This window comes from Camelina sativa, chromosome 15 (assembly GCF_030686135.1).
Source record: "Camelina sativa cultivar CO46 ecotype springtype chromosome 15, ASM3068613v1".
NCBI lineage: Eukaryota > Viridiplantae > Streptophyta > Magnoliopsida > Brassicales > Brassicaceae > Camelina > Camelina sativa.
Window position 1 is genome coordinate 24,694,821 of NC_141894.1, and position 72,089 is coordinate 24,766,909.

At 35.1% G+C, this 72,089-nt stretch overlaps 3 protein-coding genes, 4 long non-coding RNA genes, 1 other non-coding gene and 2 pseudogenes across 10 annotated transcripts; 5 read left to right on the plus strand and 5 right to left on the minus strand.

Moving 5' to 3' along the window:
- Positions 1-3,343: 3,343 nt before the first annotated feature.
- LOC104747285 (callose synthase 5-like) lies at positions 3,344-15,371 on the plus strand. Its single transcript, XM_087488508.1, has 41 exons — positions 3,344-3,505; positions 3,602-3,634; positions 4,020-4,220; positions 4,323-4,423; positions 4,825-4,946; positions 5,053-5,149; positions 5,263-5,373; positions 5,472-5,600; positions 5,710-5,802; positions 6,126-6,217; positions 6,321-6,447; positions 6,548-6,685; positions 6,760-6,836; positions 6,923-7,001; positions 7,086-7,211; positions 7,291-7,405; positions 7,520-7,854; positions 8,177-8,229; positions 8,345-8,405; positions 8,500-8,581; positions 8,677-8,726; positions 8,820-8,906; positions 9,340-9,462; positions 9,550-9,644; positions 9,726-9,810; positions 9,892-10,052; positions 10,451-10,574; positions 10,789-10,883; positions 11,005-11,122; positions 11,210-11,361; positions 11,513-11,622; positions 11,710-11,835; positions 11,913-11,981; positions 12,195-12,384; positions 12,473-12,584; positions 12,671-12,790; positions 12,879-12,994; positions 13,095-13,178; positions 13,313-13,425; positions 13,514-13,743; positions 13,837-15,371. The coding sequence occupies exons 3-41, from the start codon at positions 4,028-4,030 to the stop codon at positions 15,115-15,117; spliced, it is 5,772 nt and encodes a 1,923-aa protein (XP_087344634.1). The 5' UTR covers positions 3,344-3,505; positions 3,602-3,634; positions 4,020-4,027; the 3' UTR covers positions 15,118-15,371.
- A 61-nt stretch (positions 15,372-15,432) lies between these two features.
- On the minus strand, positions 15,433-18,135 carry LOC104747287 (BTB/POZ domain-containing protein At2g13690). Its single transcript, XM_010468896.3, has 2 exons — positions 17,162-18,135; positions 15,433-16,601 (listed from the first exon to the last, which is right to left on the minus strand). Exons 1-2 carry the CDS (start codon positions 17,900-17,902, stop codon positions 15,690-15,692), a joined length of 1,653 nt encoding a protein of 550 aa, XP_010467198.1. The 5' UTR covers positions 17,903-18,135; the 3' UTR covers positions 15,433-15,689.
- An 89-nt stretch (positions 18,136-18,224) lies between these two features.
- On the plus strand, positions 18,225-18,940 carry LOC104747288 (uncharacterized). The gene is made up of 2 exons (XR_761123.3): positions 18,225-18,384; positions 18,704-18,940. It is a non-coding gene; the product is annotated as an uncharacterized LOC104747288 (long non-coding RNA).
- Positions 18,941-19,017: 77 nt separating this feature from the next.
- Positions 19,018-20,568, minus strand: LOC147927055 (uncharacterized). The gene is made up of 2 exons (XR_015582283.1): positions 20,155-20,568; positions 19,018-19,445 (listed from the first exon to the last, which is right to left on the minus strand). It is a non-coding gene; the product is annotated as an uncharacterized LOC147927055 (long non-coding RNA).
- Positions 19,269-25,333, plus strand: LOC147927056 (uncharacterized). The gene is made up of 2 exons (XR_015582282.1): positions 19,269-19,393; positions 25,139-25,333. It is a non-coding gene; the product is annotated as an uncharacterized LOC147927056 (long non-coding RNA).
- A 183-nt stretch (positions 25,334-25,516) lies between these two features.
- LOC109129263 (uncharacterized) lies at positions 25,517-32,094 on the minus strand (annotated as a pseudogene). Its single transcript, XR_015582281.1, has 5 exons — positions 31,591-32,094; positions 26,537-26,696; positions 26,337-26,462; positions 25,960-26,262; positions 25,517-25,855 (listed from the first exon to the last, which is right to left on the minus strand). The product of XR_015582281.1 is annotated as an uncharacterized LOC109129263 (transcript).
- Positions 30,133-31,567, minus strand: LOC147927057 (uncharacterized; annotated as a pseudogene).
- An 8,911-nt stretch (positions 32,095-41,005) lies between the features above and the next one.
- Positions 41,006-43,697, plus strand: LOC104747289 (L10-interacting MYB domain-containing protein-like). 2 transcript variants are annotated; one of them, XM_010468898.3, is made up of 4 exons: positions 41,006-41,116; positions 42,004-42,297; positions 42,395-42,874; positions 42,984-43,697. In XM_010468898.3, exons 2-4 carry the CDS (start codon positions 42,013-42,015, stop codon positions 43,545-43,547), a joined length of 1,329 nt encoding a protein of 442 aa, XP_010467200.1. In that variant the 5' UTR covers positions 41,006-41,116; positions 42,004-42,012; the 3' UTR covers positions 43,548-43,697. The 2 variants fall into 2 exon arrangements, with proteins under 2 accessions (XP_010467200.1, XP_010467201.1); XM_010468899.3 differs by having other exon boundaries at positions 41,021-41,116; positions 42,009-42,297.
- An 11,273-nt stretch (positions 43,698-54,970) lies between these two features.
- Positions 54,971-55,641, plus strand: LOC147927058 (uncharacterized). The gene is made up of 2 exons (XR_015582093.1): positions 54,971-55,112; positions 55,353-55,641. It is a non-coding gene; the product is annotated as an uncharacterized LOC147927058 (long non-coding RNA).
- Positions 55,642-59,903: 4,262 nt separating this feature from the next.
- Positions 59,904-60,010, minus strand: LOC147927059 (small nucleolar RNA R71). The gene has a single exon (XR_015583175.1). It is a non-coding gene; the product is annotated as a small nucleolar RNA R71 (small nucleolar RNA).
- Positions 60,011-72,089: the final 12,079 nt, after the last annotated feature.

Genomic DNA, 72,089 nt, shown 5'->3' on the forward strand with positions numbered 1-72,089 from the left:
TATAATTATATATTAACTATATTATGCATTAATTCTCTTGTAACTAAATATATATACTATTGCATAAATAATTTGACTACAGCTTATTAGAATTTTGTTCCTTTGGTCATATCTGATTTGTTATTATTGGAGAAACATAATACAGATAAAAATTATAATATAGAAAATAATATATCATGTATATAATAAAGGTATTTTTAATAAGAGAAATTTATTAATAATGCCATGAACAGTAGTAATATTTATTGCCAATGCCACTTTGATATTCCCTTCTCTCAAATGCCATAGGACCCACTTCAATCTATTAAAAATGACAAAAATACCCTTTATGTTCTTTCTTTTCTTTTCTCTCTCAATCTCTCATCTTTTTCTCTCGATCTCTCATCTTCTCCCCTCTTTCTTTCTCTCATCTTCTCCCCTCTTTCTTTCTTTAACAACAAATAAATCACCACATCAGAGAAATCTCGGAACTTGATTGTAATAGTGGAGACCAAACCAGTGAAGAAACGTTTGTGAATCGAGGCTTGATTTTTCATCTCTCTTATCTTCAATACTCATCTTCTTCCATCTCTCTATCTGGAAACCTTCATATATTCTTTGAGTTTCTTCTGTTTGTTCCATTCTCTCTATAACATTAATGGACAAAATCAATGGACCAGATCCGGTATACCAGAATTGATGGACCAGATGTGGGGACTAAATATGCCCATTTCTTGTTTTTAAACTTGTTGTTCACTCAATTTTCACAAGTCTTATTGTCCATCATGCAGTTCTTCAAATCAATCGGCGGACGACACTGATATATCTTTCTAGATGGACAAGACTGATGAATTCCCCGATAGACAACACTGATGAACCCTCTGATGGACAAGATTGATTAATTTCCTGGTGGACAACACTGATGAACTTCCCGAAAACAACAATTGATTTTGATGAACTCCACGATGGACAAGAGCAATAATCGGTGGACAACACTGACGAATTCCTCAAGGACAACAATCGAAGAACAACACTAATAAACTCTCCGGTGGACATCATTGATGAATTCCTAGATGAATTCTCATAAGACAACAGTCAATAGACAATACTGAACGCATCGATGGACAAAATTGATTGACATCAATTTGTATATTTCTTTTTTATTATATTTTGATTCAGATTTCATTCAAGGATAAAATCGTCTTTTTATCAATGTCATAAAACTAAAAAATGGCAGTTTCAAAAAGAAAAACTAGAAAGTGGCATTTGTCATGAGTTTTGTTTTGAAAGTGGTATTTTTGATAAAGTTCTCTTTTAATAACATTCAAGTGGATAATTTAGGTCTGTTATATATATTAATTTTTTAGTATAGTAATTTTTTATTTGGTGTACGTTTAACTTTTTTTAGTATAGTAATTTTTTATTTAGTATAGTAATTTTTTTAGTATAGTAATTTTTTATTTGGTGTACGTGTAATTTTTTATTTGACAGTTTGGATTCTCTATGTTGTATCCTTTAGGGTATAATTTTCTTTTTGCATGTTTTATTGGTCACCACTATTACTACTACTACTACTACTTTCATTGACATCACCACTGGCTATCGCAAATGCTAGCGCCTTACCACCATCATCGTTACGAACACCATTATTACTACTACCGTTATTATGATTTTATCATCACCGCCCAAACCACTACTACCATGCTTTATTTCATACTATTTCATTTAATTATACTATTTTTTTTACGAACGTTTAACTTGATAATTTGAGTTTCCTATGTTATATTTCTTAGGGTATAATTTTTTTTCCATGCAATTCACTCGGCAGTCATTGGCCACCCCTATTACCAATACTTCCATACTATTTTATTTTGTTCTATACTATTTTATTTGTAATTTCTGTATACAGTAATTTTTCTTTATAATAAGTTTACGTCAGTTTTCCAAAATTCAAATAATCATGATATATGTAGAAAAAGAGTGAGATTTTTAGAAGATTTATAAAAAAACTAAATTTATTTGCTGTAAAGAAAAAACAAAAATACAAACCAAAGGGGGTAAAAGTAAAAAAAAATCATAAAACAATTATATAATTTCTCTCTCCTCACTCTCACGTTAACCTCACTGGTTTGTAGTTATGTGTGTATGTCACATGAGAGTAGTTTGGTAAAATCACATTACTCTTTGGTCAGTCACTTAATTTCTCCAATTAACATGCTATATTCTTCATTTCAATTGTGATTTTGGTCAACTACCTAATTCACCCTATGGATAAATAGTGTTTTGACAAAAAAAAAAAAATAAACACATGAACGAGGAATCAGTTTTGGATACCACATAATTCTTCTAAAATGGGTTTCGCGTATTTTAGTTCGAACCGAGTTCGTATGGTGCAACGACGATCGAATCAACCCAACATACCATATTACCATATGTAACGCTAGTCCATACATCCAGTGCCGTGCTCACACTTATGGAGGCCTAGGGCAAATTTTTTTTTTGAATTTTGAATATTTAGTAAATTATTTTAATATTAAATAAAAATAAAATGTTAATAACTAAACCATGAAAATTAAAATTAAAATCATTTTTTTAAATCACAATGTTCTATAGTAATTATCCACATGTACTACTTTTAATAATTCTTTGTTTAAATACTGTTTTTTACTTATGTTGCTATATATTAGTAAGGAATTTATTTTCAAAATAAGAAAATCTCAATAAAACTTAAAGTATTTTTTAAAATATACAATTTCTAATGAAAAGTTTCCATTATTAAAAACACATTATATTAAGTTAATTAAATATAAACTTACTTTTTCTATAAAATGTGGCCTAAAATTTTAGTATTTTTTTGGTGGCTTGGAGCATTTGCCCTTCTTGCCCAAGGGTAAGCACGGCTCTGCATACATCATCTAAGTCGACATGCAAGTATGCAACGACGAGTACTCACATGTTCTATACCGTGCATGCATGATGATAGATAGCACTTAAAGCATACAAATTCATTTACGTTCGTATGGTTTACCACCTTGAGAAATGGACCCTAACAATTTGATCATAAACTACATAGTCTACATTTATTAGATTACTATAAAAAAGTACATAGTCTACATTTATGAGATTACTATAAAAAACACCCAACAAATCGTGACTTGTATATACTCCTCAAAACTTGGAAATAACAGAAAAAAATTGGAGAAAGATGCGGAGGTCCAATTGTGAGAGAGAAGAAGAGACCAACACAGATGAGAAGAACACCTTCCCTTCCACCATCGCTATTTTATTAGCCTATCTTATTACGCCACGTGTTATCTCTCCCTAACTGAAAATATTCTCTCATTTCCCTCTTAAACCGTAAAACAACACTTTTTTTTTTTTTTTTTTTCATTTTTGATCTCTCTCCCCCTCTCTCTTGTTCTTCTTCTTCATCTTCTTCCTCTCGTCACTTTTTTTTTTTTAATAATTTCTCTCTGTGTTGTGTTCATGCCCGACGCGAAATTGAGCCACCTCGTCTCTGCTTCAGGTGAAATCGTCGTTGCTATTTCTCCGCTTTTTTGTTAATCTCCATGTTTATCCTTCGATTGCACTTACGATTCGTTTTTTTAATTTTAATCTTCAGGGAAGGGGATCTAGAAGCTCTTCGCATCTAAACGTGAGTTCGTTCTTCCGTTCGTTTTTTTTTGACGCGCGATGCTGAACATCGAGTCGATTCAGCTTCCGTGAGATTTTTGTTTTTGGAAATGAGATGTGAAACATTGAATCGATGTTCGCATGAGCGCCTGATTTTGATTTTTTTTGTGCCTGTGTTCGTCGTCGTTACTGATTTTAAGGTCCTTTTGTTTGTTCCGTACGATTTCCGATTTGAGTTTCCGTGAAATTGTTTATCGGAATTTTGATATCTCGCTTCCCGTGTTCGTCTTCTTCTGGATTTCAATTTCGTCGCTCGAGCTCCGTCGTTGGTTCAATTAAATCCTTCGTATCTGTTTGTTGTTTATTGAGAATCTCGGTATCATTTGTGATTCAATGTTTCTTAACAGGGAGAGAGATGGCGCAGAGTAGTACATCTCATGACTCTGGCCCACAGGGGCTTATGAGGCGGCCATCTCGTAGTGCTGCCACAACAGTGTCGATTGAAGTTTTTGATCATGAGGTGGTTCCGGCCTCCCTTGGTACCATTGCACCTATTCTACGTGTTGCTGCAGAGATTGAACATGAGCGCCCCCGTGTTGCCTATCTCTGTATGATTTTTGCGTCTCCTTATTTGTTTTGCTTCTAGGATAAAGCTGAACTGCTTCAATTTATGTCGCTGATCACTTTAATTTCCATGTGCTCGTGTGAAGGTCGATTTTATGCATTCGAGAAAGCTCATAGGTTGGATGCAAGCTCTAGTGGAAGAGGTGTGAGGCAGTTCAAGACACTTCTCTTTCAAAGATTAGAAAGGGTAATCATCTCTTACTATTCCGTTTTTTTTTTTCTCACACAGTAAATAGCAATTCATAAGAGCCTTTAAATCAGGCGTTTAATCATCTAAACCCCCACACATAGATAGCCAGTGTTAGTATGATCCCATCTGTAGTTTTCTTGATGTTCTGTGTAGTAGTTTTCACAAAGGATGTTTTCAATTCCAGTTTAAAAGGTCATCATCTCAGACCTTCACCTTATGATACAATCTGCTACTAGACAAGTCTCTTTACTCACAAGATTTACTTTTCAAATTACTCCTAAACTGGGGCTCCAGAGTTGCATATGTTTTACACTTTGAGAATATCCATTTGAAATGATACGGATAATGACATTTTCTTCTAGCATTAGTAGATATAGTAACAATTTTTTATGACGCAGGACAATGCTTCAAGTCTTGCTTCTAGGGTGAAGAAAACTGATGGCCGGGAAGTTGAGAGCTTCTATCAACAATATTATGAGCACTATGTCAGGGCACTTGATGAAGGAGATCAAGCAGACAGGTAAAGATACAATCCTGTGTTTTCCAAACTTGTCATGTGTGGGGCTTTGCAGAGAAATAAAATAATGCTCTTTTTCTGACGGATTTTCTGAACCATCATCTTGCAGAGCTCAGCTTGGTAAAGCATACCAGACAGCCGGAGTGCTCTTTGAAGTGCTCATGGCAGTTAACAAGAGCGAGAAAGTTGAAGCAGTAGCTCCTGAGGTTTGTGTCCAAATTAAATTTCTTCAAAGCTATCATGACAGCTATAAAAGATTCCTTAATGATTAGCTAACCAAGATGGGAGTTTAAAACTTTCCATATGTGTTTCTGAGTAGATCATTGCAGCTGCTAGAGATGTCCAAGAAAAAAATGAAATTTATGCACCGTACAACATTCTTCCACTGGATTCTGCTGGGGCTTCACAGTCCGTTATGCAGCTTGAGGAGGTATATACAATTTGAATTATTCTTCCCATTGTTAATTCTAATGGCCGCTAAATTTTGATATCTGCCTTCTTATACCTCTAACGCTGGTTGATGACTAGGTCAAAGCCGCTGTAGCTGCCTTGGGGAACACTCGCGGATTGAACTGGCCATCTGGATTTGAGCAGCACCGAAAGAAAACCGGAAATCTAGATCTGCTTGACTGGTTAAGAGCTATGTTCGGATTTCAGGCAAGTCGGTGATCTGAAAAGAGTGACAAGAAGATATGATGTATTGATGTTAAAGGCATAAAACACTGAGACATATTTCTTACTTTCTTTATCTCTTTGATTTTCACAGAGAGACAATGTCAGAAATCAGAGGGAACATTTGGTTTGTTTACTTGCTGATAATCACATAAGGTTGACTCCTAAGCCAGAACCTCTAAACAAGGTACTCTTGATAGTTCCACCCTTTCACCTATAGAGCATTTTGGCATGTGCTTTGAGAGCCAACGACACTATAGGAGTGAGTAGAGTGGGTAATTAAGAGCTTTGGGTACAGTTTGATTAAAGTTCATCGACCTTGTGAACAACACCATAGACCTGGTTTATTCATTTATCAAGAAGTTTGTTATCCAGGGCCCTTAAACAGAATTACCCTAAGCAGATAGAAAAACAAAGCATTATCCCAATATTTCTTCAATTCAGTATCTCTATAGTATTCATCTACTGAACACTTTTCATTTATTTCAACTAACTAATCTGTATACGCAGCTCGATGACAGAGCCGTTGATGCCGTAATGACAAAGCTCTTTAAGAACTACAAGAACTGGTGCAAATTTTTAGGACGTAAACACAGTTTAAGGTAGCTGGCAAAATTTTGTTTTCTAAATGGCTTGGATGGGAAATGTTTTCAATTGATTGATGTTCATACGCTAATCAAAATTCACTCTATTTTTTATGCAAAGGCTTCCTCAAGCTGCTCAAGATATACAACAGAGGAAGATACTATATATGGGCTTGTATCTTCTCATCTGGGGTGAAGCTGCAAATATTCGCTTCATGCCAGAGTGCTTGTGCTATATTTTCCACAATGTCAGTAACTTTTTCAGATTCTCTTCATTTACTTTTTTCCCCCATTTTTTCCTTTTTTTTTTGACGTAAAAAAACAACTATATCTCTTGGTTATGCTCAGATGGCTTATGAACTCCATGGTCTCTTGGCTGGAAATGTCAGCATCGTTACTGGAGAAAATATTAAGCCTTCTTACGGTGGAGATGATGAGGCATTTCTACGGAAGGTCATTACACCAATCTACCGTGTAGTTCAAAAGGTACATGTTTGAATGAATAGTCATTTTAAGAATCCTGACATTGTATACACGGTAGCTAACTTTTTATGAACTAGGAAGCAAATAAGAATGCGAATGGAAAGGCTGCTCACTCAGATTGGTCCAACTATGATGATCTGAACGAATATTTTTGGTATTTTTGACCTCAAGTCTGTAAATTTGAACGTTTGGTTGGTGAGGACACCTTTTATATATAATTTGTGCATTACTGTTATATAGGAGTCCTGATTGCTTCTCTCTGGGCTGGCCAATGCGTGATGATGGAGATCTTTTCAAATCAACCCGTGATATGACACAGGTAGTCTCTTGTAGTTTTCCTTAGCTGCTTCTCTTCCCCCCGTTGATTTTAATCAGCATTTTTCGAATTTAACTTAATTGATAGGGAAAAAAGGGATCAATAAGAAAAGGGGGAAGGACAGGCAAATCAAATTTCACTGAAACTCGAACATTTTGGCACATATATCATAGTTTTGACAGACTGTGGACATTCTATCTATTAGCACTCCAGGTAAGCAATCTGGCCAAGCTATAGTAAAGTTTCTCATAACATGAACTACTGAAAATGACATTTCTACTTTTCAATACAGGCAATGATCATTCTTGCATTTGAACGAGTAGAACTGAGGGAAATCTTACGGAAGGATATTTTATATTCTCTCTCCAGTATCTTTATTACCGCAGCTTTTCTACGCTTCCTTCAAAGTATGTCACGTCAACGCTGTAATTTTTTATAGTTTATATGGATTTTCTTGTGCTCATCATTTGGTTATGTTTCCTGAAAATAAAGGTTATCTTGATTTTTTGCTTCCATGCTAGGTGTCCTGGACGTTATCTTAAACTTTCCAGGTTTCCACAGGTGGAAATTTACCGATGTTTTGAGAAATATTCTCAAGATCATTGTCAGTCTCGCTTGGTGTGTTGTGTTACCCCTATGCTATGCCCAGTCTGTCTCTTTTGCTCCTGGCCAGCTGAAACAATGGCTATCATTTCTTCCACAAGTTAAAGGCGTTCCTCCGCTTTATATCATGGCTGTAGCATTGTACTTGCTTCCAAATGTACTGGCAGCTATCATGTTCATTTTTCCAATGCTTCGACGCTGGATCGAGAATTCAGACTGGCATATATTTAGATTGCTCTTGTGGTGGTCACAGGTATGAAGGCTGGATTTTATTCTTTCCCTGTCTTCTAGTCCTGCATGATAATTCCATTCCCAGTCTATTTAGTCAGAAAAACCCTTAGGCATGTTAACAGACCTCTGAATCTGTTAGTTGAGATTATCTGCAACTGAGGATCAATATTCTTGTATTGCTGGTTAGTTATATGTATATGCAAGTCGAGAGGAAAGTTTGCATGTTTATTGGCTATATCGATGATTAAATAAGTTTTTGATTATGGATTATGCTCAGGGGGATATCTTACATGTTGTTTGGATACCCATTTACTGATGTGCATGTCCTATGTTTTCCTTTCCAGCCAAGAATTTATGTTGGAAGAGGGATGCATGAAAGTCAAATTGCACTCATAAAGTGAGTTTATGGAGTCAAACAACTTCTACTGAAAAATTGATCGCATATAATGAAATTTATATCATTGTTCTGCTTATACAATTGTTTTTGCTAATATGTTTCTTGAAATTTCCAGGTATACGATTTTCTGGCTGTTGCTTTTCTGTTGCAAATTTGCATTCAGTTACTTTCTACAGGTTTGAAACTGCATAACAGTTATGTGATGTGACCTAATGTCCAACTATCATAATCGTTCTCACCTTTAATACCGCTCTTTGTGTCTTCTCCCAGGTGAAACTTTTGGTGAAGCCAACTAACGCAATTATGAGCATTCGCCATGTAAAATACAAATGGCATGAGTTTTTCCCAAATGGTAATTTTTCTATTTTTACTCTTCGTTTGGAACTATAATTTTCGACTTTGCTGTTAATATTTCGGGTAAGCTAAATGTTTCGACTCGCCATGCAGCTGAGCACAACTATGGAGCAGTGGTGTCGCTCTGGTTACCAGTTATCCTGGTATATTTTTCTTAACCACACATCTTAATGAACGAGATTTTGGTCAGGTATAAGTAGAAAGATTGGTGTCTCATATTCCTTATTTTTGCTCAGGTTTATTTTATGGACACCCAAATTTGGTATGCTATATTCTCCACAATATGTGGTGGTGTCATTGGGGCCTTTGATCGTTTGGGAGAGGTAGTATATTCTGGATTCATTCTACTCCACTTCTCTTACCCTTGTTGTGTTACTAAAACGACATTAAGGTTTCCACATGGCGTTTGAGATGCTTCTTTTACATTGTTCATATATGTTTCTACTTAGTCGATTAGCATTCTTGCATTATATCTTCTTATAACATTTAGTTAGTATTCCATCTTCTAATTCCTTAATGTTATTGTTTTAGTGTAATCCAAATGGTTCAATAAACTAGTATCTCTTCTAATAGTTGATATGTAGTTCTCCAAAGGTAGCTATGATGGATGATCCTCTATAAGAAGTGCTTTGACATTCATTCGAATGCATATCTCCTTGTGAAAATTAATTAGATGTCACAGACGCAACTGTGGAAATTGATGCATTGTCCTGCATAATATTTGAACACATAAGCTCATTTCTGTTTGGCTTCCAGATACGAACACTTGGAATGCTAAGGTCAAGGTTTCAATCATTACCTGGAGCATTTAATACGTATCTTGTTCCTTCTGATAAAACAAGGAGAAGAGGGTTTTCCTTGTCAAAAAGATTTGCAGAGGTTACACAAGATTGATTCTCTTTTGTATCTACAAAGTGATCGTTGAAAGAATGTTGTCAACATCTACTAAATCATATTTTTGTGCAGGTCACTGCTGCAAGAAGAACTGAAGCGGCAAAATTTTCCCAACTCTGGAATGAAATAATTTGCAGCTTCCGTGAGGAAGATCTAATCAGTGACAGGTAACAACTTAGGTATTATAGTTATACTGCCTTCTTCATGATTCCCAATTTCTCCGTGTCTTAAACCAACTGTTTGTCCAGGGAGATGGATCTGTTGCTTGTTCCATACACTTCAGACCCTAGTTTGAAACTAATTCAGTGGCCACCGTTTTTGCTTGCAAGCAAGGTTTGTGATCTTCTTCTTTTTTTGCCATCACAAATACCTTTTCTACTTCTACTTATTGCTAAAATTCTCATCTTGTTACAGATACCAATAGCATTGGATATGGCAGCTCAATTTCGAACAAAAGATTCTGACCTCTGGAAGCGCATATGCGCAGACGAATACATGAAATGTGCTGTCATTGAATGCTACGAATCATTCAAACATGTCTTGCACACCTTGGTAATTGGGGAGAATGAGAAAAGGTATTTCCTCATTCATCATAAAAGGTTCTTGATAAATATTTATGAAGCACTTCATAAATTTATTAGAATCTAAGCACTTCATAAATTTATTAGAATCTAAAAGGATACCCGTACTCCGACGTGTTTCTTCCATTCAAGCTACTGGCTGTCTAATTAGTTCTGATTTTAGATGTTCTCTACCATTTTTCCACTTTATAAGCTGATGTAGTGTAGACACATTTCTCCTCCCAAGACTTTTGGCATTTACTGCATTTGTACGTGGGTCAACATTCCTCTGTTTGATAATACAATAGTTTCTTCACCTTTCACAATATATGTGCTTCAACCTGCAATTTCAGTCCCTCTATTGAGTTCTAGACTTCATTTAAATGATACTAAGAAAAGATATAATACCACAGGATTATTGGTATCATCATCAAAGAGGTGGAGAGCAACATATCAAAGAATTCCTTCCTTTCGAATTTCAGAATGGCGCCTTTACCTGCTCTTTGTAGTAAATTTGTCGAGCTTGTCGGAATATTGGTAAGTGAACCACATCCTTGTTTAATCATTGGTATTGATTTGAGACTGTTCGTGGTAGTGTGCAATCCCCTAATTTAGGTCTGATACTATTCTAAGCCAAGTTGGCTGCCACTTTCAGTATGAATTCATGTTTTGAGGGAAATGATAATACTTGCGAGCTGTTATTGTTATATCTGGGAAACTATAGAATTATTTGTGACTTATGATGTTGCAGAAAAATGCGGACCCATCCAAAAGAGACACAGTGGTGCTGTTGTTACAAGATATGTTGGAAGTAGTGACTCGAGATATGATGCAAAATGAAAACCGGTTAGTGGGCTATCTTTTTATAGTTAGAGAACTAGCTAGAATATTCTTTTTAGTGCCTATGTGAATATGCATGCTATAGTACACACGTACAAGAATAAACACGGGTGACACCTTTCTCCAGTGAATTGGTAGAACTTGGGCATACTAACAAGGAATCCGGAAGGCAACTCTTTGCTGGTACTGACGCAAAACCTGCGATACTGTTTCCTCCAATGGCAACAGCTCAATGGGATGAACAGGTAAAAGATCAAAAACTAAAATATAAGACTGGTCTGGTCCTTAGGTAAAGACCATTTACAACATTATGATTTAATTATTTGTTCTAGATAAGTCGTCTTCATTTACTATTGACGGTAAAAGAGTCTGCAATGGATGTTCCTACAAACCTTGAAGCGCAAAGAAGGATTGCCTTCTTCACAAATTCACTGTTTATGGATATGCCGCGAGCTCCTCGTGTCAGAAATATGCTCTCTTTCAGGTCCGTGCTCCGGCTACCAGTTATCACCATTTTTAACAGAACTTATGCTTCTTGAATGACACCATGTGCTATTTATATACACCATTTTTCTACTGCAGAGAGGAGCTCTTTCTTTTCACTAACCTTAGAGGTTTTTGTTTTGCATTTACAGTGTTCTGACTCCGTATTATAGTGAGGAAACCGTCTACTCTAAGAACGACCTGGAAATGGAGAATGAAGATGGTGTATCAGTTGTATACTATTTGCAGAAGATCTTTCCAGGTATATCTTATTGATGACCCTTCCTGCTGTTGGGTTTACTTACTTGTCAATGCGTTCAGTAATTTATTTCCCCCCGCCCATTTTCAGATGAGTGGACTAACTTCTTGGAGCGGCTTGGTTGTAAAGATGAAACTTCTGTTTTGGAGAGTGAAGAAAATATTTTGCAGCTTCGCCATTGGGTTTCTTTGAGGGGACAGACTTTGTTTAGAACAGGTAACTTATACCATCTACGTCTATTTATATATTGTTAGATGTTTTCTTTTGCTTACACCTTTTTTTTTATCTTCCAGTTAGAGGAATGATGTATTACAGGCGAGCATTGAAACTTCAGGCTTTTCTTGACATGGCTACTGAAACAGGTGAGGCGTGATTACTTGACTTGTGTTGAACTAAAATCAGCTGCACAGGTTAAACGTTAAATTGTTTTCAACTCACTGTATTATGTCATTCGTACATTCGACAACCAAAAACTGACGTAATGTTGATCATTTGTGTGAAGTATTCATAGTTCCATATCGAAGAAATGTTCAACATTCTGGTATAAGTACTTATAACATATCTTGTGTCTACAGAAATATTAGCAGGATACAAAGCTATTTCAGAGCCAACTGAGGAGGACAAGAAAAGTCAGAGATCCTTGTACGCTCAGTTAGAGGCAGTTGCAGATATGAAATTCACTTATGTTGCTACCTGTCAGAACTATGGAAATCAGAAGCGAAGTGGAGACCGGAGAGCTACTGACATCCTAAACCTTATGGTTAAGTAAGTCCCTCCTCCATATTTGTTGCTGAATAGATTCCAGTATTGGTTGGTTCCTTGGTGAGTCTTATTTTTATATTCAATGCTGCAGCAATCCCGCTCTCCGTGTAGCATACATTGATGAGGTTGAGGAACGAGAAGGCGGAAAAGTGCAGAAAGTGTTCTACTCAGTGCTTATCAAGGCTGTTGATAATCTTGATCAGGTTTTTTATTATTTGAAATTGGCTATACACTATGTCCTATACGAGAACCCCCAGAATTCCAACTTTGTGTCTCTTACTTTACAAAGGAAATATATCGAATAAAATTACCTGGTCCAGCAAAAGTTGGAGAAGGAAAACCTGAGAATCAGAATCATGCCCTCATTTTTACAAGAGGAGAAGCTCTCCAGGCTATTGACATGAATCAGGTAAACTACATTCCCCACAACCGGCAGTTTCCACAATAAAATTATCTTTGTTGGATGACTTTTACTTACCATATTATATAATTAATAGGACCATTACTTGGAAGAAGCACTTAAAATGAGGAATCTGCTGGAAGAGTTCAATGAAGACCATGGAGTACGTGCACCCACTATTCTTGGTTTCAGAGAACATATTTTTACTGGCAGGTATTTGGGAAATTTAGTTATTATAACTTTGTTAAGTATAGAACTCCCTTCTTTTTGCTAGCTGATTTATATGTTTTTCACTTCGGCATGGTGTTGACAGTGTTTCTTCTTTAGCCTGGTTTATGTCAAACCAAGAAACAAGCTTTGTAACCATTGGTCAGCGGGTCCTGGCAAGTCCTCTGAAGTATGTCATGGTCTTCTTTTTTTCATTCTACACACATGATGAAGCTCATTTTTAACAAAAATTTAGTATCTGTTAAAAATGTGAACGAAGAGGATCATTTAACTCACACAGGCACCTTATGTTTCTGACTTCAGGGTCAGGTTTCACTATGGTCACCCTGATGTCTTTGATAGAATCTTCCACATCACTCGGGGTGGCATCAGCAAAGCATCACGGGGAATAAATCTTAGCGAGGATATCTTTGCTGGTTAGATTATGAACCTTACTTCTTCGAGGAATGTATTGGCGTTGGTTCCTTCATCAGTTTCTTATGATTGACTCATGGATGTATATAGGTTTCAACTCAACTCTGAGGCGTGGTAATGTAACTCATCATGAGTACATCCAAGTAGGGAAAGGAAGAGATGTTGGTTTGAACCAAATATCCCTCTTTGAAGCCAAGGTTGCTTGTGGTAACGGCGAGCAAACATTGAGTAGGGATCTCTACAGACTTGGGCATCGTTTTGATTTTTTCCGTATGATGTCTTGCTATTTTACAACAGTGGGCTTCTACATCAGCTCAGTGGTAACTTATGATCTCCAAATGTCAAAATAAGTTTATCATTAACTCAAATTTGCTTAAAACAAAAACTTAACAGAGTAATTATGTGTGCTGCAGATTGTTGTCCTCACAGTATATGCATTCTTGTACGGAAGACTTTATTTGTCATTGAGTGGAGTGGAAGAGGCAATAGTTAAGTTTGCAGCAGCGAAAGGAGATAGTTCCCTCAAGGCGGCGATGGCGTCACAGTCTGTAGTACAACTGGGTCTGCTGATGACACTACCAATGGTGATGGAGATTGGGCTAGAGAGAGGATTCAGAACTGCTTTGTCCGATATAATCGTAATGCAGCTTCAGTTAGCGCCTGTCTTCTTCACCTTCTCGCTTGGGACAAAGGTTCATTACTATGGTCGGACCATCCTACACGGGGGAGCAAAGTACAGAGCAACAGGGCGTGGGTTTGTGGTGAAGCACGAGAAGTTTGCAGAGAACTACAGAATGTATTCGAGAAGCCACTTTGTGAAAGGAATGGAGCTTATGGTGCTGCTGATATGTTACAGGCTTTACGGAAAAGCAGCAGAGGACTCGGTAGCATATGCGCTTGTCATGGGCTCAACATGGTTCTTGGTGGGTTCCTGGTTGTTTGCCCCGTTCTTTTTCAACCCCTCGGGATTCGAGTGGCAGAAAATAGTTGATGACTGGGATGATTGGAACAAGTGGATAAGCAGCAGAGGAGGCATCGGAGTGCCAGCAAACAAGAGTTGGGAATCGTGGTGGGAAGAAGAACAAGAGCATCTGCTTCACTCTGGATTTTTTGGGAAGTTCTGGGAGATATTCCTCTCGCTGCGGTATTTCATCTATCAGTACGGTATCGTTTACCATTTGAACCTGACCAAGGAGAGCCGAATGGGAAAACAGCAGAGCATCATTGTGTATGGACTGTCTTGGCTGGTGATCGTGGCAGTGATGATTGTCCTAAAGATAGTGTCAATGGGGAGAAGGAAGTTTAGCGCCGATTTCCAGCTAATGTTCAGGCTTTTGAAGCTGTTTTTGTTCATCGGATCAGTCGTGATCGTGGGGATGCTGTTCCACTTCTTGAAGCTGACGGTGGGAGACATTATGCAGTCTCTGTTGGCGTTCTTACCTACGGGATGGGCTTTGCTACAGATATCACAAGTTGGAAGGCAACTGATGAAGGCAGTAGGGATGTGGGGATCCGTCAAGGCCTTGGCTAGAGGGTATGAGTACATCATGGGAGTTGTTATCTTCATGCCAGTCACCGTACTCGCGTGGTTCCCTTTCGTCTCTGAGTTCCAGACCAGGCTTCTCTTCATCCAAGCCTTTAGCCGTGGTCTCCAAATCCAACGTATTCTCGCCGGTGGTAAGAAACAGAAATGAGACTCAGTCTAACTTCTCTGATTCGCCTTTCCCTCGTCACTCTATAGCAAGCTTACAACTCTTTTACCTCAATTCTAGTTATTTTCTGTGTTTGTATAACAAAAAAGTTTCTCTCGTTCTTAAGTAAAAACATATACATGTGTGTAAATCGTGAGAAACATACCGATAGATTTAAGTGCAAATTTTCTATTATCAGTTGAGATTATGTGAACAAAAGGATGTTTTGGGTTTTTCTTAGTTTCCTCATTCCTTCATCAATTGGTGTCAAAAGAGTATTATGGAAATACAAGATAATATAGCTCACAAGTATAGTAATATCCGATCGAAAGAAAGTAGCCTGTTATTCGAAAACACACATAGCTGCTGACAGAAAGTACCATTTTGTGCTTTTCACTCGTTACATTTTTCTAACCTTACGACTAATTTACCTCAATAACAAAAAAAAAACATCCGATACAAACATAGCATGTGGGAGGAGACAAAGGTGATAAGTCAGCAGGAGAGTTTATATTACAGTCTAAATACCATAAAGCTAACGCCTAACATTGACTCTTGAACTTGGAATAATTTGTTTACCTACAAGTAGAAGATTCTACACCTCTAAGGAATGACCTACGCCACCATATCTGAAACGCCTTGCTTAGATTAGGACACTCAGTCCCATGCTTTGAGAAACACCTGAACCATTCCATGAAAACTTGATACTGCTGCTTTACTGGCAGCGTTAACAGTGTTTGCCCTATCCCTTCCTCTACTTCCCTCATGTCTAGTCCCTTCTTGCATCTTTGTAGCCACCCAAAATCTACTAACATTGGCTTGAACCACGCCTCTACTAGCCCCGCCCTTGCTTCTCCTCCGCATTGCACTCTCCTTTTCCCCATTGCAATAAATATCGCTCCTGTTACTCTGCTTACTTCATACCTCACCATTGGCGATACCCTCTCATGCATCTCCACTAGCCTTTTTTGCTTCCCCCATATCTCCACAAATTCCTCTGCTATATCCCAATCTATCATGATCTCCAGCAGCCAGTTTATGTTCTCTACCTCCCTCGAAATACCTTCAATCAATGGCTTTTCTTTCTTGCTACTACCACTACTGCCCTCTTCAAACAGCTTAGCTAGTGAATCCACACAGCACTTGCCTGCTTTATATATGTCCTCCTTGTTGATCTCAGGCTGTTCTTTCTCATACACCGAACTTTTGCAAAGAAGACCTTTAACCAAAGATTTGAGCTCGTTTCTAGGATTTACATCACTGCAGGAAGTTATTGACCAAACGAGTTTCTTCGACAAGCTGTCTTGCACGTTTTCTGTCTCATTTGAATTAAACCTTGCCAAAATTTCGCTGGTTGCAGCATCATCGAAGTTATGAATTGCAAGAAGTCTCCTCAGTTTTTCCTCTTCGTCCTCTGTCCAAGGAACAGCTTCAAGATATTTCAGACAGGACAAAACAGCCCTTGAAAATTTGATTCCATTCGCTACCTGTTTGTGGTTAAGGAAGAAGCTTTGTTAGCTCCACCAGTCACGCCTATATGTTTATGGTTAACAATGCCAATGAATCTAACATGCAGAGCAGAGCGAAGATCAAAGTTCCACACAACAATATTCATACTCAAAGACAAAAAAAAAAATACTAGATGAACAAAAACAATATAAAGCAACAAACACATGTGAATAGATTTATACTTAGCAGTGAGTAGTAATTTGCACAAACATTTTTTGGGCCTATACAAGAACATAAGAGTGTCCCAAAAACAGTTCACTGAAATGGCAGGATGAAGGTAGAATGATGAACCAAGTACTAGTCTGTAGCTGAAAACTAGAGTGAAAGTCCCCATTACCCAATCAATATCTCAAGGCGACAAAAACCAAATACTTTAGCCAACAATGTACTCTTCTAATACATCCTATAAAATCGTAGATGGTAGGTTTCTTGATATCTAGAGATCAGCTACAATAACTAAAGCAAAATATACTAACAAGAACAAACCCGTCAAATCTAAAAACTCAAATCAATAAGAAGGAAGAATCATTTCCCAAACCTCGAGTACATCAATGGCTCTGTAGACACCCATTTTCATCAACTTCTTGATGATACCATTACTGTCCTCAAACATAAGTTCCACAGTATCCCTGAAAACACCAAGATTCTCCACATCACAAACTTCAATCCTGCACGTGTACTTCTTCAACCCTAAAGAAGAAGACTTTTTGTTCTCCACAATCAAACCCGCGAAAACGTCTGAATTCGCAGCCAAAACCTCCGAGCTAAGCTCCAACACCAAAACCCCACCACCGTTTCTCCCCTTTAGGCTCAACCTAGCATCGTAACCCTCACTTGAAACCGAACCTGAGACAGTAACATCAATCTTCGGAGCTCTGAAACTCTCTGAACGCAGATTCGGAGCTGAATCTACGACCACCACATCTTCTTCTTCGTCTTCGCGAGTGGTCTCAGTCTCTTGCATTGTATCGATGGCGAGATCCGAATCTATGGGTGAAACCCGACCCGGTGATAAGATCCGACGCGGGTCCATTCGACCCACGATGTTTAGAGGAGATTTAGAGCTTTGCGGTGAGCAAGGAACCGATTTGGGACCAGTTTTGGGTCTCTGCTGCTGCTGAGCTTTAGCTTGAATGTGGTTACGAGATGAAATTGAAAGGGCATCAGGACTCGCCGGAGGTACGGCGAAAGAGCAACACCATGATCTTCGCCGAGATAAAGGTCCGGTGCCGAAATTAGTAGGTTTACGGTGATCAGAGTCGCCACCCATTGTCATCATAAGAGAGAGAGAGAGAGAGAGAGAGAGAGAAAGAAAGTGAGCTGGTGAAGTACAAGAAAATTAAAGTATAGAGAAAGAGATTACTGTTTGTGTTTGTGTGTGTTTTCTTTTCCTTTCATAATTATTAATATTAAAAATATACAAGAGAGTCTAAAACCATCTTTATTGGGAGATTTGTATTTTGGGACTCTTCTTCAACGGCAGGTTTTGAGAAAAAGAAAAAAAAAATAATCAGAAAAAAGAAAAAAAAAATAAGAGGTTCTCTTATTTAGTAGACTCAATTTGATTATAAGAGATTGTACGTGTCATCAATTGGTTGGACAAACCGATTAATAGAGATAAAAAGTTTTTTTTTATTGTCGATTGATTTTTTTTTCTTCCTCTTCCTCTCTTTGTCTCTCTCTCGAACTCGCGAATTAACAATCGAAGAAGAAGATGGAAGTAGAGGAGATTCGTGTCGGAGGAGATGCGAATCGGAGGAGGTACTTGAATTGGAGGAGATTGAATCGAGTCTCAGTCGGCAGTTATTTTGTTATATTTTCATTCTGACAGTATGAATTCCCGTTTAGTGAGGGTTTAAGTTTCTTTGAAATTTGGAAATTAGAGTTCTTGCATATGTTCAGAGATGATCCTTCTTTCTACTGATACCGTGGTGCGTCCTTGTTTCAAATATAAGGCTTATATAAGAATTGGAAGTTTTCTATTGGTTTGTCATTAAATTCAGTCTGATCATGGAATATTCGGGCATTTTGATTGTGTTTATGCTAAATGGGTTTTCACATTCTTTTGTGTACGAACCAGGGTAACCGCGCGTTAACAACTTCCATCGGTTTTGGATTTGAGGTTCTTTGGAGGAAGATACAAGTGTGAGATGTTAATCCTGGTTGTGTTTTTTGAGAGGACACTGTGTCGCTCCAAGTCTCTTGTCTGATATTTATTGTTTTGTGGTGTATTGGTGCATGTGTTCAGAAAATTCTTAGAATTCAGGTGAGCTACGCTCTTTTACTGTCTCTTTTTTAAGAGGCTTCCTTTTCATTTTACCTTTGGTTTAACTCACCCATGATTGTTTAGGTATGTTCATATAAAGATGGGAAAGTTATTATTGACACTGCTGCTGGAGTGCTTGGAAGATATGACCCGATAGTTTATTTCCTGTTTTCTCTGTGACAAAGGGTGTCACTGACGGAATGATACATTGGCCTGTTTTTCATGTATTCATTTCACACACCTTGACATTCTGAATCGCCTTCAAGTATTACATATTGGTCTCATTATTAATTCCATGATCTCATTTGCAGAACTCATGCTTAGTCATACTTTACTTTAACTGGTTGTGGACCTTGTGTTCATGATCCTTCACTTGATTTTGATCTTCTTCCAGGAAGTTCTATGGGTCATAATAATCTGCAATATCAGACATGGATAAGCCTCTTATGACCGACATTGCTTTGACTGCAATGGAAGAGTTGCTTAGGCCTCTTCATGGATTGTGTAAGTTAGCTGATACATCTCCAACATTATGTTTATCACCATTTACTTGGGGCTGATGCAACAAAAAAAAAAAAATCACGCATACCAAAAGTTAGCTAGTAAAAGAACCAAGTAACTGTGGTTGCACTAAAGATCACAATTTTAGATAGAATCCCCCATCTCTTAACCTAATCACAGCTTATAAAAGAATCCTAAGAAACCAAAACCTAGTAATCAAGCACACATGAGTTAGAATCAATGGCAATACTATTGCCTTCAACTTAAGAGTTTCGAGTCTGGCGAATATGACTTAGAGTTTTGGTTTGGGTGATTTGGACGCACAAAATCCAGTTCAATCAACAAACTTAAGTCTCTTCAACCAATCAATCACTTTGAAAACTTTAAAACCAAGACAAATCAATTTGAAAAATCCTAAATTTAGCCAAAAACTAAAACAACTGAACCAGAAACAAAGCAATTAGGAAAACCCAGAACAATTATCACCAATATAAAAACCTTACTTTATAAACAACCCAAAACCCTGAACCAGAAGCACAACAACCTTAGGGCTAAACAATCACCAGTTCATCACAACCCATGTCACAAAATTCAAACTTTCAAAGGGCAAAACATCACAAAATATCCAAACTTGAGCAATGCCCAATCCTAAAACCAATCAGCTTCATGGAACTTTCAATACAATAAAGGCTAACAGGATAAAAATCCAATTCCTACAAAGATAATATATATATATATATATATAGAGAGAGAGAGAGGGAGACGTGGTGATCAGTGGGCTCAAGGCCATTATTGTCTACAATTGCCGCCTTTCCATGGCCATGACGGAGACGACGGTTACTTAAACCAGCAGAACTGTACGGAACTTGGTGCATTCTAGTAGAAAGAGGAGGAATCTGGTCGAAACATCTCTGAATAAGTGAAGTAAAGCCTCTGATTTGGTGGTCTCTGATTTTATCCAACCAAGTCCTCGGTTCCCTCACCGAGAGTTGCTGTTGTGATCCGCCATCGGTGGAGAGGCTGAGCTAACAGCCAAGAACAGACGAAGGTCATCAAAAATCGAATCAATCATCTCCACTTCCAACAGATCATTGAAAAAATCCTTTTCAACTTTGCAATCTCCGTCGCGAGAGAGAAGGAAAAAATAATAATTAAGTGAATGAAATTTTTTCCTTTTTAAATTAAAACTTACACCCAGCCATTTTTTAGCACGTCCAAGCTTCTTAAAAATTCTTAAACCCCTTAGTTAATATTGCCATTTCTGATTTATTTTTAATCAGATTAAACGTAAGAATGGAAGCTAAGAAAAAGTCCCAATAAAGATGGTCTAAGAGCATCTATATCGATGGTGCTTAAGAATATATTTACAGAATATCTTCACATTAACATAATTAAAATTAAACCAAAATATATAGTAAACTTAAGATTTGATCTTTAGCTAAGCCTTTTTAGAAATTATTAAGCAATCCTATGTGTCAATTTATGATTGGTCTTCTTTTCTTTTTGTCTCTTCCTCTTCTTTTTCCTCTTTTACTTCTATAGTTTCATATCTTGTTGATTTTAATGTTTAGCAAATATCAATCGACCCTCTAAATTTTACAGTCTCTTAAAAAGTTCTTAATTTAACTTTTTCATAATTTATAATAAAATAACTTTTAAGCAATTTTTTAAAAAATTCATTGATAGAGATGCTCTAAGACCGGTGGTTTTTGAGAGTCTTTCTTAAGATTAAAAAAACTAAAAAGTAAAGAAAAAGTATGAAAAAGACAAGAGTTAGTGAAAAAATATGAAAGATACAAACCAATTTCAGGTTTGAGAAACTAAAGTATAAAATAACATTTTTTAGTGAAACAAAAATTTTGTATATATTTAATAAGTGGTTAATGAATAATGATTTAAAACAAGAAAATGGGCTTTGGATTTAGAGGTAAATTATGAAATTTAGCACTAAAAATACATTCAAATATAAATTGACACTCTTTGTGAAACAATTTTTTTTCCTCTAAAAGGCCACTTTTTATGATATAAAGGGAGTATGATTTAGTATATAATATTTTCAATCCCACATAAAACCATGATATAGATTATAGATTTATGTACTTAAAAAAAACAAAAAAAAATGCGCTCACCTCTCTCCTCTATTTAGTTCGCCCTAGCCGTCATTTTCAAGCCGTCAAGAGAGCATCTTCTCTCTACGCCGGTTTAGCTATGGCTCGCCAGCGTCGGATTCTGCCTTAGTGTTGTTGCTTTGTCTCTCTCCTATCAAATCCAAGCTCGTCTCGTTTTAAGATCTTGTTTAAACCGTACTCCCGATTTCAAATCCGGTGTTACTTACACTGTGATCTGTCTTCTCTTTTCATCTTTGGCGTTCGACTTACCGGGTCTTCCGAAATCACTTCGTTTACTGAATTTCTTTTTGGCGCTTGCCCAAGTGTTGTTGTGTCTCATCCTGGATCTGGGCCTGAGTCTCTCTTAATTAATTTTGGGAGAACCTTTCTTTCACAATATGCCCCTAACCTCCTCCTAGCGATTTAATCACCGGTTTTCCTCCTCCATAGCTTATCCATCGACCCCGCTTCCATCTCTTTAGCCATCCAGAAGTATCAGGTGCTTTTGGTGCTTTCTGGTCCATCCTTTGCTCATCCCCCTCCTATCTATCGTCGTGATGTTTTCTCGCTTGAGCTAGATCTTGTGCGGAGGACCCTGAAGCTATTTCTTTGGTGGGTCTGGTCCAATACTTTTGGATCTTTCACTACAAGAAAGTAAGTCCATTGTCACGTAATATTCCGTCACAATAATTTTTTTCCGCCACAATAAAAATATTGTTACGAATCTGTGACGATGGTGAATGGTTACAATACAATCGTCACAAATTTTTTATAGTAGCTAAAACGTCACACGAGTTGCGACTAACTAATATGTATCTATTTTGTCACCAAATGTAACGATTTGTAAACGTATCTAAAATGTCACAATTGCTTACTAAAGTTATTTTCCCAAATACGTTTTATTTCATGACCGAAATCACGTATCAAGCTAGTCATTATTTACGACGCCGCTATAGTCTCAAAACGTCATACTTAGTGACCTGTTAAATGTCACTTTCCCGTCACGGTTACTTACTAAGAACATGTATCAAAACTGTCATTCATTATGACAAAACTTTAGTCTTTAATCGTCTCTGATGATTACAAAAAATCATTGTTAACTGGTCAAAAATATCAACTAAATCATCGTCTCAAAACCATTATATGTTGTGACCAGCATAATCGTTTTAAACAAGTCACTAATGATAACAAAACTGTAGTCTCAAAATGTTACAAATGACGACTAAACATCTTCATCTCACTGTCACAAAAGTGTTACATTTTGTTACTATTATTACGTTATAATTTAAACTCATGAAGAGCAGCCATTTGTGCCAAAATCGTTGCAATTATGAACAAAACCATTGGCCCCTATTTTTAAAAAATTATTGTTATAATGATACATAATTTATATATTAATAATTTAAATAATATTTTAAAAATAATTTTATTAATTTATAATAAAAAAACCAATATCCAACAACGTACTAATCCAAATCAAATTTAGGAAAATGAAAATTACATGTTGTAAAATAGAAATAAAAACCATAGTATTATGAATAAACTAAATAAAGGCCCTGATTGGTAGCCTACTTTTAAGACTTTAAAAATGTTAAAAGCATTGACAGCCATTTTTTTGCCAATCAAACTTTTTTGGCTTTTAATTTTTTAAAGCTTTAAAAGTCACTTTTTTTTTCTCTTTCTTGTTTTCCCTTTTTTTTTAAGCGTCAAATTCATGCTTTAAAACTAAACAATTTTTTATTTTTCACCCTTTTATATTTAAAAGCTCTCCAAAGTATATATAAATATTTTATATATTTAATTTTTATTAATTAATTATTCTCATTTTTTCTCTTTCTTTTAAGATCCATTTCAATAATAAATTTTTTTTCATCATCATCACTAATAATACTATAAAAGAGTTTATGAAATTCATTATTAATAAAATAATAATATAATATTCAAACAATGCATTGATTAGTGGTTAATGGATTTTTGACTGCTCATATATCTACTCAATAGAAAAAAAATATTTAGAACAATTAAAAGACCCTATTGATATCTGCCAGAATAATCAATCAAGAATCAATCACCAAAAACAAAAGAAAAATAAAAATATTGTTAGCGAAATTTTATATTGACTATTGGTATATTATTACTATCTTTGCATTATTTAAAAATTAATAAGTTAATAAATTGATGTCTACAACTTCAGTTTTTTCTTATTCTTATAGTTGTTTGTTTTTAATTAGTTTTAAAAAAAAATTTCATATGTGATTGACTTATATTTTTAAAATTTTTAATTTATCATTAATAAAATTTTATTTTGTCATTAAAATGTTATATAAATTAATTTCTGACATAATTTATATTTATTATTAATATTATAATAATAATAAAAATAACAGCTAAAGCTTTAAAAGTTGTTGGTAAACAATCAGATTTTAACAGTTAAAATTTCTACAGTCAAAACATCATCAAATTTTAAAGTCAAAGTTTTTACAGTCAAAAGTAATAGCCGTTACCAATCAGGGCCAAAGCCAAACCGAACTTAATTAAATAGCAACTATAAATAAAGCCAAAATAAACTCGATTACATAGAAATTCCAAGGGAACTTGTGGAAACATAGTTGTCCTCTGGTGCTTGGAGACGTTTCTCGAGGAGTAAGTTTCCATCACGACTTTTTTTCAATTCATTTTTAAATTCTTCAAGTTGATGGGTTAATATACCCACTTCTTCTTCAGTAGGTTGTGGGACAGATGGATCACCCAAAGGCATAGTGTAACATCCGTGTACCAAAATCCCGGTTTGGGAGTTGCATCGATCGATGCAGATGTTGCATCGGTCGATGCAAGGTCAATTCTCTGCGTTTTGACTTAAGTCAAACGCTGCGTTTTGGGTGAAGGAAAAACCCTTAACGCGAGTTTTGTCTCATTCGTGGGTTGTGGCCGTTTTTGAGAGAAACGAAAGGAGAGAAAAAGTTATTGAGAGTTCTTGGTGATTTCTTGGAGATTTGGGGCGTTCCTGTAGAGATCTGTAGCTGGGATCGTTGTAGGAGCTTCTTGGGAGCGTGTTCTTGATTGTTTGAGGTTTAGTTTCTTCTGTGGCAAAGGTAAGTGCATGACCATGGCTTATCTAAGCTAGAGATCTCTCTGATTTGCTTGTTATGTGTTGTTAGGCTGGTTAGATTGTTATTTGGGACGTTGGGAAGCTTTCTTGTGGCTTGGGATCGAGTTTCGTGGTTGCAGGAACGAAGATCCGGCGAGAAGCTTCGGAGGAAAACAATGCTCGGCATTGCATCGGTCGATGCACTTTGTGCGTCGGTCGATGCAGAGGCGAGGACGGCGCGTAAACTCTAGGGTTTTTGTGTTATGTCGAGCATGCATCGGTCGATGCATATCTTGCATCGGTCGATGCAAGTTAACCTTGCATCGGTTGACGCAGATCTTGCGTCGGTCGACGCAACCTCCATCTGGTGTCGGTCGATGCATGTTGGTATCGGTCGATGCAGAGTCTTGGTTTGTTATTGTTGATTGTTGAATGTTGTTTGATGGTTAGAGATGTCTCTATTGCTTGTGTGTATAGCCCAGTAGATGGGAGGATTGCCTTACTGAGTGTTTATAAAATACTCATGCATTGCAATATGTGTTTGTGGTGCAGGTAAAGGCAAAGTGTGATCGTGGAATCCAGGCAATGAAGAGGAGGATGTTCTAGGGATTCGGTTTGATGTTGTCTGGCTTGCTAGGTTGCTAGAGTTGAGTCATTAGAACACTGCTAGGTTGCTGGTTCTATGATTTCTGCTATTTGATTAATGGATTATTATTTGGATATTGATTGGTACTGATTATTCCGCTTTTGGTTGTGATTGTGGTTAGGTGGCTAGTGGGTATGGGATCACTAGTTGTAGTTTATTTATTATATTATATTATTATATATTATATATTATTTATTATTTATTATTATTTTTTTTTTTTTTAAAGTCGTTTCACATAGAAATTTCCTTGTGTAGTGACCCAATTACATATACACGACCTTGTTTTGATATTCCAGCAATCTATAAAAAAGAAAACACAAATGTATGAACAATGATATGCATTTTTAAACCCAAAAAAAAGAATAGTAAATTTATAACCCAACAAAACATATGTAGCTATGCATAATTTAATCTATAACTATTACCTTAACATAAATTTCGTTTTTCTCCTCTTGGGTTAAACCCTCACCATTTGAAGACTCTCTCTGTGACAAGAGTTCTTCCACATGTTCATCAAATTTTTCTACAATTTGTCGTGCTTTTTCATCAACATATGTTCTGTCAGATTTCTGGTGTGTTTTTTTCATTACAGCAATGAAAGAAGAGTCTTCGTTGTTGGCAACCTATAAACAACAAATTAGTTAATGTAAGAAATAATATAAATTTTTAATTACAAAAAGAGAATCTTTAATGGAAAAAAAAGAATAATAATAAACATAAACATTACCAAAGCATCTTGCACTTTGACATAAGCACTTGAACCTGCTCTATGTCGATGGGCACCTAAACTATCACAAGTAGATAGTTGAGACGTACGAGCTTTCGCACTTTTATTTTTGGCTTTTGGTGTCATCCAATAAGCTGACATTACTCTCCAATATTCAGAAAGAATCCAATCAGGTTTTTCTCCATTGGGTTTTGCTGCATTGGACTTTGCAAGGCCAACCATTGCTTTAAGGCGAGTAGCAGCGAGCTCATCAAAGTTAGCTTTAACAAAATGTTCTATTAAGGTATCCCACTCGAAGTAGGTCTAGAATATAAATTATATCAAACATTAATTAAATAAATAATGAAAGTATTATTCAAATGTTTAACTAAACAAACCTTAAATGTTGTAAACCACGAGTCTGTGTAAAAACCAGGCACTTTTTCCAACTGTACCATGGTCCGTTAAAACATGCTTCAAATATCTTTCTGACACGTCTTGATGCTTCAGTGTTATTTTTGAACCTGTAACACATGTGATTAAAAATAACCATATTCATATTTGTACATTAGTACATATTTTAAGAAGAAAACAATACCATTTAGCTCCATTCCTTCTTGACGGATGAAGCACTCGAGTATTCGAGTTCATTGGTGCAAGTTGTTCTCTTTCTTCATTTGGTTCAACGATTGCAGCATGTGAATTTGAGGGTTGAAGAGATGATTGTCTTTGCATGCCAGACGACTGAGAACCACCAGCAAAAAAACGCCCACTTATAATTGGAGGAGGAGTCATCTATAATACAACAGAAATCAAGTTTAGATAAAGACAAAGTAATTAGGAGATAAAGTTGAATAAAGCAGAGAGAAATAACAAAATTAAAATTCTACGATGACATCAATTCATATAACAAAAAAAATATATATATATATATATATATATGTAAGTGGTACCACAGTGAGAGATCTATATATACGAGTGATAGAGAGGAAGCGAGAGAGAGGAAGCCAGAGAGAGGAAGCTCCACAATACAGATCCAATGAAAAAAGTGAAGGAGATGGCCACTAACCTTGCAAGAGTGATAGGTGAAAGCGAGAGAGAGGAAGCGGCTCGCCTGATAAAGTAATAGAGTTTTTAATTAGGGTTATTATTTAGAGGTCACATATATTCTCTCTCAATACTCCATAGAAATCATGTTCGTCATTTGAACCCGAAGATGATGTACCTTTTACACAAACTCCATAGTTAGCATTTTTCTTGTCTTTCCCATAGTCGTATATGTGAAATATATATCCACGACAAAAATACATAGGCCAACTAGTAACTTTGAGCATCGGACCATGGACAAGTGATCTTAACCACTTTGGTATAAACTTCCACTCCAATTTTTTCCTACCTGATTTAATTAATAAAAAACTGTTTTATATAAAGTAATTGAGTAATAAACAGTTTGTAATTACTCATAATTCCTTACATGTTCTTTTAACCAACATACAAAATCTTTTTCTCTAAGCAAGGTAAGATCATCTCCACTTATGATAGGATTAGAAACAACCATACTTTTATCAAACAACCTACATAAAAAAAATTAATAATAAAGAAATATAACACTATTTAATGTTTAGCCAATAATGAAACATGACACGTCTTTCTATTACATTTCAAATAATTTTAACAATATTTTATCACTGTTCAATAGAATATATGTATGAGCAATATGAAAGTCTTTATCTTGTAACCAAATTTCTTTTGGCTTACCACTGGCTCTCCCATGTTGCGAAACATTTTCTGGAATTTCAGCAGATGGGTGTGTATCTCCATCATCTCCATCAAAATGTCGAGCTCCTAATTGATTTTTTGTTTTGATGTGCGGCTCAAAATAATAACTAGTAAAGGTAGAAATTTCTTCATTGATGTATTGTTCGATAATGAAACCTTCTACTTTTGCATTATTTTTTAGAAAATAGCACTCTAGCACACTTTTTAAAACTTTAATATCATGCTAGCACACTTTTTTCCATAACACACTTTCTTATATTGAATTGTCAAAAACACCCTTTAACTAAATTACCTCTCTCTCAACCAATTCCCTTCTTTTTATACATATAATAATATTCAATTTAAAATATATATATATATATATATATATATATCATCCTAACCACATCTCTCTTTCAACAAACCTCACAATATTTTTTCATTAACAGAATTATCTTCTTCTTTTTTCTTTTATTTTATAATTTCTTAATTTTTCAGATCCATCATCTTCATCTCTCTATCTCTCTCTCTCTCCGATGAACATCTTCACCACAAAAAAAAGGAGAAACTCTAGATACTCAATTCATCTCCCTCCCTCCATGATATCATTCTCACACATGCTACCTTACCTTCTTTTTCATATCTCTAATTTATTTTCAGACTCTAGATACCAAGCTTTGACTTGGATAATAGCCAAATCAATGTGAAATCCAATTTTTTTATTTTTCTTTTCTTTTAATCTTAATAAAACATTCAATCCAAAATTTAAAAATAAACATTTCAGTACAACATAAAAGGAGAAATAAGAGAAAACAATAGATCTCCAATTCATCTTCTATTGTTATCGGTCTTACTTGCGTCAGTCTCCACAGGGACCTTTAAGAAAGATAACATATGAAAATTGGTTGTTGTTGACACAAAAAACTAACCATATGGTCAATGTGTCATGGACATCATGTAGTGAATTTACATGTAAACTAACCATATGATCAGTGTCTCGTAGACAACTCTTAAGAAAAACAACATATGAGAATTTGTTGTTGATGATACAAATAAAATAACCATATGGTCACTGTCTCGTGGAAATCACGTGGTTAATTTACATGTAAACTAATCATCTGGTCAATGTCTCGTGGACATCATGTAGTCAATTAACATGTAAATTAACCTTATGGTCAGTGTCTCGTGGACAACCCTTAAGAAAAACAACATATGGAATTGGTTGTTGATGACACAAAGAAAATAACCATATGGTCATAGTCTCGTGGACATCATGTGGTTAATTTACATTTAAACTAACCATATGGTCAGTGTCTCGTGGACAACTCTTAAAAAAACAACATATGGGAATTGGTTGTTGATGCCATGAAGAAACTGACCATATGGTCATTGTCTCGTGGACATCAACTTTTAGAATTTTTAATATACAATGCCCTCCATATAAATTGATGAACACAAATTTTGCAAAGGATGTTATCCAAATAAACAATACAGAATAGACACCACTACAAAATTAGTGATTCAAAGATGGGTCAATTGAAAAACTTAAATATTCTTATTGGACACGGCACATTAATAAGACATTCTTATGTTTTTATATGATTATCCACAAATAAGACATTTTGAGCATCCACATAATAACAAACAAATATTCAACTATAAATGGATAATATGTAATATAACTATTCATTTTAAGTATAATAAAATGGATCTTAAAATATTGGAAAAATATCATTATAATGAATCAAAAAAATAAAATCAACAATGTATATCATAATAATTAAATAAAGTGCTTACAAAGAGAGAAAGAGAGAAGAAAAAGAAGAGAAACAAAATAAAGAGAAGAATAGAAGAAAATATGACAGACAACAACAATAGTAGAAATGGTCCCCATGTTTTTTCTTTCAAGTTAGTTTGATCTTAACTTTACATCTCTCACATACTCCTTGTTATATATAGAGGGCAAAATAGTCAAGAATTTATGTGAATAGTGTAAAAAGTGGCTAAAAAGTGGCTCATGGATAGAAAGTGTTCTAAAATGAAAACATTTTAATAAAAGTGTGTCTATATGCAATAGTCCCTTATTTTTAACCTTTTTCTTTAAATGACCCATGTATCTTTCAAACAGATACATCCATCTAAATTGCACAGGTCCTCCTAACCGAGCTTCATAGGGTAAATGAATCGGTAAATGGTCCATGACATCAAAAAAGGAGGGATGAAAATTTTTCTCCAAATTACAAGGAACTATACAAATGTTCTGTTGTAATATTGCGATGATGTCTTTGTTCAAAGTTCTTGCACAAATATCCCGAAAAAATAAGCTAATACCTAAAAAAAAAAGAAAAAATTACAGAGCACCACATATCATAATACGTTGCTAAACAAAACAGATACGTCATTAAACATTCAAAGAATCACATCCAAAGCTCTAAATCACTTACCAGAAAGTGCTTCATGTACCGATTTATTCAAAAGCTCCGCAAACGCAACCGGAATTAGTCGTTGCATCAAAACATGGCAATCATGACTTTTCATTCCTGATAATCTTCCTCCACTAAGATCAACACAGTTAGATAAACTTGATGCATATCCATCAGAGAATTTAACATATTTTTCGAACCAATGTAAAAATGCAGTTTTCGCGTTTCCTTGTAGTCTGAAAATTGGAGTTGGCGCTTTTCCATCGGTTGTCAAGTGTAGCTGTTTTCGATTACAATACTCTTTTGAATCAAGTCACGATTTGACATTATCTTTTGTCCTTCCCTGCACATTCAGTAAAGTATTAATGGTATTATCTAAAAAGTTCTTATCGATGTGCATCACATTTAGATTGTGGCATAGTTTAAGATCTTTCCAATAAGGTAACTCCCATAAAATACTCTGCTTATGCCAGTTGTGATTTTCACCATATCCTTGTAATTTCCCTCGGTTCCCTCCACACACAACTGTTTTGGGAAAACATTCAACTTCTTTCAAGAGCTCTTCACTTGTAAACAGTTCAGGCCGTCGAAAGCTATGATCTATTGGTAGAAAACAGCACTGACAATCAAACCAACTTGTTTTCATACCATTATTTAGCTGAAATGCAGTTGTCTGATCTAAACAATAAGGATATGCCAACCGACCATGAGTTGTCCACCCAGAAAGCATAGCATAAGCAGGAAAGTCACTTATTGCCCACATAAGTACGGCTCTTAAAAGAAAATTCTGCTTCACATAAATATCATATGCATCCACGCCGTTATACCACAAATCTTTTAGCTCTTCTATTAGCGGTTGAAGAAAAATATCGAGACTTCTCTTAGGATGATTTGGACCAGGAACCAGAACTGTTAAAAACATCAATTCTTGTTTCATACATACCTCTGGTGGCAAATTATACGGAGTCAAGATCACATGCCATAATGAATAGTTATGTCCTTAATTACATGCCAAATGGACTAAAACTGTCTGTGTATAATCCAAGGTACACATTTCCTGGCTCAGATGCAAAGTCAGGGAAAACTTCTTTAAAATGTTTCCACGCTTCTCCATCAGATGGATGACACATTTCTCCACTACTCATCGTATGTTCAGCATGCCATCTCATATCTTTTGCAGTAACCTCAGATTGATACAATCTCTTTAATCTGTTGGAAATTGGCAAATAAAACATCTGACGATATGCAATCTCTTTAATCTCTTTGTCTATTCTGCAATTATCTTGACAAACATCAATTTTTTTACAAGGCAAACCCAAAGACCGAAGCTTCTTTAATTCGTAGTAAGATTCCATTGCGTTATTCTCTTCAGGCAAATATTTTTTCATCATCTCACAAATCGCATCCATACAATTATTGGGTAGATTATAATCGGTCTTCAACTTCATGAGTCTAGCTGCTAACGAGAGTTGCGAAAGACTTTCGTTACATCCATTATAAATTGGATGTTTTGCAGCATCCAAAATAACATAAACTTTTTTGCTTCAGGATTAGGCTCTTCTTCCATATTGTGATCAAATCCAGATTCTGTATAACAAAATGCATTAGAAACCATTGCCACATAAGGATTTACAGGCTCTGTGTGAGACTCAGATCCCAAAGCATCTTCAACTGAATGATTTTCAACAAAATCGTAATTTTCTCCATAAGAAACTCAAACCCAATAATTAGGCATAAAGCCCCTATTATATAAATACCCCGAGACGGTAGCTTCTGGCAATAAAGGTCTATCATTCTTACATTTGTAACATGGACAAAACAGTTTGCCACTCTCCAAAAATAACGGTTCACTCTTTGCAAATCTCATAAAATTTTCCAACCCTTGACAATATTCATCTGATGGCAAATTTTTTTTGTGGTCGATTCTTTCATACATCCAACTGCTTGTAACAAATCTATTATTATTTGATGACATTATAAATTTGACCTGAAATATCCAAAATCATATGTCATAAAAAAAACTTATTATGTACTCTTTTGGGCAAGACTTATTATACGATAGAACATTAAATCAGTTATTTAGAAAATAACTATACAATATTTACTACAGATCATTGGAGCAGTTATGTATTAGCTAGATGATTGTTTCATACAATGTTGACAAAAACAATAATTTGTTAATACAATATTCAAACGAGAGATGAGCTTAATTATAAAAATCAAGACAAATAATAAAAAACTTAGCTCTCTCTAGCTAGATATACGGGACGAATAATAAAAAGTACCCAAAGAATAAATTATTGATAGATCGTATGCAAGAAGTTTATATATTCAACACACATGATGAGATTTCCTATTCGTATCACTAATATAATATAAGAATAATAAAAATTTTATAGTTTCTATGTAATTAGAATCCAAAAAGGATAATTATAAAAAAAAAAAAAATGTTAGAAAGCGTTCTTTGCCTTATAAATGAAAATATTTTACTTTTTCTTAATTTTTCCTTGTGATTTTTTCTAACTAATTTTGGCCGCCTAATATTTTGGTTTTCCGCAAAGAAAAAAATTATTGAGATTCTTTTACCTTTTTTTCCTAAATTTTCTTTCAACCTATTTTTTTCCCATATAAACTCTCTAATCGAACTAGCCTCCGTTACTCTGTTTGATGGATCTCTCTACTGCACAAATCGATTTATATTCTTGTCAGCTTTTGTTCTGTGACTCCATCTTAATCTCTATTCTGCAAAACTAAACAAAAATCTAATCTTTGTTTCTGCTTTAACAAGTTATTTTCCTCTGCATCTATTATTTGTTCCTTGTTTATGTCAATTATTTATTATTTCATTACAGTACTCTTGTAGATTTGTTCCTTGTTTCGGTCACTTATGAAACATGGTGCCTGGCAATTTAGAATTATACAATAGTTTGCTTCTCATTTTCTTCTCGTGAGTCTCTTAATAATTCGACTAACTAATAATTAATTAATGTTAATGTTTCCATACAGATTTCACCTCTGTTTTGACTGAAAGGCAAAAAGATGAACTAGGTACTATATCTCACTATTGTAGATTTTGAGTTTTTTAATTGTTAAAACCATCTTTTATTGTTCAATACTTCTGTGCAGATTCCAGATGATAGTCTTGATGAACCATTTTCTGGTAAATACTTTTTCACTTATCTTCTTGTAGACCTTGTTTTCTTATTTTAATCTTTTTGGTACTAATTTATGTTGATCCATTTTTTTTTTTGGAACCTCCTGATATACGTAAATGGTTTCCAAGCTATGTGTATGAATCGCCAATGTTGGATTCAAGTGATCCTTGTTTTGATTCGTTAATTCCTGATATAAGTGAATGTATAAAGGAAACATAAATGAAGAAATAGATCACCAGATTTGAAAGTACATTCGATGTTTGTCCTAAAACGATATTGCTAAATACTTTTGAACCAATTTTTATCTCTATCCAGCTGACATATTATTTTTCTTGTAGATTACAGAAGTAGATCACCTCATAGTTGACGAGAGTGATATTGAGGAAGATAATACGTCTAGTATTTTTTGAAAACCTGTGAGGAAGCAAGATAATATAATAAGAACAGATAATCAGAATAGCACTACAACAACAACCATTGAATCAGAAGTGATTCTTTGAAAAGGCGAGTCAATTACCTAGAAGACGAAGTAAAAAAATTGCATGATCTTATTAACTCTTTGATATCAAAGGTACATTATGTTGACTATGTATTTTGTTTATATCTAGAAAATCATTAAGTGGTGGACGATGAGACATGAGATTAACATTCTTTTATTTATATTCATGATGTTTTAGGAATTAAGTGGTGAACATGAGATGGATGGACATGAAGTAAGCTTATAATGAATTTTCTAACTATAAGTTAAAATAGTTATCTACTTTAAAATAATAATATTATTTTTTAGTTTTAAGGAAAATTATGAAATATTAACGATGATGATGTAATTGACTTATTTATAAAAAGAAGGTTTTTAGTTATTAATCTATATTTTCTTTAATACAATACAATGATCATTCTCTATATTAAAAGGTCATAAATGTGTGACAAATAATTTTGTCTCAAATAAACGTAACTATTTGTGGCTACATGATTGTAGTAAAACCGTCACACTTGTTACAATTAATAATATCGACACTATTTATAATCAAATAGAGACAATTTTTGGTGACAATTTAATTGGTAATAACATTGTGACGATATAATTACGAATTTATGACTGAAAAATTATGCACAACAAAGTATCTAAACGGTCACAAATTTGTGACAAAAAAATTTCATCCCAAAATAACGTCACAATGACAGCTTTTTCTTGTAATGTTTGGGTGTGTTTTCTCCTTAATGGGTTTGCGTTTCTGGTCTATTAATAGAGTATGTCTCGACGTCCGAACCCTGTTTCTTATGAGGTTGTTTGGTGTGTTCTTCAAGCCTCGATGGGAGTCACCAACTAGCTTTTGCGTCACTAAATTTAGAAGACCTTGTTTTGGACATACTTCTGTCCATAAATCTTGCTGGAGTGGATATACTTCTATCCTCCTCCCCGGTTTTGGTTTTGCTTCTCTTTCCAGGTTATTGGAGAAAAGCATTCCACCGTCATCATTGCTTCCATAGCACTTGTGCATTCAACCGTCTCAAGGATGCTTTCAAGAGATTTCTTACTATGATGGTTTCAACGGCTTGTTAGCTTGGTGCCCTATCACCTTTATCATTTCAGCCAATATTATGATTGTCATGTCTGCCCCAGTGGCGAACTCAATCTCGAGCAACATCTCACCTTGTGTGTTTGGTGTTGTCCAAGGTGTCTTCTTACTTATTCGCTATATTGTTTTCAAGGATCGATGTTTCTGCGACTACAGGTATTGTCTAAGTGTTAGGATTGTTTTGCTCTATCATTCTGTCTGCTTGTATCTTTTCTTTGGACTTGCATTTGGATCAGGGAGTTAGTTAGCTTTGGCTCCTCCCTTTGTAATGTTTCCCATTTTGGAGGTTGATTAGTATGAAATAAAATCTTGGTGCACAAAAAAAAACATTTATGTATTTTTAACTAAAGAGATCCTCTTAGTTAACAAAAGCATGGGCTTTGGCTCAAACAGAGGATATGATAGTAGCATCGGCTATTCCCATTGAGGTTGTTCCCTGGGGAAGTAGGGGCTTCGGTGTTCCTAATTCTTTGGCGAGTTATATTTGTTTTGTAGATGGTTCCTCGAAAGCAACAGACCATTATGCGGGTAGAGGGTGGTTCTGCACGTCACCATGGGGTGATGCCCCCACTATGGGAGCTGCCAACCTTCGGCGTAGTCTTTCCCCTCCTCATGCCGAGATTGAAACCCTTGTCTAGGCCATGCACTGTATGCTTGGGGCGGATAACCAATTTGTCGTTTTCCTCACCGACTGCTCCGACTTAGTGAAGATGGTGTCTTCGCCTTCCGAGTGGCCAGCTTTCACACCTTATTTGGAGGACATCCAGGTAGATAAGGAGGAGTTTACTTCCTTTTTCTTAGTCTACGTCTCGCGCTCTCAGAATGGTAAAGCGGATAATCTAGCGCGATGCGTTCGCACAGTTCCGCATTTTAATTACCTATGTAAACAATGTACCTTCGTATTGGTTTGTTTGAGCCAATCTTGTTCCTTTGTTGTCAAAAAAAAGATCCTCTTAAATCCTCCAGAATCCTTAAAAATAATTAAAATTCAAATCTTTAAAACATTTTGAATAATACTGGGTTTTAAACTAGATTTTCAAATCATTTATTCAATAAGATTGGATTTCAAAAGACTTCTTAAAATCCATGTTTGAATAAAATAAGATTTTTTAGTTTTAGACAAATCACTTAAAATGTTAGATTGAATACACCCCTCTAAAAGAGCACATCCAATTGTTTATTTGTATTTAAATTTTAAGAATATTAATAAATAAATAAAATTATGAAAGAGATATCTATGCATAGACAATTTTGGTGAAAATGGTTGCATTGAGAGAAAAAAGTTGAAAAAGATAAGTTGAATATTATAGGTTGAATATTATTCATCTGCGAAATATGAGATGAAAGAGTTGAACAACAAGTAGAAAACATCGATCAAGATGCTTAAATCACAGATTGTGACCATACACAGGCTTTCCAAGATGAACATAATCATGTGTATTTTTCTGTACAGATTGAATGCGAGAATTGAGTTGGGTTGTTAAGTTTTTATACTGCTATAGATTTTTCAAAGTGAGAATTGAATCAAAGGGAGGGAGCAAAGCAAAGGAGTACTAAAAAGATAAGTTGAGTCATAATCTTCTGCAACAATGTGTTGTTTTGTCAATCAGGACACTTCAATCTTTCCCACAGAACAAGATATCATATTTGACTATAATGATCCAACTACATAAATATACTATTTGTAGCAGGTCAATCAAAGTCAATAAAACCAGATAAACTGATTTAGACTCAATTTCATTTCAACCAAATCATAATAGAGATAATGGAAAAGATTATCAAAAATTCCCATATTGTTTTTTGCTTCCTATTTCTTTTCTTTCTACCATAAGATTAACTGATCTACTATTTTATGTAGTAATAAAAGTCTCACATTTTAACCTTGTCCAAAAAATAGATATATAATAATTATGTTTAGCCAAACATAGGTTTATTTTGACTAAAATTGCTTGGTCAAAAATAAAAATTAATAATAATGACAATAAATTTTCACTCATTTCATATGTAAATGTTTGTATTTTGTTCTTTGACTGAAATGGGAAAACGGCCAATTCCCCCCTGAACTTAGTTGCTTTATCGTATTCATACACAGATCTTTGGAGTGTGCCTAAAACTACATGAACTTAACTAAAATTTGAATTTTCTACATGAACTATTGAAATCAAGCCAAAACCATCATATCGAGTAACGGTGTTACTCTTCCGTTAATATATGATGACTGGACGCCACACTGGACCCTTAAACGACGTCGTTTTATTGTTTTAAGAAAAAAATTGAAATAAAATAAATTTCAGAAACTGAAGAATCGAACCATAGAACTCTAACACACGTGAGCAAGCGATTTAGCAGCTGAACTATAGTAACAAATCGTACAACTGCAAACAGGTATACATATCTATACTTATATATACATTTACGATGCAAATTAAAAAACTAAAGAAAATTAAAGCTTATCCTTTCTTCTCCCCCGATCTTCGTTTTCTTGTTTCTACACGCTTCTTTCGCCGCGTCTTCAACAATTGGGATATTTATGACCATTAATTTTTCTTAATTTAAAATTAGGATGTCATATATCAACTGAGGTTAATTTGAAATTAGGATGTCAAGAACTGAAATATCTATCACCCAATTCATTTTCAGTTACAATTTTTTTTTTATAAAATCAAGTTCAGCTATTAAGGATCGGATTTCATACATGATTTGAATCAATTTTGATCTAAACTAACAAAAAAATCCCAATTACTGATCCAATCCATGAAAAATCAACAGTTACAGTCGGAGAAGAGAAAACAAAGGAAAGAAAAGGGTTTCCTTTTCTTTTATAATTTTTGCGTTGTCTTAGATATATTTGTTTATCCCTTTCACATATATTGAAAAGTTACGGTAGTTCAGCTGGTTTTATGGTTGGTTGTGAGTACTAGAGGTCGGGGGTTCAACTGTCTACGCTGTACAAACTGATTTTTTTATTTTTTTATCTTAAAACAATAAAACGGCGTCGTTTAAGGGTCCAGTGTGGCGTCCAGTCATCATATATTAACGGAAGAGTAACACCGTTACTCGATATGATGGTTTTGGCTTGATTTCAATAGTTCATATGGAAAATTCAAATTTTAGTTAAGTTCATGTAGTTTTAGGCACACTCCAAAGATCTGTGTATGAATACGATAAAGCAACTAAGTTCAGGGGGGAATTGGCCGTTTTCCCTTGACTGAAATACACTTTACTTTTGATATAACTAAATACTTTACATTTAGTTCATTTCACTTTACATTTAGTTCATTTGCTACTTTTACTATGTATCTATAATCTATTTTTTGGAGAAAAATGTTGAATATTTTTCCTTAACTTTTATTTAAATATATAACATGTTATTTTACGGGAAACGTACTTGTTATAATATTATGTGTAAACTTAATCAAGTTCATGTATATAACAAAAAATCTAGCACGTAAAATCTAGCATGTAGTATTAACCAAGTTAAATTCCTTTTTTTCAAATCTTGCGTGCATAAACTCATTTGTATATCTAATGAAAAATAAAAATAATAATCTAATGCCTAAACTCAATCGTCCACATGATTAAAAACTCATAATAATTATTAACCTAATTAAATAACATACACAAACTCACCTATGTACAGTAAAACCTCTATAAATTAATAATGTTGGGACCATGACATTTTATTAATTTATAGTGATATTAGTTTATCTATAAATTGATAATTATTATTTTACAGTGTAAATTAATAATTATTAATTTATAGGTATATTTTAATTGTTTAATTTTTACAAAATTATGAATTAAGACAATTTTTGGAAAATAAGATTAGAATTTTGGATGTTGTAAATTTTATCGTTTGGAATTGAATTTGACATAATTAAAAAAATATTGTTGACAATAAATTACAAATATTATAGACAAATTCACTTATAAACATGACATAAATATTCAAAATTTTTGAATAAGAATATCAATTATCGTACTATAATAGTCTATCAAACTATCAAAATGTAAATGATGCATATTTAGAAATTGAAAACTTTAAAAAGTTTTAGCTGTTTTATGAAATGTTATAGAATATTTTATATCATTATAGTTTGAAGATACAACATAACAATTGTTTTATAGATATGAGGTTTAAGAGAAACATACTTTACTATATCAACATATATATACATATATATATATTTACATGATTATTAATTTATGATATTATTGGGACCATATTTTACATGGGGATTTCAAAAAAAAAATATTATCTTATTATTTTATCAAATTTTGTTATTTTTTACACTGTCCCAACTTGAGACTAGCAAAATTTATTAATTTATAGTATTTATTAAATTAGAGAGTGTTAATTTATAGAGTATTAATTTATAGAGGTTTTACTGTATATCTATTTTGAAGAAAGAAAACATCAAGGGTGAAATAAAAAACACGACTCATGGTAACTAAATTAATAAAAATCTATACTTTACCTATCTTATTAAATTGGGAGAAAAACTAGATTGACCCAAATTAAGAAGCTAATTACTAAGATAACTCATAAAATATGAGGGTTAGATGAGTTATTTTTTGGTCAAAAATACCCTTTTTGCTTTGTTAGGAAAAAAAATAAAGTCAAATTTACCCTTCCAGAATTTTTTTTAAGAAAATCAAAATATTTTCAAAAGTCTGCCGGACTAGTTGTGACATATTTATTTGTGTATGACAGATTTGTTTTTGCACAACCGATTTATTTTTGTATGACAGATTTTGTATGACAGACTTATTTTGGACGACAGATTTTTTAACTACAGTTATGACAGATTTATAATTGATGACAGATTTATTTTTTACGACAGATTTATTTATAAAGACACCACAGACTTTCACAATATATGACAGATTTGATATAATGTTTGGCAGATTTCTTTTCCACAATTATTTCAGATTTATTTTCTTGATAAAAGATCTGTCGTAACATGACAAATTTTTTTACGGAGAAATAATTACTAGGTTGACCTCTAGTGATAACAGATTTTTTAAACGTTACAACAGATTTTTTAATTTAACCAAAAATATGTCGTTTGATAACAGATTTATAACGTTTTTTTAAAATTGCTAAAATGACCTATGCGAATACCATATGTGATGGCAGATTTTTTAATGTTATGACAGTTTTTTTTGTTTGCTTCCAAAAATCTGGTGTTTGATAACAGATTTATTAGATGTAAAATGTAAATATAGTGACAACAGATTTGTTTTAAGTTATATTTTTTTCAGTCATATTTTTATTAATTATATTTTATAAATCATATTATGAATCATATTTTTAAACTCATATATTTACAGCATATTTTATACATTTTAATTTTCTTAAATCTTATTAAAAAATTTAACATTATATGTTTATATATTAGATTATATTTTCTAATCTTATTTTAATATTTTTATATACATTATTTTAAGTTATAATTTCATACATTATACTTTTTATAAAACTTATTTAAACTATATAATCTTAAACTTCATATTTTTAAATTATATCTTTTTAGATAATATTTTCATTAACAATTTTTGAATATTATTTTTACACATTATATTTTAAATCGTATTTTATTTTTATAAATTACATTAAAAATAATCATCATATTTTTAATCATTTTATATTTTTTATTAATTATATTTTAAAATCAAAATTGTAAATCCTATATTTTTTTGGTTTTTCGTTTTTTCAAAAAAAAATTAAGAAAAGAAAAAGTTTATGGGTTTTTAGTCTTTCTACATTAAAATTAAACATCATATGTTTTAAGCATTTTATATTTTTTATTAATTATAAATCAAAATATTAAATCCTATATTTTTTTGGTTTTTCGTTTTTCAAAAAAAAAAAATTTAGAAAAAGTTTCTGGGCTTTTAGTCTTTTTACATAAAAATTGTGTCATTCTAGTTATTGGATAGGATGGAGTGTTAATCTAGCAATTAATTACCAAATTTGTGTCAAACTAGTATATATTCACTATTAATTAACACTAAAAATTTCACAAGATGCTTTAGTAGTCAAAGAGTAATTGTCATTTTATGCAACAAATTAAAACCTGGCAACATATTAATAAAATAATAAAAAAGTGTCCTAAGAGAAGTAGCTCCATCCAGCCGTTATAAAATGGGGCCTAGACGTACGCATAGACATAGTTATCTCAGACGAGAAGCACCAGTCTTGAGCGGTGGAAACGGGTCTGTATTTTTCAGCCAGAATCAATCTTTGTCTAAATCTCTGGTAAACGTTTTACATATACGTTGCTGTTTTGTTTAAATCATCAAAGAAAATTTGTTGTTCTTCTCCGTTACGGTCTAAGATAGCTCTCCATTTTAGTGTTTGTTTGTGCGATTAGACAATCGCGAGTCACAGAATCGTTTTCATTTAAATACAAGTTAGGGTTAACATAAGACTAGATCTAGTGTAACAGAAAGAGTTCAAAAACTATTTTTATGACTAATTATTCTTTGTATTATGTGTGTGTTCCTCTTCCTCGTCATGTGTGGTCTCCTGGATGTGTTAAGATTATGTTTTTTGTGAACCATAGATTGCATAGTTTTCATCACATGAATAAGCAAGCACTGGATCTAGTTGGTTTTTCAGAATCTGCACTCCAAAAACTATATATTGTTATAACTTTTTTATAAGTCTTATGTGTGTCCTCATCTTTTTGTGGTCTCCTGTATGTTTTTTGTATGATAATCTTTGAGAAGATTATCCTAAGTAAATTTTGCTAGATTGAATTTGTTCTGTGAATTTGATTGATAAGTCACAAAATAATTGCAATTGTTTCATGAGTTTCTGGCTTTAATACTAAGATTAGTCCTAAATTTAGCCATGATGTAAATTTTGTATGAAATATATATTTGGATTTATGTATAGATTTGGTTACGGTTTAAAGCTATGTTTTGAGAATCTGTAGAATCACGGAATGAGAAAATTATATCGCGATTCTACAGAATTTTAACCAATTATATATTCTTGCTAATTTTTATATAGTTATTTCCCGCGGTATCTAACGGTATTTATTTCTAACGGTATTATCGGTAAAACCGGTAATATAATATTATTTTGGAAGTAACGTAACGTATGTTTTTGTTGTTGGCTTTACTTATCTATTGATGTAGTAAAGAATTATGACACCGAGAGCCTCGTGGCAACCTGAATACCACAGAAAATTTGTGGACTTATGCTTCGAGAAGAAGGCGTTAGGGCATTTACCTGGAATGGAGCATATACTGACACCTTTTGGAAAAGAGACGGGAGCGAGGTTCACCATAAACCAGCTTAAGAATCATTATGATACAATGCTCAAGAAGTGGAAGGTATGGTTAAGACTGGTTCAGTGCACTGATATGAAATGGGATCCCCAGACAAAAATGTTTGGTGCCACTGATCAAGACTGGGCCAACTATTTAATGGTACAAACCAACATTTAAAAAAAATAAAAATAAAAATAATTTATAATGTTTTAGTGTTTGTTTATTAGAATAAAACATAGGATTGGATTTGTTACAGGTGCATCCTGAGGCTCGGCCGTATCAGTGGGAGTGGCCTCCATTGTATTTCGAGAAACTAGAGGTTATCTTTGCAGGTGTTAACATAGATGGTGAGGGTACTTCAGGTAGCAGAAAAAGGAAGCATCGTTATGAAGAAAATGATACTGGAAGCGCCGCGTCTAACATATGTCATCCTCGGTATATATGGTCGTCGTCGTCCTCATCACATGATATTTTTGTCGAGTTATGTTTCCAAGAGTCATCAAAACCAACCAGACGTAAGGGAAGTTATCCAAAGGAGACTTGGGATATGATGGTCGAGACGATCAATCGGGAAACAGGAGGAAACTACACACCAATGCAGCTCAAGAACCACTGGTTTAGTACAATGCAAACCTGGAGGGAATGGTGTCAAACTGTTGGCGCTCCCATCTTGAAGTGGGATGCCAATACAGGCAAGTTTGGAGCAACTAACGACGACTGGGATAACTACTTGAAGGTATAACAAAACGTTTACTCGATATCTTTTATATCAACTGGTAAATTTGAAGTTTGGGAATAACACTAGACTGGATCTTTTTATGTTGTTGTTGTTGTTGATTCTATAGGGTAATCCTAAAGGTTCAAAATACAGATGGAAACCCATCCCTCACGCTGAGAAACTAGCAACCATCTACAGAGGTATCGAACCTGGAAATGCTCAACCCCGTACTTATCGCAGGAGAGTGATCCATCACCATTCTGAAGCACCACAGATGCATGAACCAGCTCCCTCATCAGCAGTCTGCATAAACGAGCCAGTCACAGGAGGAAGTGACGATATAGCTGATAATTATGAGGAAAATGTTGACGAGGATCATGAGCCTACTCCACTGATTAGGTTAGACTTGGAGGATGATGTTGAAACTGTAACTCCGGTATGCCACAGGCTCAATACCGAGCTGATGGAGAATATTCCGGTGGATGCATCGACATTGGTCAAGAAATACGAGTATACCATTCCGGAATGCATGGAGTGTTTAGACGCCATGGATGAGGTTGAGAAAGGCAGTGATCTTTACATGTTTGCTTTGGACTTGTTTATGACGAAGGAGCACAGACAGATCTTCTTGCTGTTGAAGACTTCAAGTTTCAAGATATCTTGGCTGCTTCGACGTCGATACGGTGGCTAAGATCCTATCTCCCAAATGGATATCGTATTATGTATATCGTATTATGTATGCTTATTATCTTTATTTTCAAGAAAACTTTATGTTTGTTGAAGTTTATTTGATGTTTTTATTTCTAGTTTATTTTATATATGTTTATGAGTATTATGCAAAGCTCTTTTCTTTTTTCCATTTTCCTAACTGTTATGCCAAACTCATGATATGGGTATTATCTAAATTATGTTGGAGTTTCCTTGAACAACAAGTAACCTTCATCTTCTTAATGAATTTATGGTTTTTTCATACATAGCCATAGGTAAGGTGAAAAACATGATTTTGCTTCCTGAGCCTCTCATACCGAGAGAGAAGTTATCGTTTTCATTTAGATTTTCGAAGCTCCTCTTATAACTAGTTACTGGATCATAAAAATTCGTCTCAATCAAATTTTTTTTAAAAATCATATTTTTATTAATGCAGTCACAAGAACCCCACGTACAGTATATATCATAAATGATACTAAAATATGTCTTTTTTTTTGTTGGTACATAAAAAAGTGTCTTTATTTGACTATATTATTAAATGTAACGCCTAAAAACGCATTAAATGTATCTGACAAAGAAAACAAGGGAATATGTACAAGTAGATAAATTCTTCTCTCTGGTTCTCTCCTTTTTTTGTTTCTTATTTCTTTCACAACCATTCTCTGATAAATGTAGTTTTATACCACTAATATTTGTTTCTCCCTCCATCTCTCGATAAATTTAAACTGCTGAACGCTCTTCATATTAAGAATAAGTTTTGAATTAGTTAATTTTTTTTATAAAAATGATTTAAGTTTGAAATCTGATCAAATTTTGTCAACTATGGCATTAAATGGTTATGGTTTTTCAACTAGTTTTTGGCTTAGTTTTTCCAAAAATCCATTTTTTAACCATTCAAGATTTTGAAAAAAGTTGATTTCCTAAAAAATAGAGAATCCTGATTCTAAGAAATTTTACTATTCTTCACAAAATCCAAAATCCTTTTTTGATGGGTTTTTGAGAATTTCCACTGAAAACTTTTTTTTCAATTTTCCTTTTTTTTTTTACAAAATCTGAAAACCAAAAACAAAAAGCTATAATCTAAAAACTATAATCTATAATCTAAAACCCTCTTAATATCTTCCAAACATTCATGGCCTATGTCTAAAAACTTCGGATGCTTGGTTATTCTAGATATTTTTGTTATTTTTGTTAAAAATATTTGATATGGATGGATTTATAATTGTAATTTTGGTAATTGGATTATATCAAATCTAAATATGCTACTATATTAATTGAGAAGTACAAATATGAAACTAACCTTAAAATGTGTAAAAAATTACATTCAATTGCCATTAGAAAAAATTAATTAAGCTTAATTAACTATTTAAATAAATATAATTAATTAAAAATAAAAAACACTCACAGATCAAATATTAAAAAATCTAAAAAAATATTTTCTTTCTCTAATAAATTATGGACGAAATTACTAATTATTTTTTTAAAAATATATATAAACCAATCAGGATTTTAAAAACTAAGATTTTATATCCAAGTATACAATACAATTATTTTTAATAACTAAATTATGATTCTCCTATCATATTTATTTTATTTTATTTACAAATTGTTTGGAATTTTCATATAATACTTATAATTAATAAAATGCATATTTTTCTGCATATGTTGTGATTTGAATTTTTAAAAATGAAAATGTATTACTCAATGTATGAAAATGTGTGTTTTAATTTCCACATCGGCGGGTTAGTAAAACTAAATTTATATAAATGATAATTTAATATTTTTTATTTGCTGACAATTATAATATTAAAATTACTATTTTTTATTTTATAAAATAATGATGCAAATACAACAAATAAACAATATAAAAATGTAATAATACATCAAAAATAAAATACTATAATATTCTAAAATAATAAGTATTCAAATAGACTAATAGATTTATATAACAATTCAAAATAAATATTATCTCAAACAAAATATATATTTTTTTTAAATAAAACAATAATTTTATTATTATATTATAAATTTTTAAAAAATGTTGACCCGTGCTTTAAGCACGGGATATATCCTAGTAATAAATATTTTGGATATATAATATTGGGTATTTCAGATACCTATTCGGTTCTCTATTCAGTTTGATTCCCTCTTTCTTTTTTTGATTCGATTTTGGTTTCGGTTTGGTTATTTTGGGCGTGACTTATCTCTGTGCATTTGATTTCTAATTATCGTTTACTATTTTCTAGACCTGTTTTAGGTTTGAGTTGGGGTTAAATAAAAATTTGGTCAACATCTGATTCTCTTTGGTTTATTTTCTATAATAGTTGGTCAAACAAACATTAAACCGACAAAATCTGAGGTTGTGGGTTAATAGATCTTGAACTATTAATTTGGAGAGATATAGGTTTTGAACTTTTGATTTGGAGAAAACTAGATTTCCAGCTTTCTTTTTGGTAAAAAAGAACACTGACATATGCGTAACGTTTTAGTTCTCCATCAATATTAAACATAAAATAAATTATTTTGTGCATGGGTGTGTTAGTTTGGATCCAAGTATTCTTTTCTCTTTATATGCAAAAGTAAGTAGATATATTTGGATATAAAGAGAAAAGAATAAAAGTAAGTAGACACATTTGGATATAAAGAGAAAAGAATAACAACTTGAATTGTACTAAAATTCTTTTCTCTTTATATGCAAAAGTAAGTAGACACATTTGTTGAACGACTAAAATCAATCTCAACTATTTGTCGAACGTTTTTTCATACCTAAACTTCAACATCCAGCAAATAACAACTTGAATTGTACTAAAATTTAAATTTGCTACCTAAACTATATGAAATATTGTCAATTTCAATATCTGCTCAAACGGTGTTAAGTTAGAGTTTAACGGTACTGAGTCAAACAACTAGTGGCTTTCATATGGCACCGAGACTGACCAACACTAAGTCATTTTGGTTATTTTTAGGTGTGTTGTGGCAAGATACAAAGCGTTTGACAAAAAATAGGGTATTGAAATCCTTTTTCGGGTGTGTTGTGAGACTTCATTTTTGATCATTTCTTGCCACAACACACTCAAAAATGACCGAAACGACGTAGTTTTGGTAAGTCCCAATGCTATATGGATGTTACGGATCGTCTGACTCAACACCGATAAACTCTGAATTAACATTGTTTGAAAAGACGCTGAAATTGACAACATTTTTATAGTTTAGTGTGAATCCCAGAAAAGTATGTTTGTATTATTGATAAACGTAGAATATATATAGGTACAATAGATGTGATCTCCAAGTAGAGAATATTGACATAACATACACTAGCTAAACAATAGGAAAACATCCTTTATCCTAACACTCCCCCTCAAGGTGGAGCGTGTAAATTAAAAACGCCCAACTTGGACCGTAAATATTGAAACTGATCACGACCCAACGCCTTGGTAAAAATATCAGCCGGTTGTTCATGAGTATTAACATAAGCAGTAGCAATGGTCCGAGATGCAATTTTATCCCGAATGAAATGACAATCTCTTTCGATTATGTTTCGTACGCTCATGAAACACCGCATTAGCCGCAATATGGAGAGCAGCTTTACTATCACTAAATAGACGCATAGGTGAGAATGCGAGACACCAAGAAACTCAAGAATTTCTTTAAGCCACAAGAGTTCCGTACAAGTCATGGCCATAGCCCGATATTCGGCTTCAGACGAGGAGAGAGACACACGTGATTGTTTCTTAGTCTTCCAAATGAGAGGAGAGTCACCAAGCATAACCATATAACCAGTGAGAGAACGACGGGTAGTTGGACACTTATTATAGTCCGAATCACAGTAGGCATTAATCTGAAGTGAAGAAGTAGAAGAGAGAACAATTCCTTGGCCCGGCGAGGATTTTAAATAACAAACCAACTGCAGAGCAGAGTCCCAATGATCCATAAGTGGAGTTTGCATGAACGTGGCCAGAATGTTCACCGCATAACTCAGCTCAGGACGAGTATGCGTAAGATACACAAGGCGCCCAACAAGACGACGATATTGGTCAGGTGCAGAGAACGGTTTACTCGTAGATGACAGCAATTTATGATTCTGCTCTAATGGAGTATCAGCAGGCTGAGAACCCGTGAGACCACATTCATCAATAATATCAAGACAGTATTTCCGCTGGGAGAGAAAAATTCCATCAGGTCCACGGGCAACTTCGATGCCAAGGAAATACTTCAAAGCACCAAGATCTTTCATCTTGAAACAGCGACTCAAATAGGCCTTAAAGGACGAGAGGAGCGTAGAGTCATTACCAGAGACAATCAAATCTTCCACATAAACAAGGACATGAAGAACAACAGACCTGCGAGTGTAAGAGAAAAGTGAGTTGTCTTTATGAGACCGAACAAAGCCATAGTCAAGAAGTGCGGTAGATAACTTGGAGAACCAGCAGCGAGGAGCCTGTCGGAGACTATAAATAGACTTCTTAAGCTTACACACAAGAGAGGGATCGTCGGGAAGAAACCCTGGAGGTGGTTTCATGTAAATGTCTTCGTCGAGGTCTTCATGTAAGTAGGCATTATGCACATCCATTTGGTGAAGCTCCCAATTCTTAACCGCAGCCACTCCAAGCAATGTGCGAACCGTTTGTAGCTTAGCAACAGGAGCAAATGTATCTGTAAAATCAACACCTTCTTTCTGATGGTTACCAAGAGCAACCAATCGAGCCTTATACCTCTCCAGTGTGCCATCAGAGTTAAATTTAAGACGATACACCCATTTTGGAACCGAGAGCCTTTGCACCAGGTGGTAAATGCGTAAGTGTCCATGTCTCATTAAGTTCCAAAGCATCAATCTCTTTGCGCATAGCTTCGCGCCATTCAAGGATTTGAACAGCCTGCTTATAAGTTATGGGTTCATCGACCATAGTCACAGCCGCAAGAAACCGCTGATGGGCAGAACTAAACATGTCACAAGATACATAGTGTGCTATAGGATAGAAACAAGTACCTGAAGATGCTGGAGAGGACGCAGGCTTGAGAGAGACGAGAGTTTCATCATGACATGCAGAGTAAGTAACATATGGTTTGAGACGAGTAGACCTCTGTTGTTGTCTATGAGCGCGACCAAGCGGTTCAGTACCAAGATCACAACCCGCAGAAGCATCACCAGAGCCCTCATCAGAAACATCAGCAGAAAGATCAAGAGGAATAGTGGATTCATCAACAGGAGAAGAAGGAGAAATTGGAGCAGGAGACGAACCCGGAGAGGGTAATACGATGCTCCCCCTGTCTACGACGTTGGGTGGTGTGACCTCATCAAGGAACTCGTCATCAGCAAGAACCAGAGCTGGCATAATCGGAGAAAGAGGTGTCGAAGAGGATATTTGCGCCTTTGCAAACGGATAAACGTCCTCATTAAAGATAACATCACGAGAAACAAAAAAATCATGAGTCTCCATATCATAGACTCGCCAACCTTTTTGAGTATGAGGATAACCCATAAAGATACCCTTGCGTCCTCGTTCTTCAAATTTATCATGATGGGATGAATGTCGTTTGGCAAAGCACATGCAGCCAAACACACGCAGATGAGCATACATAGGAGGAGTAGAGTGAAGAATCTCGTACGGTGTCTTACCATTAAGTAATGGAGTAGGTGTACGATTGATCAGATATTCAGCGGTGAGGATACTTTCACCCCAAAACTTAGTGGGCAAGTCAGCCTGAAAGAGAAGAGAACGCGCCATGTTGAGGATGTGGCGATGTTTGCATTCAACTCTACCATTTTGTTGAGGAGTGTATACGCAAGAGGTTTGGTGTTGAATACCATGATCCTTGAAGAAAGAGCGTAGACTCATAAACTTACTCCCATTGTCACTACAAACTACTTTTATCTTTTTACCAAACTGTTGCGAAGCCATAGCGACAAACTGCTTAAGGTGAGTTGCAACTTCACTTTTGGCTAGGAGAAGATAAGTCCATACAGCCCGAGAATGATCTTCCATAATAGTTAGAAAATAGTGAGCTCCACAAGTAGAAGCAAGTTTGTAAGGACTCCACACATCACAACGTATCAAAGAAAAAACCTCTTCTGCTTTATTAGTACTATCAGGAAAAACTGATCTTGTTTGTATAGCTTGAATACAAACTTCGCAAAAACCACTACTATCACAACTAGGAGGTGCAAGATCATGATAAGTAGAGAAAAAACTAGAAAGGATCTTCGAAGACGGATGCCCCAAACGCTCATGCCAGCGAGACTTTGTAGATGTTGTGACATGATGAGTCTTTGCGGAAACTGCCCCACGAAAATGATTAACTCCATCTCTCTCTTCACTGGCGCCAATCAGCATCTTCAAAGTGCGGTCCTGTATAGCACAAAATGCATCAGTGAACACAGCATAACAAGATAGTGCAAGAGAGATCGAGAAAATAGAGAACACGGTTAAGTTGAACATGATCACCAAGGAGCATTGTTCCTTCTTTAGTAGCAAAGGTGTGGTTCCCATTAGGAAGAACAATAACGCTACGAGGAATATCATGAGTCTCCACAAGTAGCTCATCATCACCGGTCATGTGATGAGATGCTCCAGAGTCAAGTAACAATTCAACATAGGTAGACTTACCAGAAAGTTTGTCATTGCTAGTTGATTGATCGGATTTCAGCAAGTTCACAATCACAGACAATGTCTCTTTACTCACACCGGGAATATCCAAGAGATCATCAGCAGGAGATACGTGAGCTTGAGCATTGTTAGCGCGATAAGAAGAAGAAGACGAACGACCACGACCGCGTCCTCTGTACGAGCCACGACCCCAACCACGAGCAGACTCGTTACGGAAACCACTGTGAGAATCACCATGCTTCTCGATCAACCAATCGGATAATCCATGAAGTTCAAAACATGTCTCAACCGAGTGATTAGTGCGGCCACAATGAGTACATGGTCCTTGATTTAGACGAGTAACAGATGCAATAACATTCACACCGGCTTTAACAGCAAAACCAATAGCATCAATGCGTTCTTCCTTAGATCGTGCAACAATGAGATGTCGTTCTTCAGCGATAACTTCAGAATAAACATGATCAAGCCTCATGTCGGTATCGTGGTTAAGACGACTCAGTATGTTGGTACGCGTAGTACCAAACCGAGATGCATCGAGTCCCATGAGAAAATGATGGATACGCTCGAGATCGCGACAAACTTGTTGCTTGAGACGTTGAGGACACGACGGAGAGCTACAAAAGCAGTCAAGGAAGGGCTCAAAATCGTCGAGATCATCCCACATCACCTTGAGCTTCCCAAAATAGTCAGCAACGGTTTGTCCATCTTGAGCACAACGAGCGATAGAAGACTTTATTTGATGAACACGTGAAGCATTACCGATAGAGTATCAAACACGCAAGGTGTCCCAAAGAACCTTTGCGTTGTCAACAAAGGAGATCATCTTCTGGACTTGAGGATCTAAACTCGCATAGAGCCAGCCACAGAGCATCGAGTTGACTTGTATCCACCGTTGGTAGTCCGGGGAATCATGTGACGGTTTGAGAAGCGAACCATCAACTAAACCAAGTTTGTGCTTGGCAGCGAGATTGTTACGCGCAATCTTGGCCCACTTCTCATAATTTTTTCCGTTGAGAAGAAACGGAGTAAGAACATGGTGTGGCTGATCATTAGAAGAGAGGTAGTATGGAGATGATGTAATAGACTCCTTAGTAGTAGTAGTAGTAGAAAGAGCGGAAGCAGTATCGCTAGACATGATTTAGTAGTAGAATCGAAAGAAAAAAAAAATTTGTGTGCTTGAGAAGAAGAAGAACAAACGGCGGAAGATTTTAGGAATTTAGGGTTTTTTCTATTATTTTATGGCTCTGCTACCATGTGAATCCCAAAAAAATATGTTTGTATTATTGATAAACGTAGAATATATATAGGTACAATAGACGTGATCTCCAAGTAGAAAATATTGACATAATATACACTAGCTAAACAATAGGAAAACATCCTTTATCCTAACATTTAGATAGCAAATTTAAATTTAATACAGTTCATGTTGTTATTTGCAGGGTGTTAAAATTTAGGTTTAAAAAAGCGTATCGCAAATAGTTGGAGTTGTTTTTGACTATTTTCACTATATATTGCTTGTGTGAAAAAAAAACACAATATGTTTTTGATGTGCTATCTCGACAAAATTAATAGACTATATGGGCGTAGTGGTGAATGGTATCGCTGGATAATAACCAAAGTCTAACAATATAACAAATAAAAGTGAAATCATTTTAAAGGTATTATAGAATTTTTTTAATGTAAAATAAAACTTCAAATCAAAATCATATATATAAAAGTAAGGTTTTGATCTCTCCTTATTGGTTGATTTTTATATAATGCTTTCTAATCTTTTTATTTTTTATTTGTTTGATTGCTTTAAATAATATTTAAGACCCAATTAACCCAATAAAATAACTCACATATTAAAATAAAATTATAACTGAAATAAAAGAAATTATGTATTAATCATATTCCACTACTCAATTTATTCAAACACAATAAATTATAATCGTAACTCCCATAATTCTAAATATAACTTCTATCAATTTTTATCATATAAATAAGCATTCTCTCATTTTCTCATATTAGCATTCTTTTACTTTTTCATTTTCACATTCTCTCATTCTCTTCCACAATACCTCAAATCATTTTTCATTTTTTTTTGTTTTTGATTTCTTATTTTTGTTGTATAGGTTACAAAAAACCAAATGAAATATCATTGTAAAATTTTAATTCTAAATTATAATTTTACAGAATGCATGATATATATTTTACATTGTTCTTATTTTTAAAGATTCATCTCCATTATGTAATTTGGATTAACATCTTATAAGTAATCATTATCTCCTCCTCTCCCACCAGTATCAAATTTTGTTATATCTCATATGTGTTGTAAGAGTTTGATTCTATATTTTAATTTAAAAAGTATTCTATATATTTTATATTTTTCTTATTTTTAAAGATTCATCTCTATTATCTAATTTGGATTATCATCTATAAATAATCATTCTCTCGTCCTCTCCCACCAATATCAAATGTTGTTATATCTCATATGTATTGTAAGAGATATCACCATAAATAAATATAAAAATATGCATAATTAACACCACAAAATAAATTTTATGAAAATATATATCACAATGATTTTGAAATATGACTACAACTACAAAAATATATGGCATATGGCATGTAAGATATAATATGATTTAATTGCACTAAAGATATTATCATCAAAACAAATTTTATTGCTTTACTTTATTTAAAATAATAACACTGAAAAAATAAAATAATAATAACATATTAATTTATATTATTTTTTAAAAATAAAATAGCGATTATGTAAGAATAGCGTGAGCTAACACCTAGTAACATCAAAATTAAACAAGCAACCGCGCGTATCCGCGATAGTAGTCTCAAGAGGGAACTTTGTGTGCATGTGCAGGAACATATATCTTAATACCAAAAAGAAAAGAAAACGAACAAAAAAATAGGTCCAATTAAAGCTAGTAAATATTGGGCCTTTAAATACCCACAAAAAGCCTTTTAACGAGGATGAAAATTCACCTATCCCACATCGGAGACTAAGGGGGTGTTATTCAACCCTGGATTTTAAGGGAGTTAGATGTATTTCAAAATCCAGTGTTATTCAATTAGGTATTTAAAAAAATACAATAAAATCTGCTGTTATTGGATTTAATATTTGTTGGATGATTTTAAATCACTTGTAAAATCATTGTTATTCTATTTCCAATGGATTTTGTTTCACTTTAGATTTTAAAGTATTTTACATCCAAAACATGAACAAACACAATCCTAACAATTTTTAAGTATTTCATCTCTCTCACACTTCTCATAGGTATCTCTCCTGATCGATAATATCTGGTGATTCGTCATCATCGTCATTATCGTCGTCATCATGGTCATCATCGTCATCATCACCATCATTGTCGTTGTTATTATTTTGACTATGAAATTTTCGTTATTTTCTTCAGGAATAATGATTTAAGCAGTTTAAGTTCGAGATGGGTTCAACTCCGTTTTGCTATTCAATCAACCCATCTCCATCAAAGCTTGATTTCACGAGGACACATGTGTTTAGTCCCATTTCTAAACAGTTTTACTTAGATTTATCATCCTTTACCGGGAAATCAGCAGGAGGAGGAGGAGGGCTTAGGAGCCGTCGAGGTTTGGTCGGAGTAAAGGCGGCGACGGCGTTAGATGAGGAGAAGCGAGAGTCAGGGACGGAGAAGAAGAAGAAATCGAGGGTTTTAGTTGCCGGAGGTGGAATCGGAGGTTTGGTGTTTGCTTTAGCTGCGAAGAAGAAAGGGTTCGATGTGTTGGTGTTTGAGAAAGATTTGAGTGCTATTAGAAGAGAAGGACAATACAGAGGTCCGATTGAAATACAGAGCAACGCTTTGGCTGCTTTGGAAGCTATTATTACTGATGTTGCTGAACAAGTTATGAAAACTAGAAGTGAGAATAATGATTTATGGCAGTTTAAGTATTTATTTTGTTATGAATTTACTTTTTAATGTAAGATTTTAATAATTTTATTAGTTTAATTTTATATTTTAACAGTTGCAATACCAACTAAGGTAATGTAATGTTTTTTTTTTGGTTTTAATTCACAACACAATAATTTATGGATAAGTTATATTTTTTTATTTACCTTCAAAACTTTAAAAAAAAAAAGTCTACTAGTAAATGACTTTCAAAACCATGAGTAATGCTTTTCAAATCCACTAATGACATCCAAATCCACGTTCAATGCATTTCTAAAACCATTGGACTCTGAAATCTATTAATGTTTTAAATCCATTAAAAACCTTTGTTAAATAACACCCCCTAAGAGAGTTTGACAGTTGAAACCTATAGTAATTAACTCTCATCTCCTTAATTACAAACCTCACAGCCATGTGGTGAGCACAAAGCAAACTATTCCTTCGTCTTTTACTAAACAGCTACGCCGCGAGATACTTTTTGTAATTATTTATAGATATATTAAACTATTGAAAAAATAAATTTTTAAGAATTGGATTAACTGTAAAAACTATGGTACAATGATATGATAGAAAAATATATTAATAAACTAAAAGTAGAGAAATCTAAAATTTAAGATAGTTTATAAATATTTACATTTAAATCGAGTAAACTTAAATACTTAATTGTATAAATAGCCTAACTAACTTTAATGTATGTTCTCTTTTATTTTCTTTAATTTTTATGGGAGATATGTATTAGTGTAGTTTGAATTTGTGGTGTACTTTTTGTAATCTATACATATTTAATCATATAATTGTTATATAGTGTTTTCTTTTATTGTTAGAAAAGTTATTATTTGTAGATATATATAGCTTGTGAAAGCGTCGGCCTCCTGAACAAGAGACACTCTCCTAATCTCATCCTTGTTGTCTCTCTTCACCTCATGTCACACCATGTTGACTCACATATACTTTAACTCTTACTCCGCTCAAAGTCACCAATTCTTGAAAACAAAGCTATTCTTCTCAACTCAAAGTCGTGTTAGTTAACTCCAATCATGTATTTCTAGGAATCGGTCAATTTGATTTCCATATTGATTTTATTGATTTGACAGCTGCATGCTTAGGCATTTCTTTGGATCTATAGATGTTATTTTCTATTGACTTGTCTTGTTCTTTTAGTGGATTTATCTAGATAATTGACATGGTTTATTGACCATGTTCTTGGCTTCTCTATTTAGCTTTTGTAGACAAATTGAAATCATAGTTTTTTCTTTGTAGGGAAATTGTTGAGATTAAGAGGTTTTAGCAATCTAAAACCAATTCGGTGCAGATGGATCATGAGAGAACTTCCATACCATGGCTTCTGCTCATATCAAGTAGACTTTCGTCTCATAGGTTCTATCTTTTTCTCATTCGTGTTGCCAGTTAAACTAAGCTAGCTAGTTTAGTCATATTATATAAATTTTTATATTTTTTTTGAACAAACGATATATAATATTTTCTAAAACACAATTGTTCACCTAATCACCTTCAAAAATTGTTATGAAGAGTTCTCACATTCTTCCTAGCTAACTCAACCCTTTGCTTATCCACTAATGTTGATGTTAATGAATTCTGCTTAATCTGTGCCAAACTCTTCTGTGTACCAAATAAGGTTCCTTCGATTGGTTTAGCATTCTTAAACTACAATTAATAAATAAAATTTTCAAAAACTTAATTCCAGATTAAGCAAAATTAAACAAAAGAAACTCTGCCCTGAATATAAGCTCAGAAGCCATGGGCGTTCGGATTTTGGGTTTGGATTGGATTGGATTTTTTGGATTGGGATATATAGAATCCATTTAGAATCCGACTGTTTTTCGGATTGGATCGGTTCAGATTCGTTTAGATTCGGATCGTTTTCAATTTTTTAAAAAAATTCAAACTTAAACCGAATGCATTATATATATCATTTGGAGAGTAAAATCAAAAAGTCGAGACAGCTTAGTTGGCTAGAACTTGTCCTTTTATCTTCAAGGTGAAAGGTTCGATTCCATTAATGGTTAATGGGCTTCTAACAAGGCCCGAAAATAATTTCAATTCATAAACCCAAATGCATAGAAATTTAATATATATTCGGTTTAGCGGATAACCGATTGGATTTCGGTTCGGATAGGTTTAAAACTGAAATTCGATTTCCAATCTATACAGAAACCGATCGGTTTTAACAGATAAACCGAAACCGATTTGGATAGGTTTATTCAGATCGGTTTGTTCGGTTTCGGATTAAATGCCTAGGGCTAGCTCACATATTCAATTCGATATCAAACTGTAGTTCAATTAATAAAATAATTCAGTAATATATCTAAAGCAAACACCTTTGAGCTAAATCCTATAGTTCCATACCAATTGGACAATGTTCACAAGCCAGAACTTGTGTACATTGTAAAGTTGTCGACTTTATTCATAATCATCAATCACCTAACAAAGAAATACTCCCAAAGCATCAAATTTCCCTTCTACCCTCGAATCAGCAAATACCGAATTGGTAACAAGATTCAGTCAAGAAAAATCAAAACTTCTCTTCTACCCAAAACCTCGAACACAAAGGTAAATCAGAAAAACAAAACTCATAAAACAGTCATTAGATTCAGGATGGCCATGTGTTTTATTTTCCACATGATTTACAATCTTGGTTTTTGCTTAACTCGGTGGAATTCGAATCGGAAAAAATAGAATGAAGCCGCGACTAAAAAGAGGAGTTCTTATTTAGGTTTATTACGGGTCCAATTAATGACCAGTTTTTAGACAAGGAATGAAACTGAATGTGTTGTTCCTCATTTTTGTTACCATTTAGAAGTAATTTATTTTTTAAGTTTTAATATATGTATGGTCCCCACACTATTCCTACTGATTCTTTTTTTTTTCTTAAGAATCGTAGAAGAAAATTGTTCCTCTTCAAATTTGATAAATTTTCCTACTCATTCCTGTTTTATTATTATTTTTTTCCTGATCATTCTTTTTTATTCCTATTCCTCTTCATTCTTTTTGTTCCCAGCATAGCCTATGTCTTTTTCTTGTAACTAACTATTTGAGAAGATACAAACTTGAAAAATATATGTTAATATTGAGTTTTTTTTAATTGTGTTGTGGGCTTGGTTGGACACGCATGTTTTTATTTAAAAAATATGTGAGAGACATAGTACATGTGGAGCATAATTCAATTTTTCTTTCAACCAAACATTAATAATTAAAAGAGAACTCCAAGATTGGTTGTCCAAGCGTAATTCAATTTTTATTGGCCGTATATGCTGAGTTGTATTAATATTTATATTTTGATGGGTTAACTGTTTAAATTGATGTGTCAACACCAACTTGAATGTTAAAGCTGATGTGTCCTCACAGAAAGTGTAGATAGAATCAAGTGTATTTCTCCAACCATCCTTCCTTTATCTGGATTCGTTATAGCTCGCTCCCTTTTTTCAAGATCCTTCATAACCTTAAACGTACCCTAAAGGATTTTTCATATGAAACGTTTTTGGATTTGTTCTTTTGATCGAATTCTTCTTCACTTCAACTTCAATCATCAATTTGAGAAGGATTGACATAGCGGCTACGGCCACGATCAGGAGGAGGGAGAAAAAGTGACGTGTAAAGGAGATTGATTTTTATTGGAACATAATGCTTAATTGTATTAATTGTTATAATTTGATTAGAGTAAGTTTTTAATGATGTGTCATGCTGAGAAGAGTTTAAAAATCCTAGGTGTCAACATCAGGTGAGAAACATTCTAGTTTTATTATATTGATACCATGTGCTCTCCACGCTAAGTGTGGCATACGCCTATTTTTGGAGGGTTCTGCCTTTTGATAGACCCAACAATTTAAGTAGTCTGAATTTTTTTTAGTCACTCCAAAATGAGAAATATCTCTATGATGTGTCTGCATTTTATAGGGTTTAACTATAGTTTTTAGGTTTGTTATGAGTCTTTTATTGAGTCAAAGTGTGCTTTTAGAGTGTTTTTAGTCTTTTGTGAGTCTGTATAGGTTCTAGGCTACTTTGGAAGGAAACTGAGTGTTTTGGGGATGAAAAAAAGCATCTGAAGTCAATTTAGTGAAGACTGGTTGGACTAGCAAGCAGATGGAGCAAACAGAGAAAAGCGTGCAGGATCGGCTGATCCGCATTTGGGATCGACCAGTCCCGTACCCAAAGCAAGTTTTCCTTTTTTGTTTCAACCCGACTTTTAGGGTTTTATTTTGATATTTAAGATTTAAGTTAGAGGCTCGGCCTCCAAAGACATAAGTTTTATTCTACGCAGCCTTTGAGCACTTGTAATCTTTGGGAGAAGATCTCTTATCCTTTCGAACCCTTTGGAGAAGAATTCTGAACCATTTTATTTCTCTTTGCAATTCAAACATGTTTTCTTCATATTTGATTTGTGATTGCTGTGTTTTGATGTCTGAGTAGTCTCTCTGTTGGGTTTTGGGTTTCAAAAAGGGGTTTCATGATTCTCTGAACTTAGGTTGCTAGATTTGGGATTAATCTATTGTGTTCTTCATCTATTTGTATTCTTATTGCTTAAACTAGATTAGCTACCTAGTTTATGATCATAGGTTTAATTCATCTAGGCATCAAAAGTGTTGTTGAATTGCTTGAAAAGAACTTAGGTGAGCAAGGTGATCCTTAGCCAACAAAGGTTGAAGTTAAGGCACCTTGTGAACATAATCAAACTTGAACTTACTGCTTGCTAGGATTGTTAGATTCAAACGACGGTTCAGAGTTTATTCAATTCCTTGCTTAGATAACTAATGCTGCGACAGTAGGTTAGCTTTACATTCAGGATTTGAGTTCAAGAACGGTATTTAATGCTATCCCAATCCATCATCTAATTTCGTGATCATTTCCCCTAACTGATTCCCTACACCCAATATCTTCCTTTGAATTCGAAACTCTTATTTATTTTCTGTTTTATTCGGTTACTTGAAATACAATCTTTCTCATTGCCTTAGCTTTATTTGATCTATATAATTTCATAGGGCATCGCTTGGTCTTTGTGGATTCGACTCTAAAGTGCTACGACGACACCACTAGATCGTGGTTGAGTGTGCTTTGGGTTATTAATTGACCTTGGATCAATTTGGCGCCGTTGCCGGGGACCAAACGTTGCCTTTGAAATTTTAGAATTGAATTTAGTCTAAGGTTTATTTATTTTTTATTTACTAATTAGTTATTGTGTTCTTTCTCTTGTGTTTCAGGTGCATGCAAACAAGAAGCCACAAGCCTACTGATTTGCGTAATCTGCGAAACGAAGAGTTAGCCCTACTCGAACGAGAAAACAGGAAAGCGAAAGCTAAAGCTGACAAGATGGAGGATGGACAGAATCCAGATGGTCATCAGCCTAACCCTCAAGAGGTCATTATTCCGCCTCCTCCTCCTGCACCACAAGAGCATAATGCAGCTGAGCTGAATCCACCAGCAAGACGAACTACTTTGAGGAACAAAGATTCTCACAACAGGCTATTTGCGAATCGGTCTGCGATTCAACCTCCTGCTCCTGCGAGACAAGATTATGAGATTAAACACAGTATCATCAATTTGGTTTAGAATCATGTGTTTAATGGATTAGCCTCAGAGAGCCCTCTGGACCATATTGAAGCTTTTGAGAGATTGGCTAGTACAACAAGGTCTAATGGAGTTCCATATGATTACCTCATGTTGAATTTGTTCCAATTCTCTTTAGGAGATAAGGCTTTGAGATGGCTAAATCTCTTGGACCGAGGATCACTTACCACTTGGAAGCAGTGTAGAGCAGTGTTTTTAAACCACTTCTACACTAAATCACGATCATCTATGTTAAGGAGAAAGATCACTACCTTCTCACAAAGTGGTATAGAGTCTTTTTGTGAAGCATGGGAGAGATTCAAGGAGTATATGAGGGATTGTCCTCATCATGGCTTTTCACAAGAGAATCTTATGAACATCTTCTATGGAGGAATTGACCAGAAGTACCAGATGGCACTCGATACTGCCAGCAGAGGAGATTTTTCTACTAACACTGCCGCTGAAGCAAACCTCTTGATCGAAAACCTTGCAGCGAGTAACAGCAATCATAGCCATGAGTATGATCGTTCTGTGCGTGTTGTTAGCTCCGTGAATTTAGATGTTATTAAGAGTCCAAGGTAGACCTTCTTTTGAAGAGGGATCAGCAAGCTGTCAACATGTGCGACGGGCAGACGGGTGCATATCAGCAAGTTGGAGTAAATTCAGGTTTTGAGGGGACAGAGGAGCTGAACTATGTAGGAGGACAAGGGAACTATCAGAATCATGGGTTTAATCAGAATTATAGAAATCATCCTCATCTCTCCTACAGAAGCACCAACGTTGAGAATCCTCAAGATCAAGTGTATCCTCCACATAATCAATAAGGTAACTTCTCGCAAGGATTTCAGAACAAAGGTGCTGGATTTAGTAGCTCAAATGTCCAAGGATACCAAGCCCCATCTACAACTCCACAAGATAACAAACTCGAATTGATGATGCAAGCACTGTTGGAGTGCCATAATAAAAGTTCTGCTGAGATTAATGTCAAGATTGATAGCATGTACAGTGATTTGAATGGGAAATTTGAGAGGTTGAGTTCACGTGTTGATTCCATTGATAAGAGAGTCTCTGCTATTTCTTCTAGCTCTAAGAACAAAGGGTCATGCAATGCTATAACACTCCATGGTGGGATCGAAGATGGGCTGAGTTGTGCTGTGATCAACTCATGTTTGGCTTCCACAGAGACGGGATCGATCAATCCTGAGACTAGACCAGCCGGTCCCATCCATTCTGATAATTCGAGTTTGATCCCCAGAGAAGTTGGATCGACCGATCCTCCTTATAGATCGATCGATCCCATCATTGGCGCAGAACTAGTTTCAAAAAGTTCCAGATCGACCGCTCCACGTCCAGACCAGTCGGTCCCTGTTGCAGGTATGGGAAAACCTAGCTCAGTTGTTCCTGATGCAGATTCCAAGGAATCACTTCTTGTGGAACCGAAGCCCTATAGGCCAAAAATTCCTTTTCCAAGAAGACATGTGAAGAAACCTCTGGATGAAAAGAAGTATGGCCAGTACAAAGAAGCTATAAGTGAGTTTATCGCTGACATTCCCTTTACAGAGGCAGTAAAGCATATCTCTTTGTTTAAGAAGGTTTACAATGATGTTGTGGTTGAAGAAAAGGATTTGGTGGAGGTTAAGGCGTTTTTGGCTCGAGAAAAGAGCATTCATGCTCCAGTTTTGAAAAGACTACCAACGTTAGAGGATCCAGGAAAATTTGTTGTTCCATGCTCCATCTTAGGAGTGAACTTTGAGGATTCCCTTTGTGACACTGGATCTAGTGTGAACATACTGTCTAAGGCTGTTGCAGAGAGATTGGGGATTGATGATATGATGGCTTCTAAGGTCTCTCTTAAGTTTGCAAATGCTGTCACCACGACTCCACAAGGCTTCATTAACAATTTAGATGTTCGAGTTGGGAATTGCTTGGTTGCTACAGATTTTCATGTTGTGGAAATGAGCAGGGGTTCTGTTATGCCTTTGATTCTTGGGAGACCTTTCTTAGCAACAGTGGGAGCAGTTGTTGACTTGCCTAATAAGAGGATCACTTTCTCTAACATTGATGATAAAGTATTCTACAATGCAATCACTGCAAATAAAGCTATACAATATGGCTTTTGTCTAGTTGTAGAACATGAGAAGGAGGTGGATGTCATGATAATGGGAGAGAGTGCTGATAAGAATGAGGTCAACGAAGTCCTGGATGGAGACACTCAATCTTCTGAGAAGAGTTCTAAGAAGGTTAAGAAGAGAGACAAGCCGAAGATAGAGAGAGTAATACCAGCTCTTCACATAACCTTGGTACCCCAGAAATATGTTAGAGACACCATTGAGTACAAGGTGAAGTGTAAAGGAATATCTCGGCCTTTCTCTAAAGTTAAAGTCATCCTCACTCCAGAGTTTAAAGAGAAAGGCCAAGAAGCAGTGGATGGTATGTTGAAAAAGGTTCTGGAACTTAAGATGACGAATTGGAGAGCTTGTTCTGATATGAGTTCTCATCCTCCCATCACTTGACACCTGAAACCATGGTCAAGCTATAGACCTTAAACAAGCGCTTATGGGAGGCAACCCATGGGGTTTGTGCTGGCTTACCCTTTTCTTTTTATTTGTCTAAGGATTTTAATTTTGTTTTTAAGATTTATTACGGTGAAATCACGTCCGGTGTTAAGTGTTTTCAGGAACAGGTTCCAAACGCAGAAGATGCAAAATTTTTTGTTCCAGGAGCTTCGGATCGATCGATCCTCCTTACAGATCGATCGATCCCGTTGGTTTGCTGCGGGTATCTCCAAGTTCAAAAATGTTGCAGATAGGTAGATCCCAACCTGAGACCGATCGGTCCACACCCTTGCCAACACCACTCCAACACTAGATGCGAGATCACCGGTTTAGTTTCTTTTCCTTTATTTTTCTTTTTCATTTTTCTTATTTTCTTTGTGGGATTCGTTCTTTTCTTAGTTTTGCTTTCACACCGAGACGGTGTGAAGTAAGTCTGGGGGAGGGATGTCTCCAAGTTACTAATGTCATTTTCTTTGGTTGTTTCCTTTGATTTCTCTTTTATTTTGAGTCATTTTATCGAGTCTAAAAAAATAAAAATAAAAACAAAAACAAAAAAATTGGGAAGCTATGATCATTTCTAGGAATATTTTGCTTTGAACTAACACTTTTATGATTACTTTTGTACCTCTGATTTGGAATGAAGCTTGGAATGAACATGAGCAGTCTCAACACGCCCCAAAAGACACTCGCCAAGGAGAACACTAAGTTGAACCAGAAGTTGTCTCTAGCTTTGACAAGACTTAACCGGATTTAATTTCTTACCTTGGGGCTTGGTATACATCGGACAAGACTCCTCCCTTCAAGCCTCACAAGACATGCATCTCCTCACAAAGTATGCTTCCCCTCTCTCTTCCCTTCAGTACTCAGTAAAAAAAAAAAAGAAGAAAAGAGAAAAAGTTAAAGAAGAAGAGGATATAGGTAATAAAAGAAGTGAACCGAGGGTTGTGCGTAAACCCGTGTATCTTTCGGAACTCATGGAAACCTGTCCACAAAAAGGAGCAAAGGATTGATAAAAAAATACAATGATACCCTAGAAAATTAGGGAGAAATCAATCATTTGGAAGTGAGAAAAGAGCAGAGGAAAGGAAGCATATGAAGGAGGTCTTGGGCATTAAAAGGTTGAAGGAGTCAAATTAAGTTCAATGATCGATACTCCCATGGTAAGACCGCACCCTTTTACTAATCTGCTGTAGAGAGACAACGATGGGGAGACCAAAGGTTCTCTGAGGCTGTGGAGGTCAGAGTAGGGAGTGTTGATCCTAATCATGGGCAGAGTACAAAAAGTAGTTCTCGATTTGATGTGATGAAGAGTGCAAAGAAGAGGTTCCCAAGAATATGTGAGTTTCCACTTTCAAACCTTTTCTCTGATCCTGAGTTTTTGTCTGTTCTTGCTTGAGGACAAGCAAAGATTCAAGTCTGGGGGAATTGATGTGTCTGCATTTTATAGGGTTTTAACTATAGTTTTTAGGTTTGTTATGAGTCTTTTATTGAGTCAAAGTGTGCTTTTAGAGTCTTTTTTGTCTTTTGTGAGTCTGTACATGTTCTAGGCTACTTTGGAAGGAAACTGAGTGTTTTGGGGATGAAAACAAGCATCTGAAGTCAATTTGGTGAAGACTGGTCGGACTAGCAAGCAGATGGAGCAAACAGAGAAAAGCGTCCAGGATCGGCTGATGCGCATTTGGGATCGACTAGTCCCGTACCTGAAGCAAGTTTTCCTTTATTGTTTCAACCCGACTTTTAGGGTTTTATTTTGATATTTAAGTTAGAGGCTTGGCCTCCAGAGACATAAGTTTTATTCTACGCAGCCTTTGGGCACTTGTAATCTTTGGGAGAAGATCTCTTATCCTTTCGAACCCTTTGGAGAAAACTTCTGAACCCTTTTATTTCTCTTTGCAATTCAAACATGTTTTCTTCATATTTGATTTGTGATTGCTGTTGTTCGATGTCTGAGTAGTCTCTCTGTTGGGTTTCGGGTTTCAAAAAGGGGTTTCATGATTCTCTGAACTTAGGTTGCTAGATTTGGGATTGATCTATTGTGTTCTTCATCTATTGTTGTTCTTATCGCTTAAACTAGATTAGCTACCTAGTTTATGATCATAGGTTTAATTCATCTAGGCATCAAAGTGTTGTTGAATTGCTTGAAAAGAACTTAGGTGAGCAAGGTGATCCTTAGCCAACAAAGGTTGAAGTTAAGGCACCTTGTGAACATAACCAAACTTGAACTTACTGCTTGCTAGGATTGTTAGATTCAAACGACGGTTTAGAGTTTATTCAATTCGTTGCTTAGATAACTAATGCTGCGACAGTGGGTTAGCTTTACATTCAGGATTTGAGTTCAAGAACGGTATTTAATGCTATCCCAATCTATCATCTAATTTCGTGATCATTTCCCCTAACTGATTCCCCACACCCAATATCTTCCTTTGAATTCGAAACTCTTATTTATTTTCTGTTTTATTCGGTTACTTGAAATACAATCTTTCTCATTGCCTTAGCTTTATTTGATCTATATAATTTCATAGTGCATCGCTTGGTCTCTGTGGATTCGACCCTAAAGTGCTACGGCAACACCACTAAATCTTGGTTGAGTGTGCTTTGGGTTATTAATTGACGATTGGTTTATTGGAACATAATGCTTAGTTGTATTAATTGTTATAATTTGATTAGTGTAAGTTTTTAATGATGTGTCATGCTGAGAAGAGTTTAAAAATCCTAGGTGTCAACACCAGGTGAGAAACATTCTAGTTTTATTATATTGATACCATGTGCTCTCCACGCTAAGTGTGGCATACGCCTATTTTTGGAGGGTTATACCTTTTGATAGACCCAACAAGTTAAGTAGTCTGAATTTTTTTAGTCACTCCAAAATGAGAAATATCTCTACTGAATTGCATGTTTAAAGTACACTCATGATCAGGGCCGGCTCAAACATCTGTTACACCCAGTGTAAAACTGGAAAAGCAACTTTGAGTTGCAAAAAAAAAAATGTAACAATATTTTTAAGTTTGGATTAAAGTAGAAATGATTTTATTAGTTCAATTCAGATTTATTAAATAATTAGAGTATAAATAAAAAAACAAAATAATTGAATTTGGACTGGACATGGTGCAAAAGCACTTGTTGCACTGGGTCAGCGCCGGGTCTGCTCATGATGGTGCACGAACTAAGTAGTGATACAACTTACAAGTACCAAGCTCCATGCCATATCCATTTGCCCAACGACGAGTAACGAAGGTTGTGCTGAATTTGATTCTTTTAGAGCATTCCCACCCCACATAATGTGGGGATGAGTGTAAAAAAATAATAATACTAATAAATAAAAAGAAGGAGAAAGAAGATTAAATCTTCAGATAAAATATCTCTGCAACGACATTTAGAGACTCGGGTGAGAAAAAAACTTCCAGCTGTCTTATTCTTATTGGTGGTAGACAATATATTTAATTAAATAATAAATTAATATATATATTTTTTTAAAAAGCTTTGAGACCTTCAAAACAAAGATGACCGATAATAATGCTCTTAGTCCTTTGTGATTACTCTATTCACAAACCTAGTAAGCTTTGGTTCTTGGACAATTACCTCTAGTTATACATTCCCTTATATCTATCTATATCCAAACTCCAATCATTCAAAGGGTCATATCATTAGCTTCGTTCAAAGGGTCGTCATTAGCTTCGACTAATGAGTTTTATCTCAATCTCTAAACCGCTCCATTAGCTCTCAATATTCAGAACCTAGCAGCAATCCTAAGCTTTTTCCAAACCAGTCATATGAATGCTTTGCGACGTAGTCATATATTGAGTCTCTTAGAGGACTTGGAACTACGGAGAAAGCTGTCAATACGAAATAAGGCAGAGGTAAGTATGATACCACTCAAAATGCAGCTGCAGAGTCAAAGAGGTCAAATCCGTGCTTTGGTTACAGAGCTATAGATTTTAACAACATGTTAACAACAGAATCAACTAATAGACTAACTATAGCTGAATCCATCTACCATAATGAACCAGTTGGGCGTACTTAAACAAATTGGAGTTATTCTTTCAGTAACTTAGAGAGACATACTTCTAAGTGCACATGTTTTTTTACCAAACTCGTAATGCTTAATGGTAAAACCAGAGACATTCAATAGTGGGAACTCATGGGTATTGTGCACCAAAGAATGCTAGCAGCGGGAAGTTGACACGGAAATCTGATATCTATAGCTTTGGAGTCGTGTTGTTGGAGCTTATCCCTGGACGCAAAGTCGCAAAGTCGCTATCTTGTGCATTGGGTAAGTCTTTATTATGACCATTTAACAGTTTTGCTCCTTATAGACTAATTATGATCTTTTATATCGTTATTTGCTAATTCATTGGGACTAAACCAGATGATATTATAACTTATGAAACAGTATGTTTTTTTTTCTTACGAAAGAGAATTAACAAGTTCTTCCTCTAATCATAACAAACTCAATAGAGAAGATGCCTCTGATCGTAACAAACTCAATAGAGAAGATGGAGAAGAAGAAGATAATACAAACTTGTTTATTTCTCATTAAGTGTTAATGTACAGTGTATCTCTGTTTATATACTACATTATTAGTGTAAGCTAACATAAGCCACACTAAAGTTAATTATAACAATAATGTGCTAACATGCACTGTGAGAATAGTACGTGTGATACCCCCTCAAGCCTAATTGTCTGCACCGATAGAAGGACTGTGAAGGCTTGACATCGACATACGACCAAGTAGAGAATGGAATGGACCTGCGTGTAGTGGTTTGGTCAGTATATCGGCTAATTGGTTCTCACTAGAGACATGTATAGGCTTGAGAGTACCGAGCTTCAACTGGTCACGCACATTATGACAGTCTATCTCCACATGCTTGGTACGCTCATGAAATACTGGGTTAGTGGCAATATGAACCGCCGCCTTGTTATCGCAAAAGAGTTTGGCAGTGTGAATAACTGGGACACGAAAATCAGCCAAGAGATGTTGTAGCCAAAGAATCTCTTGTGTAGCATCTGCCATACTGCGATATGCAGCCTCAGTGCTGTTGCGACTAGCCACCTTTTGCTTCCTGGACATCCAACAGATCAAGGAGCTCCCTAGGAACACACAATAACCAGTAGTAGACCTCCTTATATCAAGACAAGATCCCCAATCGCCATCAGCAAATGCATTTATGTATGTTTCAGATGTCACCGAGTAAAAGAGACCAAGACTAGGATTCCCTTTAAGATACTTCTAGATCCTGTGAGCCGCTTGGAGATGAACATCAGTCGGAGAGCTCAGAAACTGACTCAACTTGTGAACCGCAAAAGTGATATCCGGCCGTGTTGTAGTCAAGTAAAGTAATCTCCCAGTCAGCTCCCTGTAAGGTGTTGCAGACTCCAAAGGTGTACCGGTGTATTTAGTAAGACTGACATAAGGATCCATAGGGACAGTACTAGGCTTACAAGCTAGTAAACCTGTGTCAGTCAACAAGTGTAAGGCATATTTCCGTTGACTAACAAAAATTCCCCGAGATGATCTAGCAATTTCTAATCCCAGGAAAAAATGTACATGACCCAAATCCTTAATCTTGAACGCATTCGCTAGAACAGCCTTCAGAGCATTCAGATCGTCATCATTATTGCTAGTAATAGCTATATCATCCACATATACCAGAACTGCTATGTACCTAGTCTTAGTTTGCTTCACAAACAGAGTTGTATCCGCATGAGATTGTATAAAACCAGCAGCTAAGAGTACCGAAGTGAAAAACCTATTCCATTGCCTAGAAGCCTGTTTAAGACCATAGATGGACTTGTGAAGGCGGCATACATGATTAGGTGGTAAGACTTCATTGGTACCTGGAGTATAGCCCTGTGGAAGACTCATATAGATCTCCTCATCGAGATCACTATGAAGAAATACGTTGGATACATCCATCTGAGTAAGCCGCCAACCCTCTGTAGCAGCCAGCTCTAACATCATCTTAACACTCGTCAGTTTGGCAATAGGAGAAAAAGTCTCATTGAAGTCTACACCTTCTTGCTGAGTAAACCCTTTAGCCACCAGACGAGCCTTGTAACGTTCTATTGAGCCATCTGAATGGTACTTGATGGTAAATACCCATTTACAGCCTACCACATTCTTCCCTGGTGGCAAACTTGTGACAATGAAAGTATTATTCAACTTCATAGAAAAAGCTCCTCATTCACAGCTCTTGTCCATTTCTCAAATGCCATAGCTTGCTTAAAAGTCTTAGGTTCTGTCTCCATCGAAAAAGATAGTAGATATGCAGGCAGAAGTAAAGTGATCATAGGAAAGATATGAAGAGATGGGATATGGAGTAGTATGATTTGGTGGTAAAGATGAAGAAATTTGTGCAAGTGCACAATGATACTGAGATAAGTAACTAGGAGCCTTAGTCTTGCGTTTCGGTTTATCAACAGGTAAAGAACTCACATTACTTTTAGATATCACAGATGTCTTGCGCTTATGATTAAAAGTAGATGGTAATGTTTCAGTAATGACAGGTGATAATGCAGAATTAGAATGATCAGAGAGAGGACTATCAATGTGCAAACTATCTATATGTGTATCAACATTATCAGATGGAGGATTATGATGAGTGACATATGTGGTGAAGATGAAGTAGCGGAAGTAGAGTGATGAGAAGAAGTATAAGTAGTAGAATCAGGAACAAACAAAGGATCAGATGCTGGAAAAGGAAGAACAGTATGAGAAAAGAAAGAAATCAGGTATAACAAACTTTGGGGTTTTAAAAGGAAAAATCGTTTCATGGAAAATGACATTGCGAGTGATAGATGTAACATTTGTATCTAGATTTAGGACTTTATAACCTTTGTAGCCAGATGGATAACCTAGAAAAACACAAGGTGAGGCTCTAGGACTGAACTTATCCATATCTTTTTGAAGAGTACTAGCATAACAAAGACAAACAAAGCTTTTAAGCAAAAAGTAATCAGGTTTCTTTTTTAACATGATCTCAAAAGGTGTCTTATTATCTAATAATGGGGAAGGTGTTCGATTTATTAAGAAAACAGCAGTCATGATACAATCACTCCAACAAGCTAGAGGTACAGTAGACTGAAAAAGTAAAGCTCTAGCAACATTAAGCAAGTGTTGATGCTTACACTCAACAACAGAATTCTGTTGAGGAGTATAAGCACAAGAGTAATAGTGAATCATACCATTTTCTTTTATTAAATCTATAAATACTAACTCAGGGGCATTATCACTTCTAATAGCTTTTAATTTTTCATTGTATTGAGTAGATATGTACTTTAAAAAAAAATGGAAAGATAGAAGAAACTTTACTTTTATTTTTCAGCATATAAACCCAAGTAACTCGACTACAATCAACAACAAGAGTAAGAAAATATTTGAAACCAACAGACTCCACTGAAAAAGGACCCAGATATCTATATGGACTAAGTCAAAAGGACTAGATGAGAGATGATTATGAAAAGGAAAAGACAGACGCTTCTGTTTTGCTAGTGGACAGACATGACAATGACTATCACTTGACACACTAAGCTTTGGAATAGAAGAATTACCAGATAAAACATGTAACTTGGCTGACGAAGGATGATCAAGGCGTTGATGCCAAATACTCCCATCAGCTGACAAGGATCCAACAAATGCATGAGACTCAGAGACTTGAAATCCAGAGACACCCAATTTGGAGAGGGACGAAGATCAAGGACATATAGACTCTGAATCAAATCACCCCTCCCAATCATCGAGTCCTAAAAAAGTTCCTGAAGAAAACAAAAAGCAGGATAGAAATGAGCAGAACAATTATTGTCACGAAGTAAAGTACTGACACTAATCAGATTAAAATGAAATGCAGGGACATGAAACACATTATATAATATCAAAGAATCAGACAAATGAATGATTCCAGTATGTGTAATGGGTAACTTCAAACCATTAGGCAATGCAACTGTAATATCATAAACTAAATAGACCTCTTTAAATTTTCATAGATCGCAACACACATGATCAGTGGCTCAACTGTCTATTATCCAAGCATCATTGGGCAATGCAGTTTGTAGAGAAGCAAGAGAAAGATGTTGGAAAGAGTAGAAACAGTACCAGCCGACGATTGACTAGCCATGACACCTGCAGCAAAAATTGAACTCGAAGACTGAGAATTTGGAGCTGCAGCCATTGGTTGTTGTACTGACATTATCTGATTGACCATATTAGAAGCAGGAGGATCAAGAGCTCGTGTGTGTACAACCAACTGACGAATAAAAGACTGAAGTTGGTCTTGTGAAAGTGGACTAAAATCCAAACTCATAGCATTCGTTGCAGGTGGAGGATAATAAGGCATTGACACAGATGACGGTACTTCAGTGAAGACATTAGCAATATTCGCCACACTCTTCTGCTGATCATAGGATTTATTCTGTGGTTGTGCACCAGGAGAATTCTGAAACTAGGATGACTGATTAAACTGGCCTCGAGGAGTGAAAGAGCCCTTGCCATTTGAGTTCTGCTTATACCCTGGTGGATAACCATGAAGACGAAAACACTTCTGGACCGTGTGTCCCAATTGACCACAATAAGTGCATAAAGGTTGGTTGTTCCTCGGCCTGTATATGTTATAAGCCGCCACAAACGCACTATGATCATATAGAGCATCATCAAGATTCCCAGTAGTCTGGAAAACTACATTCTCAGACTTAACAGTTGATGGCACCATCCTCTGCCTTTCATCCTGAATCACCATATTATAAGCTTCTTCAATTGTTGGAATCGGTTTAAGCATCAAGATATGCCTTATGGTCTGTTCATATGAAGCATTAAGTCCCATAAGAAACTTGGTCACTCTGCTCTTATGTTGCAATCTCTCCTACAACAAAGCAGCATTACACTCACATTTACCACAAGTGTAAATAGGCAATTCAATATAATTGCAACATTCCTCCCAAAGTGTAACCAAGGCCGTATAATAAGAACTCACATCAAGTGAACCTCGCTGCAAAGTACTAAGTCTTTGCTCAATTTCATACACACGAGATGCATCATCTTGTTTAAAACGAGCTAACAAGTTCTTCCAAACACCCTCTGCCGTTGGAATATACAACAAACTCTGACATTCTTGGATACTGAGTTAATCAACCAAGTCACTACGATATCGTTACATCTCGACCAAGAGCCAAAAGAAGGATGATCAGAAGAAGACTGGGGAATCGTACCATCTATGAAGCCCAACTTATTGCGAATATTCAATCCAACTCTTACAAATCTCCTCCAAGAATGAAACTCAGCTCCTGTATCAAGACGATCAATGACTAATTGAAGCCCAACATGATCCGAGCTGTGTAAAGAATATGGATTCTCATAAAGATCCATAGCTCGAACCAGAGTATCTTGTGTTCTCGACCAAGAGCCAAAAGAAGGATGATCAGAAGAAGACTGGGGAATCATACCATCTATGAAGCCCAACTTATTGCGAATATTCAATCCAACTCTTACAAATCTCCTCCAAGAATGAAACTAAGCTCTTGTATCAAGACGATGAGTGACTAATTGAAGCCCAACATGATCCAAGCTGTGTAAAGAATATGGATTCTCATAAAGATCCATAGCTCGAACCAGAGTATCTTGTGTTCTCGACCAAGAGCCAAAAGAAGGATGATCAGAAGAAGGAATCGTACCATCTATGAAGCCCAACTTATTGCGAATATTCAATCCAACTCTTACAAATCTCCTCCAAGAATGAAACTCAGCTCCTGAATCAAGACGATCAGTGACTAATTGAAGCCCAACATGATCCGAGCTGTGTAAAGAATATGGATTCTCATAAAGATCCATAGCTCGAACCAGAGTATCTTGTGTTCTCGACCAAGAGCCAAAAGAAGGATGATCAGAAGAAGA

Bases quoted from the DNA above. Each gene is read 5' to 3' on its own strand.
- LOC104747285 (XM_087488508.1), top strand. From the start codon at position 4,028: ATGGCGCAGAGTAGTACATCTCATGACTCTGGCCCACAGGGGCTTATG. The intron at 12,385-12,472 runs GTAAGTCCCTCC...TCAATGCTGCAG, and splicing joins ATCCTAAACCTTATGGTTAA to CAATCCCGCTCTCCGTGTAG. The intron at 12,585-12,670 runs GTTTTTTATTAT...TACTTTACAAAG, and splicing joins CTGTTGATAATCTTGATCAG to GAAATATATCGAATAAAATT.
- LOC104747289 (XM_010468898.3), top strand. From the start codon at position 42,013: ATGACACCGAGAGCCTCGTGGCAACCTGAATACCACAGAAAATTTGTG. The intron at 42,298-42,394 runs GTACAAACCAAC...GATTTGTTACAG, and splicing joins ACTGGGCCAACTATTTAATG to GTGCATCCTGAGGCTCGGCC. The intron at 42,875-42,983 runs GTATAACAAAAC...TTGATTCTATAG, and splicing joins ACTGGGATAACTACTTGAAG to GGTAATCCTAAAGGTTCAAA.
- LOC104747287 (XM_010468896.3), bottom strand. From the start codon at position 17,902: ATGATGACAATGGGTGGCGACTCTGATCACCGTAAACCTACTAATTTC. The intron at 16,602-17,161 runs GTTTGGGAAATG...AACCACAAACAG, and splicing joins GAGCCATTGATGTACTCGAG to GTAGCGAATGGAATCAAATT.